Genomic DNA, 72,089 nt, shown 5'->3' on the forward strand with positions numbered 1-72,089 from the left:
ACCCTGAAATCCTGTCCATACAGTAAGGGAGAGTTTGTGAAAGTTAAAATAATTCATTGAGTATGATCATAAATCAAAAGATTCTATAAAAATAATAACACAAAATAATGGGAAGATAATATAGGGACATAGATATTAGTCATTTATTGCTGCCTATGAAATTACACCAACAGGTAAGCACCTAAAACAAGAGTCATCATTAATTATCTCACAGAGTTTCTGGGTACCAAGATTTTGGGTAGTTCTGGTTCAGGTCAGTCAAGATGTTGGGCAGGGCTCCAGTCACCTGAAGACTTGATGGGGCTATGGAGTCCCATCCAGCATGGCTCCCCACACAGCTGACAGACTGCTACTGGCTATGAGCAGGAGTCCTTACATCCTCTCCACACAGACCTCGTGCGTGTCCTCATGACATGGCAGCTGGCTTCTCCCAAAGTAACTGAGTCAAGAGAAAGCAAGGCCAAAGCTACCATGTCTTATATGACCTATCCTCAGAAGCGACATTCTGTTGTATCTTTAATTTACCACTGAATACAGAGGTCATTCTGATTCATTGTGGATAACTACAATGAGCTAGAAACACTAAGAGGTAAGAATTATTGGGGTCATCTTGTAAGTTGGCTACCACACTGGATGAAATTCCTCCAAAGACATGCACTAAAAGTGACCCACTGTGACCCTAGAATCTTGACACAAAAGACCCCTATCCAGCAGTAGACATGTTAAAATATTCAATAGAACAGTCCAAACAGATGACTGAGAAATCCACTCTCACAGTAGTTACCATGCTCCTCATATTTCTTCTTAAGCCACTGAAGTCCAGTTTCTTCCACCACTATTTCTTTTTGGGGGGATACTATTCTCTGCAGGATTTTTGTGACTCTGATGCAGACACAGTCTCCTGACTTTTAACATCTGTCCAACTGCTGAATCCAAAGACTCCTGTCCTGGCTTTTCTTCTCCCCACATTACCTACATGGGCTGAGCATTCTTTCTCTCCAGAATGTCCTCCTGTCTCTTTCTCAGGATATTTTAGGGTTTCTATTACTCTGACTTTCCTTGAGATGACCTTACAATTTCCTTCAAATGCCATTAATCCCACATCCATCTTCAATGATTTTCCCTGGCAATAACTCTGTTTGAGTGATTGCATCTATTCTTGTGGAGACACCACTGACTTCTACCCAAAAGAAATCAGTGTCTTTACCTCTAGGGAACACAGAGCTCCAGGTACATGCACCTTACTGTCTATTGCACACCCACAGTTAATGTTTCCTGGACACCTCAAAATCCCAACGTCCTCCACTGACCTCAGCTTCTACCACCTCTCCTACCTCATAAATGTCTTCTCCTACTCTGCCCAAACCTGGCATCCACTCATCTGTGACTTCTAGATGGCTTCCCTTCTGGTACTCCCCACAGAAATCAGGTTTGTACTTTGCTTTATTCAAAACCTACTTGAAGTCTGTCTCCTTTTCAGTTTCATGGGTCAAATGTATTACCAAGATGCTTCCAATGCTCCTGTACTGATAACCTACCTAGAAATTAACCACACTTTAATTCATCTTCCAAAATGCCACCAGAAGTGTTTTTCTAAAAAACCATGTACATTATCCTCAAGAAATTTGTCAATAGTTATCATTGCAATGAGGATAACACTCAAATCTATATTAGAGACACTTTTCCCCATAGTCAGGGTCCCAGTTACCAAAATACCTTTCCAAAGTTATAACCTGATATCCTTGCCTGACTTTATAGTCATTCACAGCTCTAGAACTTCAAACATACACACACATGCGCGCACGGTGCGTGCAACTGACATATGCACTGATAGCCCAGCTCAAGCCTCTGGAGCCCAGGAAAGTCCTGCCTCTGCCATGGATGCCTAGAAAGCCCAGTTCAGCTTCTGAGTCACAGAAACAAGAGTCAAGACAGAAATAGATTCCCATCTCTGATAAAGGGCTGATGGCATGTCTTTCATTTCTGATTCCAAAGCAGCTCCAGTGAACTTGGGGCCTTGCTCCACTTGGTCATGACTGAAAATGTTTGACCATTACGTCTTCAAATATATTTTCTGCTACAACCCCTCACTTTCTCCCAGATTCCTATCACATGTGTGTTAGCTCTTTTGACATTGCCCCAAAGAGCACTGAGGCTTAATTGATTTTTTTTTTCAATTTGCTTATTCTATGCTCTTTGGGTTGAATAATTTCTATTTATTTAACCAGTTTTACTATTTTCTTATAGTATCTTTATTCTGCTATAAGACTCATCGAGTGATTTTTTTTTTTTAACAAAATCATAGAGGGCTCACTTTGAGACTAAGTAGGACTCCTAGTATACGTCTTCAACCATTTGTGCCCGGGAGTGGAGAGCTGTTGTTTTCATTGATTCTGCTTCCTCTGGGTTTCCTATCATGTCAAAGTCTGAAGAAAATCAGACTGTAAGAGTAACTTCCTTCTAGGACACAGAGAAAGAGACCAGAGCTCTTTACTTCCTCATGTTACATAGAGAGAGAGACATTTAAGATTATTTAGTGTGAGTTATGTTAACCGGTACAAAAGTATTTCTATTCATAGTATATTTTTGTAATAATAAAAATACATACACTCTCCTCTAGACAACATCACCTGGTGGCCTTGTTTCTACTTTTGCTCTAAGACTTAAATCATCAACAGAGGGAATTTCTACCCACTGGTGGAAATCTGCTTCATCATGTTCATATCACATCCTCTCTGTGTCAATCATTACCCTTGGTTAAAGCCAAGTCTCTCTGAGCTCCTCCATTGCCAAGAATCTTGCAAATTTCATTGAAGTTTGCCCCCGTAGGGGAAAGCATTAAATTCACTCACTCAGTTTATTTCCTTTTTCTTTTGGCACATGAAGAGTTAAGCATCAAATAACTTCAGAAAGTCAATTAAAAAGGGATAGTGTAGCTTAATCACAGGACTTTTCCTATCTATTTTTTCCAGTAGTTACTTTAAAACTGCTAACTTGAAATCACAGTCCTGTGCTGTCTTCAGAAGTTCACTCAATCAAAAGCCAAGTGCTGAGTAATCAAAGATCTTAATAACTGGAAGTTCTAACCCTAACCGCAAGCGGATTAAAAATCCAGTAGCCAGAGCGCAGTCCTTCGATCCAGCAAGCTCCTGTGCATAATGAGAAACCCTTAAAGCCCCAGATCACAGCCATGGCCTTGCCCACTGTAGAACTAAGTGGAAAACCTCTTTAATTCCTTAAGAGATCCTATCTGCCTGATGAAAATAGATACTGGCTTCTGTGTAGCATGATTAGAAGAATGGGAGGGGATTAGCAAGGATGCTGGGGAGAGGCTCAGCCTTGCTCATTTACATGGTATTACCGCTGACAGGTGATGTTAACAGAAAGCAGGGACCTAAAGGCAAAGGGTCTCTGAATTAAAGCAGCATTTATTACTCAAGTTAGAGAGGGATTAAGGTCCATTTATTTTGCCATATCCAATTTTATAAGCCTACTAAGCACTTTGATGCTTCCTTTTATATTTTTCTGTGGAAAACAGCCAAGCTGTTTGGAGAGATATTTATTTTCATTCAGAACAACCTATCAACAGATTGTAACTGAGATGTAAGTGGTTGTAGCAATATTCTTTTCCTTCATGTTGGGATGAATGAAAATCATCCCTGTTTTCTTAGAGTATAAATATTTAAAAGCCACATTCTTTAGCACTATGTTATTGCTTACTTATTTCTACATAACGTGTATATATGGTATACCATAGTATATACACAACGTACTACATTATGCTAAAATATATATATATATACTATATATAGTATAGCATAGCAATATTTCATATTAGGTAATTTATTGAAATGATTCCTTATTTTGGAATACCATGTCTTTGATAAGTCTATAAATTTTCTCTCATATGAGTATAAAATTTATTTATTTATACATTTAGCATTGAAATCTGAAGTTAATATACACTAGAGATAATAAATCTTCAGAAACTTCTTAGATTCTCTTAGAATCTCTTCCATAGAACTTAGAATTTTGTAGTGTATTTTGCTAGTTCCAGTGCTCCCGTAATATGCTCCTTTTGAAAAAATTTTTTTAAAAAGTCAATTATATGAATAATTGTAAAATGACTTTAAACTAATAATATCTCCTAGCTAAACTATTACTTAATTGCTTGACATTAATATACAAGCAAAATGCTTATACATTTGGAATTTTTTTCAACTCATAATTTTTAAAACACAGTTGATTTTCTACCCAGACTGTTACCTCTAAATTCATTGTTTCAAGGCAGTATAAGACTGTCATCCTATATGAAAGTTTTGAGAGTCACTTCTTAAAAATAAACTTTGTTATACCAAGATAACACAATTTTTCTACTGTGTTGTTTGATGTATGTTTTATAGTTTTACATTTTACATTTAAATAATTTTGTGTGTAGTATGTGGTATGAATTGAAAGATTTTTGTTTGGTTTTATTTTGATTTTTGCCTATTAATATCTATATTATTCTGCTAATGCTGCCATAGCAAAATACCACAGACTGGGTGACTTAAACAACAGAAATGTATTTTCTCACAGTTCTGGAGTCTGGAAAGCCCATGATTAAGGTGTTGGAAGGTTTGCTTTCTCCTGAGGCTTCTCTCCTTGGCTTTCAGATGGTGTTTCTTGCTATGTGCTCACACAGACGCCTTTGGTGTGTGTTGTCTGTGCCTTAATCTCCTCTTCTTATAATGACACTTGTCATAAGATCAGGACCACCCAAATGACCTCATCTTACCTTAATTACCTATTTAAAGGGCCTATCTCCAAATGCAGTCACATTCTGAGGTACTGGGAGTTAGGACTTTAATGTATGAATGAGGAGATAGACAAATACCTAATGATATTCAGAGACTTCAATACCCTTCTTCAACAATTGATGAAACTAATGGACAGAAACCGTATATCATCTCAATAGAAATAGAAAAATTATTTGACAATATTTAATATTCATTACTGATAAAGAATCCTAGCAAACTAGAAAGAGAGGGTGACATCCTGAACTTGAAATGACATCTACAGAAAACTTACAGCTAACAGCATAGTTAACACTGAAAAAACTTATGCTTTCTTTCTAAGATCAGAAACAAGAAAATGTTGTCTGCTCTCATCACTTCTATACAAACTAGTACTAAAAGTCTTAGCTAGTGCAATAAGAAAGAAAATTTAAAAAATATATACAAATAAAAGACATCCAGATCGGAAAGGAAAAAGTAAATCATCTTTATTCTCAGATGCCATGATTGTCAACATAAAAATCTGATGGAATCTACAAAAAAATAAGAGAACTAATAACTGAGCTTATCAAGGTAATTGTATATAAGAACAATACACAAGAAGACATGGTATTTCTATATTCTAGCCAAAAACCGTTGGAAATTAAAAATTTTTAATATTATTTATGACATTATACAAATATGAAAAACTTAGTGATAAAATTACAGAAGATTTGCAAGTCTTATATAATAAACTCTATAAAACTGGTGAGAAAAATTAAAGGAGACCTAACTAGATGCAAGATATGCTTTTCTCATGGATTTGAAATACCTATGATATTTCACTGCATGCTGTGCTGCATACAGAATAGACTATAATGTGAGTGTGGGCAAGGTCGAAAGGCAGAGAAGTACCACCCAGAGAAGGGACTATAATTCAAGGGCACTGAGAATCAAATGTTCCAATGTTTACTCACAGCTAGAGGGGAGAGAAAGTACTCAGGATCCAGCCCCTGGCAATGTGTCTGCCCCCATGGCAATTGGATCCATTCTGTAGCTGATGTTGGCAGTATGTCTTAACAGCATTTGGTCCTTCAGTAGAAGGCCCCCCAACCCCTGCCTAGAGGGCTCCAAGGCACAAAAAGCTGGGGGGCATGCCTGAGGGTCATTGATATGTACATAGCTAAGCAGTTTCTGAAACATTTACATGCTCCCAATGCAGAGGAAACAGGGATACACTGGCTGAGCTCTGAGCTCTTTGCATGCAATGCAATTTGTGAGCTTACCAGCACATCCTGTACCCAGCACAATGTTTTCCTTGGGAATGCAGGTGAGGCATCATGTTGTTCTAGGACCCTACCTTTGCACTTCATATTTTAGGATGCTCTGTTATTAGGTGAATAAACATTTATACTTTGTAATGTCTTCTTGATGAATTTACCCCTTTGCCATTATGAAATGTTCTTATTTTTCCCTGGTTATATATATTTGCTCTGAAACCTACATTGTTTCAGGTTAATATAGTCAAGTCAGCTTTTTAAAATTAATGTTAACATGTAATATATTTTTCATCTTACTTTTAGTTTATGTGTGACTTTATATTTAAAGTACTTTTCTTGCAGGCTGAAAATATGTGTGTGTTGCTTTTTGATCAAATATGACAATCTGGGCCTTTTTTTTTTTTAGTTATTTTATTTTTTATTATTTATTTATTTATTCATTTGGCTGCATTGGGTCTTCATTGCTGCATGCAGGCTTTCTCTAGTTGGGGTGAGCAGGGTCTACTCTTTATTGCAGTGTGTGGGCTTCTCATTGCAGTGGTTTCTCTTGTTGTGGAGCATGGGCTCTAGGTGCATGGGCTTCAGTTGTTGCAGCATGCAGGCTCAGTAGTTGCAGTGCACAGGGTCTAGAGTGCAGGCTCAGTATTTATGGCACACAGGCTTAGTTGCTCCACAGCATGTGGAATCTTCCCAGAGCAGGGATGGAGCCCGTGTTCCCTGCATTGGCAGGCAGATTCTTAACCACTGTGCCACCAGGAAAGTCCCAATCTGTGCCTTTTAATAGGAGGTTTAGACCATTTATAGTTAATGTGATTACTGACATGTTTAAGTTTTAGTCAACTCTCTACTGTTTATATTTCCTCCCACATTTTCTTTTTCTTCCATTTTTTTTGCCATTTTTTTGATTATTGAGCATGTTTTGTGATTTAATTTATCTTAATGCACTCTTAACAGCAATGACTTTTTTTTTTATTTTAGTGGTTACCATAGGGTTCATAATGTACATCTTAAATTTATCACAATCCATTTTCAAGTAATAATATATGACTCCATGTAGAATATAAAAATGTTACAGTAGTATGCTTCCATTTTCCCCCTACTGACTTTTATGTTAATATTGTCACACATTTAATTTTACATGTGCTATAAGACCTACCCAACATTTTTATTATTTTAATTTAAACAATTAAGTTGAATGAAGAGAAAAAATATCATGTATTTATTGATGTAGTTATGATTTCCAGTGCTCTTCATTCCTTTGCATGAATTTGTGTTTCATCAGATATCACTTGTCTTTTGCCTGAAGGATTTCTTCTAATGTGTCTTGTAGTGCACATTTACAAGTGATAAATTCTTTCAGCGTTTGCATGTCTGGTAATGTCTTTGTTTCCTCTTTTTACACAATTTGTCTGTAACTTTTTTTTTTTCAGTACTTTAAAGGCATTGAACCAGTCTTCTTACTGGCATTTATTTTGAAGAGAAATCTGCTCTCCTGCTTCTTTTTGTGTCCCTGTGTAACATTTTGTTTTTCTCCTCTCACTGCTTCTAAGGTTTCCCCTTTATCACTGGTTTGGAAAAAAAAAAAAGATTATTATGTGCCTTGATGTAATTTTCTTCATGTTTCTTACACTTGATTTTAACTGAGTTTCTTGTACCTGGTGTTTTATAGTTTGCATCAAATTTGAAAAAAATAAAAATCAGCTGATATTGTTTCAGTGTCTTCCATTTCTCTCCTCCCTTTTGAGTATGTGAACTATACTTCTATCCAGCTACCTGGTGTCATCCCACACACCACTGGTTCTCCTCTCATTTCTCATGATTCTCTTTTTTCTCTGTGCTTAAAGTTTGATAGTTTCAATTGCTGTCATTTCAAGTTTACTTATCTTTTATCCTGCAATTTTTAATCTGCTTTTCACTCTACTCAGGGTATTTTTGTCTCATACAATGTAGTTTAGATCTTCAGAAGCTTAATTTAGCTCCTTTTTATATCTTCCATTGAATAGGATTATAAAAACTTTTTTTTAAAATAACATTGTGAAGATAGTACAGTGAATTCCCATATACCCCCACAAGTTTCCTCTTTTATTATATTAGTATAGTGTAATTTTTTCAACTAATGAATAAATATTGATGTTTTATAATTAACTAGATTCTATATTTTATTCAGATTTCCTTTGTTTTACCTAAAGTCTTTTTTCTATTCCAGGATCCCAATCAGGATCCTACATTACATTTAGTCATCATGCCATCATGTCTGCATAGGTTCCTCTTGACAGTGACAGTTCGTCAGACTTTCCTTGTTTTTTATGTTCTTGACAGTTTTGAGGAGTACAGGTCAAGTATTTTGCATAATGTCCCCAAATATAATCTACCTGATGTTTCTCTCATGTTTAGAGTAGGGTTATGTGTTTTGTGGAAGATAAAGTGTGATTTTCATAACATCATTCTAAGGGTATGCACTAGTAATATGACTTGTAACTGTTGACATTAATAATGATTATTTAGTGGAGTCAGTGCTTGTCAGGTTTCTCTACTGTAAAGTTACTATAACATCCCACACTTGAGAGTAGGGAGAGAGTAAATGCATAAATTATTTGGAACTCTCTCCCATTTGCTTATTTATTTAATTATTTATCAGTATGGACTCATGGATATTTATTTTATACTTTGGATTATAATCCAAAGCTTTATTTTCTTAATTGTTCTAGATTTGGTCATTAGGAGCTCTGCCAGCTAGCTCCTTGCTCTGTGTCCCTACAACATACCTTCATCATTCTTTTCATTTTTTTTTTTTTTTTTTTTTTGCAGTATGCAGCCCTCTCACTGTTGTGATCTCTCCCGTTGCAGAGCACAGGCTCCGGATATGCAGGCTCAGCGGCCATGGCTCACGGGCCCAGCCACTCCACGGCATGTGGGATCCTCCCGGACCGGGGCACGAACACATGTCCCCCGCATCAGCAAGCGGACTCTCAACCACTGTGTCATCAGGGAAACCCCATCATTCTTTCTTGAGTATTTCTTTACTTTCACTACAAGATGTTCCAAGGTCATTGTTGGAGAATAAATCATGGGCCACCCCCTAAAGATATCTACATCCTAATCCCTGGAACTTGTGAAAGTTACCTTTTAGAGCAAAATAAACTTTGTAGATGTGATTAAGTAAATAATTACATGATGGGGAGAATTTCTTGATTATTTGGATAGTCCCTGAATGTAATTACTAGTGTCCTTACAAGAGGACACACTGTTTCTATATCCCTCAACCAACAGAGCAAGGAGATGTATGTTTTATATGTATATAATAACTTGTGCATTTACAAATATCTACAAAATTTATATGTGTAACCAGTTGTATATTTTTCAGCTGTATATGAGTTCACTTTGATGTCTGCAGCTCTAATTCGTTCTAGTCAACTCCCTTGCTCACCTGTAACCTTCACCTCCAACAGTGAAAATCTAGGCCCTCATCATCCATCATCCATTTACCTAATTGTTCAATTATAGCATGTATAGAGCAGTATCAAAATTGCTAACCCACACCCGTGGAAAACAACCAGACTGCAGTGCCTATGTACAGTTTATTTTGTTTTTAGTCTTATAGACTCCACTCACTTCCAAATTACCTAAGTTAGCATCATTTTCCCTGACCTCATTCAGCAAAACTCTTTCATATATTTGTGACTTAGTCAGACTATTTTGTCAGATTCTATATTCTATTCTGGGATCCTTTAACCTCCTAAAGGATTTTTTTAAGTAAATTTGCACAGATTAAGGTTTATTCTTGTGCTATAAAGACCTGTGTGTTTTAACATATACACAGTATCATGTATGCACTATTACAATATTAAACAAAATAGTTTCAGTGCTCTAAAATATGCCCTGTAATTCATCTATTCAACCTTCCCTCCATCCTTCTCTCCATGAAAACAATAGATCTTTTTCCCTCCCTAAATGTTGCTCTTTCCCAGAACATCATATAACTGGAATTGCAGTATATAATCTTTTCAGACTTGTTTCTTTCATTTAGCTCACATAGTTAAGAGGCCTCCACGTATTATCATGGTTTGATATCTCATATTTTTTTAGCATCTTTATTGGAGTGTAATTAAAAATGTTGTGTTACTTTCTGCTGTATAACAAAGTAAACCAGCTATATGCATACATATATCCCCATATCCCCTCCCTTTTGCATCTCCCACCCTATCCCACCCCTCTATGTGGTCACAAAGCACCAAGCTGATCTCCCTATGCTATGCAGCTCCTTCCCACTAGCTATTTTACATTTGGTAGTGTATATATGTCAATGCTACTCTCTCACTTCATCCCAGCTTACCCTTCCCCCTGCCCATGTCCTCAAGGTACCACATCTTCTTTATCCATTCATCTGTTGGTGGACATTTAGGTTGTTTCCATGTATTGGCTATTGTGAATAGTGCTGTTATGAATATAGGGGTGCATGTATCCATTTGAATTATAGTTTTTTCAGAATATATGCCCAGGAGTGTGATTGCTGGATCGTATGATAATTCTATTTTTAGTTTTCTAAGGAACCTCCATACACTGTTGGTGGGAGCCACTATCTCATTTCTTTTCATTGCTGAATAATATTTCCTTGGAGGGGTGTACCAAGTTTGTTTACCCATGCACACATGGAAAGTCATCTTGGTTGCTTCTAGTTTTAGGTGGTTATGAATAAAGATGTTATACATATTCACATGGAAGGTATTATGTTAATATAGATTCCAAATCAGTTGAATAAATACCTAGGAGTGTAATTACCAAATCATATGGGAAGACTATGTCTGTCTTTGTTAGAAACTGAGAAAGTATCGTCCAAAGCATCTACACCATTTTGTACTCTCACCAGCAATGAGTGAGAGTTCCTATTGTTCTGCAATTTTACCAACAATTGATATTTTCAGGTTTTAGGAGGGTTTTGGTTTGTTTTGGTTCAGTTTATTGCTTTTTTTTTAAAATTTTGAGCCATTTTTATAGAAATGTGGAGGTGCCTCTGCTATTTTGAATCACTGACCTTGTTATGACAAATGATGTTGAGCCTCTTTTCACATGTACACTTTCCACCTCTATGACTATTTGGTGAGTATCTCTTCAGATATTTTAACCATTTATTGATTTTTTGGTCTTTCTTTTGAGTTTTGAGAATTCTTTGAATATTTTGGATACAAATTATTTAACAGAAATTTGTCTTGCCAACAGTTTACTCATCTGTGGACTGTTGTTTCATTATTTTAACAGTGTATTTTGCATAAAGAACATAAAATTTTAATAAATTGCAATTTATTAACAGTTTCTTTCATGCATCATGATTTTTATGTTGTACCTGAAATCTTATTACCACACCAAGGTCATAAAGATTTTCTCCTAAGACTTTTTGTTCTGGAAATTTTATAGTTTTGCATTTTACGTGTAGGTCTATATTCCTTAATGAGTTATTTTTTCCTCAAGTGTAATGTCTTTGTCTGTGAACTCTATTTTTTTCTGCAATCAGACATCTAATTGTTCCAGGGCATTTGTCAAAAAGATTTTCCTTCCTCTATCACATTGCTTTTTCTCTTTTTACAAAGATCCATTGACTATGCGTGTGTGGGTCTATTTCTGGGCTTTGCCTTCTGTTCTATTGATCTACATGTCTTCTTTCACCAACACATTGCTGTCTTCTTACTGTAGTTTTTATTTTATCTTGAAATTGGATATTTAAAAAAATTCAAATATGTTCTTCTTCAGTATTGTTAGCTATTCTAGCTATTTTACCTTTCACTATAAATTTCAGAATAAGTTTGTCAATATCTACAAAATATATTGCTAGGATTTTGATTTTGATTCTATTCATTCTATAGTCAGTTTGGGAAGAATTGACACCCTAACAACACTGAGTTTTGAAATCCATGAATATGGACTACGCTCCATTTATTTAGATTTCCTTTATATTTTTCATGAGTATATTATAGTTTTCCACATATGGACTTTGTACATATTTTGTTGGATTTGAACCTGTTTCACTTTTCATTGATATTGTAAGTTGCATTGCTTTTCAAAGTTCAAATTCAAGTTGTTCATATCTGGTATATAGAAAAGCAATCACATTTTATACAATAATGTCATATTCTGTGGCCTTTCCTTACTTTCTTACTAGTAACAGGAGGGGATTTTGTTGTTGTTGTTGATTGTTTGGGTTTTCCTCCATAGACAATCATGTCATCTATAAATAGAGATTTGTTTCTCTGTATATATATACATATTTTTCTTTTTCTATCTTATTATAGTAGTTAAGACTTCCAGAAAAAAATTGCATAGAAGTGGTGGGAAAGAGCGTCCTTCCCTTGTTCTCTATCTGAAGAGTAATCTGTTGTCCTGTGCCTTGAAAACCAGTGTTTTATACATTTTGTCCATTTTTTATTGTTTTGGGAGAAGTAAAGTCCATTCCCTGCTACTCTATCTTGGGTGGCAGCTTAAGTCCCCATCTGTATGAATTTTGATCTAATTTTGGATGTTACATAGAAGTCCCCTTTACTTGTAATTTAAGAATAAATACTAAGGGAGAAGAATTTTTTGTCTGTTCTGTTCCTGAATCTTAGCATTGAAACAGTGGTGCTCAAGAAAGATTTGCTGAATAAATTCAGTGTTTGAAATTGGTGATGGCTTAGCAGCGTTCCAATACAACTGTTTAAGGCCATTATGCAAAATGTGATCAATTCTATACATCTTAACTTGATGGTGAGCAGATTACTTACACTAAATAAATAGCTAAAGGAAAGCTAAATAATTATATAGAAGCAATTTTACAGCCTAAATTCAGCACTTATGCTATGGTTGGCCTGAGAAAGAGAAAGACACACACACACACATACACAGAGTGAGAGAGGGGGAGTTGTCATCCCTCTAGACATGTCTCTCAGCCACATTTCTAAGGAAGGCAGATGCTCAGTGTTATTCTCCTTAACTTTTCCCTTCCACTATTATCTGATCCATAAAACTCTACGTAAGGAAATGTCCAAATATTTTATGTTTTTCTTCATGAATCTTACCCTTAAGTGTGATCAGCTGCCAGAGATGCCTGCCTGGTACCTGTTTATGTTGGACTCCATGTTAATTGTTTTTTGCAATGAATTGTATCCCCTCAAAAATAATACTTTGAAGCTCTAGCCCATTATGTGATAGTATTTGGATATGGGGCCTTTGGAAAGTAATTAAGTTTAGATGAGGTCGTTAGGATGGATCGCATGATGGGATTAGTGCCCTCATAAGACGAGACAGCAGAGACTTGGATGTTCCTCTTGACCACTTGAGGACACAGTGAGAAGGTGGCCATCTGCAAGCCAGGAAGAAAGCTATCACCAGAATCCAACTATGTTGGCATCCTGATCTCGGACTTCCAGCCTCTGAAACCAGGAGAAAGTAAATTTCTGTTGTGTAGGCTGCCCAGTCTGCAGCGTTTAGTTGTGGCAGCCCACACCAACCAATACTCTCACTTTCACAACCCTTGTACATTGTGCTTCTGCTGTAAAAAAGACCAGTTCCTCAATTAATTTGCATTCTGTTGGGGGATGCAGTCCTCTGCCTGATTACTCAAAGGAGCACCAGAAATGGTGAATTTCCACACTCTTGGGAGTGGCCCCTGTGTGGCGTCCTCCTGATTCAGCAGGAAACAGGCTAAAGGGAGGCACTGTCTTTAGGCTTGTCTCCAGAAGGATACTTGTCAGTACCATACACAGTGTGGTCTTGGAACCTGAGGAGCGGCAGGCTTGATAAAGCAGCTGTCTTTCAATTTGATCTCCAGTAGCACAGATAGTTTTAAAGCATGAAGTGTGGTGCATGGCTAGGAACAGCTGGATGCTTTGCTCTGTAGTGAACCTCCTCACTGTGGACAGTGGTGGCCCTGAAACAACCAAATCATGACTGCCCCATCATTCCTTCCTGTTCCACTTCTTATCCCTGGGAACATGGATTTGCCTTCAACAGGTCCTGATATATGCATCTCTTCTTTTCCTGCTGGCACTCTGTTTTCTAAAAATATCTATAGTTCCTTGACTTCATCTTCCTCTACCCAAGATCCATCTCACATGTAAGGTTAAATGCTCTTCAAAAACTCACAGCCGTGGTGTTTTAATTTCCAAGTTACAAACCTTTCAACATTATCATAGACAAATACTGCTTCTAAAAATGCCATTAAATATTGATTCATTTACTTGACTGAGAAAACTTCCCTTCCCACATGTTAATTCTAAAGGTGTTTTTCCTACAAAGCCTAATGCTAACAAGCAAACAAATTAACAAAGAAACATCTCAGTTTCTGTGGAAGAGAACACAGGAGTAAACAGTGTCCCTCCCCCATCTGAAACTGGTCACTGGCCCAAGACTTGGGCTTCCTTTTTGTGATGAAAGTGGAAAGAGAGAGCCAGGGCAGTGCCATCCCTGTGTGTGTGGATTGAGGTGGGAAGGGTTTTAGAGAAAACTCCACTGCAAACAAAGCACATATTAAGGTCTAAATAAATCATTCCACTGAGGGAGTTTTAGGACATCTGGTAATAACATAGCATTGGAAGTGGTTTAATAAACTTGGTGGCCGAGAAACTACCCTCTTTGAATTTCTGTGTCTCTGTTTATATCATTATTTTCCTTACAGTTAACAATATGATAATGTTTCCATTTTATTCCTACTGAGATGCAGACATGACTGTAACATGCCCCTTACCTTGATGCCATTAATTTTTGTGTGCAGGGAGAGATGGACAAAAATCACACTAAACTGGCAGTATGAACTAACTGTTGGTCTAATCACTATGTAGCAGACAGGAAGGCAGGGTCAGGAAAAGCTTCACAAAGAAGAGATTGAGCAGGGTCTCAAAAGGTGCTCCATTTGGAGAAGAGAGTGAGGGTCTTCCACGCAGAGGAAGCAGCAGGTGCAGCACCACGAGATATGAAAGAGAACTCCTGGAAAGGCATGTGATCACACCCTAGATTCTGCCTGAAACAGTGATGGAAGAGAGTCTGGAGAGAACACTCAAAGATCCAGTGAATGTTAAGTTGGATTTTATGTAGTAGTTCATTGGGTTTGCAAACAATCTTTTTTTTTTCTTCTTTTTTGTTAAACTATGAGTCCTTATTTTGACTTGGTTTTTATTTTTAGAGCGGTTTTAGGTGCACAGCCAAATCAAGAGGAACGTACATATTCTGCATGTACCTCCTGTCCCAGTACATGTACCGTGTCCCCCATTATCAACATCCTACACTAGACAGTACATTTGTTACAATCAATGATCCTACATGGACACTTGATTGCCACCCAAAGTCCACTGTTTACAATACTGTTCTCTCTTGGCTTTGTACATTATTTGAGTTTGGACAAATGTGTTATATCTATCATTGTAGTATCACATAGGGTATTTTCACTGCCTAAAAATCCTCTGCTCTGCCCATAGATTTCTCCCACACTGCTCTACCCCTGGCAATCCCTGATCTTTTTACTATCTCCATAGTTTTGCCTTTTTAAGAATGTCATACAGTTGAAATTATCTAGGATGCATGCTTTTCATATTGGCTTCTTTCCCTTAGTAATACACATTTAAGTTTCCTCCATGGCTTTTCATGGCTTGATAACTCGTTTATTTTTAGCACTGAATAGTATTCCATTGTTCGAATGTACCATAGTTTATGCATTCACCTACTGAAGGGCATCATGGTTGCTTCCAAGTTTTGGCAGTTATGAATAAAGTTATAAATAGAGTAACATCTCTGTGAAGGTTTTTGTGTGGACATAAGTTTTCAACTCCTTTGCGTAAATACCAAAGAGCATGATTGATGGAATGTATGGTAAGAATAAGTTTAGTTTTATAAGAAACTGCTAGACTGTCATCCAAAGTGTCTGTACCATTTTGCAGCCCCTCCAGCAATAAATGAGAGTTCCTGTTGCTTCAGATCCCTGCCAGAATTTGGTGTTGTCAGTGTTCTGGAATTTGGCCATTCTAATAGGTATACAGTGCTATCTCACTGTTTAATTTGTAATGTTTGTATTTCCAAGATGACATACAATATGGAGAATAATTTTGTCTGCTTATTTCCATCTGTGTATCTTATTTGACAAGATGTCTGTTCAGGTCTTTGGCCCATTTTTAAATCAGGTTGTTTGTATTCTTATTGTTGAGTTTTCAGTTTTCTTTGTATATTTTACATAATAGTCCTTTATCAGAAGTGTCCTTGTAAATATTTTCTCCCAGTCTGTGGCATATCTTTTCATTCTCTTGACATTGTCTTTCCCAGAGCAGAAGTTTGTAATTTTAATATAATTTAATAAAGTCCAGGTTATCAAATATTTCCTTCATGGATCATGACTGAGTTGTATCTAGAAAGCCATGACCATATCCAAGGTCATCTAAGTGTCACCTATGTTAACTTTTAGGAGTGCTATAGTTTTGCATTTTACATCTAAGTCTATGATTTATTTTGTGTTTATTTTTGTGAAGGGTGTAAGGTCTGTGTCTCTAGATTCATTTTTTTTTTCAAGTGGATGTACAGTTGTTCCAGCATCACTTGTTGAAAGACTATCTTTGATCCATCAGTGGGGCCTTCGTTCAAGTAAACACTACAAGATTCCACGAGAAACAATGTAGCAGATTTGAGGTTAGGACACTTTCCATGTGGCTCTAGATGCTCCCTGAATATTCTCTCTTCAAAGAAGGTCCGGGCTTCCCTGGTGGCGCAGTGGTTGGGAGTCTGCCTCCCAATGCAGGGGATGCGGGTTTGTGCCCCGGTCCGGGAGGATCCCACATGCCGTGGAGCGGCTGGGCCCGTGAGCCGTGGCCGCTGAGCCTGCGCGTTGGGAGCCTGTGCTCCACAACGGGAGAGGCCGCAGCAGTGAGAGGCCCGCGTACCCACAAAAAAAAAAAAAAAAAAGAAGGTCCAAGGCCATGCCTGAAAGACATAACTTACAGACCCCTTTGGAATGTTACTGCTGTAGGTAACACAGAGCCCATCAGGGATTTTAAACAAGATATTGACAAGATGATCATGTTTTCCAGGTTAAAAAATGAGGGTCCGGGTGAGACTGGTAAGTAAACCAGGAAAAAATGGTGATAAAGGGAAAAGAAAGGAGAGGGGCTGGGAGACAGTTCTGAGGTCACATTGACTCAAACAATTGAAACCTGCAGTTTTTTGCTTGAAATGGAAATACCATTAATTAATAAGGACTCATGTGGAGGAGCAGGCTGGGTTTAGAAAGGTGGGTGATGAGATGCTGATGGATGATCAAGGCAGGGATGCCCAGTGGGAAATCCAGCTCTGCACACCAGCCAAGGGAGGACGTGCTGGTGGGGGATGCTCAGCCTGTGCGTCCGAATGGTACTCAGGGAAGAGCAAGAAGAGGTCTGGGGTGAAGCCTGGAGTTGGGACGTTAGAAAGTCAGGAAGGACGCCCCCTTACTCCAGTGAACGGCTCATTTATTTCATGCCTCCTCTGCAAAATGGTGCTTGCATGGGAGCTGGACGGCATACTTGAACTAGTTGAAAATCGATGACCAGCACACTGTCTCCTTCGTCTCCAAACCACACAGATGGGCTTGAGAAACAAGTCAAAAAGGAAATACTGAACTCCCTGACCCTAATGAGAAGACTGGGTTCCACAGCCCCACTTGATGTACTCAGTAGGTACTGTGTATTGTCGCCTTGGCTTCTCCCCTTTGGGGTTTGAATTTTAGGTGCAATAGAAAGCAGTGTTTGTTACACTTTCAAAACTAAAGTATTAGTTTTCTCCTGGTTTTCAACGACCAGATCTTGGGTCATCAGTTTACACCGTCTGCTTCGAGGTACTGCTGTCCTTCTGGATTTCCATTCCACACGTGGCGTTCATGACCCATGGACTCCCAGTGTCACAGGTTTCCACTGGGCACCTTGACAAATAAATCTCTTTGTTAAGCACAGTTCTGTGCTTAATGATATTTCCATTTCAGGAAAGGAAACCACAGTGTTTTTCTTGTTGTTGTTGTTATTGTTGTTGTTTTATTCTGCAACGGAGCTGTTGAGCATATGCACAGTGCAACAAAGAAGGAATAATTGTTTTATATCTGACATAGGTGTCTAAGCTCACCTGAAATACCTAGCTGCTAATTGCACCAGTGAATGTGCAAATTAAGGCTAAACACAAACTCATAGTTGTCTGAACTCCTGAGAAGTTTAATTTTAAAAAACAGGTGTAGGAAAGAAATGAACTTTTTATAAAGGAAAAGTTAATTTTATTTGATTCTTTAAATGAAAGGCATCAAAACAAATAATCAGATTCCTCCCAGGGAAAACTAGGAAAGATGTTGTGATCTACAATGGTTCTGAATGGATTTTACCTTAAAATTGCTGAGAAAAAAATAGAAAAAATAAGTCTACTATAGGAAATGTAAATACGATGAATTAGCAATGTTGTTTCTTTACATTTCCCATATCCCGGAATCTGTGGCATCCCACACTTTGACTGCCACAGTTGATGCCCATAGTGCAAAACAAAGGCTTTACTCTATTAACTGAAGAAATTGCTATACTGGAAAATCAATGGTCACAAAGCAACTGAAGTTCACAAATAGCTTTCACTGGAGACTCAAACAGAGGTATGTTCTGTGAGTTTTGTCATTCATAAAATAAAGCCCATTTTGTTTATAGTGTTGTTTTTCTTCTCTTTCCTTTGTTAAGTATTGTAAAAATTGTGTATAAAATAGACCTGGATTCCACAGCTGAAGACCCACCGTTTTCCAAGAGCCAAACCCAATGTGTAGACAGCACCCAAAACCCCAAGCTTTGGAAAACATTTTCCTTTGCTTTGCTTGTCAAAGCAGAATGGTTACAACCTGACCTTCCAGCCACTTCCTCCTTCTGGTTCCTTTCACCTTCCTGCCAAACAACCTGGCTTTTAGCACAGACCCTGTCTCCCCAATGTCTCCCCCATGTGTGAACACTCTTCACCAACTACTTCAAAAAGTATGTTTTAGGCGATGCCATATGACTTAGCCCACATTTTAGTGTATTATAGGTAACTAGGGTAATCATATAATTTACCATCAAAACAGGACACGTTTGAGAGTGAATGGTGCTGATATTAATGTTTTTCCAGGACAACATACACATTCTAAATGTTGATAACAAAATCTATGACCAGACTGAAAGTTCTTTACCTTTAAGGACTTTGAATAGCAAGTCTCTTAGCTTCTACACATTCATGCTGCATTGTCTACTTGTATGAAATGTAGCACAGAGTAAATGCTTAATTTGATTCATTATTGCAATGTCCTGCACACTAGGAACCACAAACACATGCCAGATGATGTCAAAGCATCCTGTTCAGCTGACAGGATTAGCAAACAGGGCTAGCAGGAATGGGTTAGTAGCAAATAGCAAGTGGATCATACAAATTTAATTCTTTACTTGATTCCAGGGTAATTTCCCCATCAGCAGCAGAGGGTGTAGAAGAAAAACCTCTCACTCAACAGTTCATGCTCCTCTTGTCTTAGTATTGATATTAATGCCAACAAAATTAGTAATTTGACAATTAGTTCCCCACTTACCTGAGAAGACATGAAAGGGAAAAAGAAAGTGTTTTAACTGGATTATAATGTGGCTCTGACAAGTCAGGATCCTGTCATGTTATAGCCTTCCAACTTTAACATTTTCATGTCTGCTTGGCAGGCTATTAAAATAAATGAGGGTGCATTGGACTGCTGTTCTTCTTTCCTCTAATGGGAGTTGAGGAATTTGCAAGCCACCAGTGTAAATTGACCGATCTCAGAGACTGAAAGGATTTAGCTAAAGTGGACAATTAGGATCATTTCTGCACAGCTGAGTGAAACATTCCTTGTTATTTTAATAATTCAGGCTCAGGGTAATTTTCGGAGGCTGAGTTTGTCAAGATAATGTGCCTGTGCTTGTCTGCTTGTCATTTTTAACTCAATCCCACATGTTACAGGTGCAGTCTAGCTTACAAAACAGGAAAATCATTCACTGGAGAATTTGCATATGGAATACAGATACACCGAATTGAGGGAAAGCCGACCAGGAGATTGACAGGGAGCTGCAGTGTGAATGCCTCATGATGGTTTAAAGTCTGGCTGATAGATGCTGTGTTGTTTTGTTGATACAGTTAGGAGTGTTATTGGACAATATGCATATTGCAAGTGTGGACCACGTACAGCGCCATTTAGCTGGTGTAGCCTACACTGTTTTGGTTAAGAAATGTGTGAAGGCTGGGTATTCCCTCATAGACGCAAATGTTCGTTTTCAGCTCAGCTTTATCTCAAAGACTGATAAAATAATATCTTTAACTTTTGGTAGCAAGACACATTTAGAGAATTATACATGAGTTGAAGATAGAGAAATTCTGATACTAGAGAGATCATCATCGCATTTCTGCAAGTAGAAGCTTGTTTGGCCAGGTGATGTGGTGCCAACAGATTAGAACATCACTCGTGATTACAATGATTGGTATAAAACCCAAAGTGACCGATTCTGGGTGTGGATCTAGCAGTAGATAGAAACAGTCGCATTAATTTGAAATCAAGAAGTATTAAAATAAAATTCTGATTGAAGGTCCACACCTGCCAGTCCTGCACTCAGGACCCCTTGAACTGTTTATTGGGTGATGGGTGACCTTAGTTAAGGAGTGTTCACCCTGAAGTCTCCACAGGCCCTCTACACAGCTTCATTGCAGCAGCTCAGTTTCTATCTGGTTCATTTTTCCATGCAATAAGTTATTAGATAGAATTTACCCTCAAATTGATATTTACTAAAAATATCAACAACAAAAGTATTAAAATCACTGCTTTGTAAGAAGAGATTTTTCAATGCCACTTAACCTAAGAATGAAAACACAGCCAGTATTATTGACCAAATATTCCTTAGCATGAAATATTTTATCATAGTAATGTGTCTCTATATCTACCTAAGGAGGTTTTCCAATACAATTTTTAAAAGATGTGGGAATACAACCTAATACAGTGTAATATAAGGTGGGGAGGTTTAAAAAAAGTGAGTCATGCCAAACAATTGTGTTGCACAAAACAATCCCAACAATTCCATCTATTTCAATGTCGTTTTAACGTCAGTGGTCTTTGCCCATGAACTCTGATGGAGGATGGCCTAGTGCATCAGAGAGCACGTAGATTACTTTTCCCCTAAATCAAATCTCCTTTTTACTTTGGCAAATTTTAAACCCTCAAGTTGTATTTTTACTGTGTCATCCAGTATGAACCGTACGGCCCAACAGGGCAGAGGAAACTTCCACTTGGGTCTCACCACACATTACAGGTCAGCTGAGGAGCCGAAGCTGGAAGAGAAACCATCTTTCCAGTGGTGGTTTTTAATCATCTCCATTGTAGATTTTCTAACCAAGTGAGTGAAATATGGGAAAGCCCATTCTAATGAGCAGAATGATGGAAGAGTTACACATACAGAACAATGAACAAACAAGCAAGTGGACAAAGGCTACCCAGTGCACACCTGACTGTGCTCCACGTTTCACGCCATCCCTGGAACTGCCCTATCTCCCAGACCCCAGCGGCTGCCTCACAGCCCACAGCCCAGGGCCACGTTGTTTACTGCTTTGTCATAAGACTTGCTGATTTCTGTGTGAGTCAGGTAGAAGCAAAAACTTAGTGAGCAAACTTAACAGGCTTGCTTTTCATTCAGAACCTGGGCAGACTGAATGGATACCCTGGGTAATCTCTTCCAAGCAGTGGCTCCACATGTGCGAATCCTCCCATGGCGCAGCTGTGTCCTCTCAGGCTGTATCTCTTCTAATCTGTGAACAGGGGGCAGAGAGTGAGCTGAAGCCACCCACAGCCCCAAACTGACTGAAAGGATGTCTGGGAAACAAAGCATCCCTGTGGGGCCAGGAGGTTCGTGAACATCTGACTAGTATCTGTCATATGGTCAGCAAGGTGAAAAACAGTGACATTTCAGAACTGAACACAAACCATGGTGGTAAAGATGGAAATCAACAAGAACACAGAGCTATGTATTAAAGGGTACACAATGCATACAGACAACACATGTGGCGACTCCTGCCATCTCACCCATGTGAACCTTCAACCAGTTGTCCAGTAGGTATCCTTACAGACAGTCTGAAAGCGGCATCATTTTAAAAATAGATTTACTTCAGCCATTCTTTTCAGCTGTTTCCTCACTAGCCAAACTACTACAGTTGACTTTATTGTTATATATTTTTTCCACTTCATTGTTTTCTATTGGAGCAGGGCTTGGCATGTCAGCCACCTAATATATATCATGTCTTTGGGTTTCCACAGCTCCTAGCATCTGGGTAAGACCATTAGTGTAATAGATGCTCACGATTAGAGAGTATTAGTTTAGAGAATTAGACTGTAGTCAGTGATCAATAAATGAGTAAAAGTGAATTACAATTGATTAGCAAGAGTTTTGCACAAGCACCTCCACAAGCTTAATAATTGAAACTTGCAACTCAACTTTACACTTGGCCAAATATGACACAGGTGACAGACCCTGTGGAACTAAGTATGTTTTGCAGATGTTCCCAGATTGAATAAAATTACTACAATTATAATTAATCAATGTTGTGATTATTTATGTTATGACTCTCTCTTCAATTAAACAAATCCCCACAGGGAGAGTCTTCTCTTTTTAATCTGATGGAGAGAACCAAATATCCCTCCTGATTTGAAAATCCGTAGTAAATTGGATCCAACACTGTCTATGCTCACCTGTCCAGGAAGGTGGGTTGGCATTTCGGGAGAAGAAGGAAATTAAAGAACCAGTCCATGGTCACCAATCATTTTAGAACCTAACCTAATTGTCTCACATTGGTCTCTTTTTGTCCCTGGTGTCACCAAAATGACACTGGTTTATGACTGAGAAATGCAGTGTCTTACACAATATAATCTCTCTCTTTTAAAAATTTATTTTATTGAAGTATAGTTGATTTACAATGTTGTGTTAATTTCTGCTGTACAGCAATGTGATTCAGTTATACGTCTATATACAGTCTTTTTCGTATTATTTTCCATTGTGGTTTATCACAGGATATTGAACATAGTTCCCTGTGCTATGCAGTAGGACTTTGTCTTTTATCCATCCTGTATATAATAGTTTGTATCTGCTAATCCCAAACTCCCCATCCATCCTTACCCAAAGAAAAAGTATTTTTAACTTTGTTCCAAATGACACTTCATATTAAGATCTTCGAAGGAACTTTAATAGTTTACCATCTACTGGTGTTTAAATAATCTCTTTGTATGTGCAAATATACTTAAGTCAAGGCATTGTTGGCTTTCTCCTGGGCACCACTGACTTCCACTGGCCCTCATGGAGAAGGGACTGGTAACTAGCACATGAGATAAAAAATCATGATGATACATTTCCTTGTCTTACCACATATTCTGAAATATATTTTATATTGACAAGTAAAAGTCTTGTAGTCATACAGAAACTGCAACACTCACTCTGAAATATGTTTTAAATTTCCTTAGATTAAAATCTTAATGTAGTCTATAATAGCACCTTTGTTTATATTAGACCACCCAATCTCTGAGTATTTTACAAGCTGAATTTGACATTTTTTTTTCTTTTTACAGAGCCCCCATTAAGTTAGGCAGGCTTTTCCTCTTCACACTCCACTGACACAAAGCTAGAAAAAAATATCATAAACAACAAGATGGCTTAGGGATTGAGGTCCATGTTAATCAGTTTTCTCCTCTTCTTTGAGTTTGAAGTCTTCACCTTGTGTCGATTTAAGGGAAGAAACTTGATACTCAAGGCAAATAATTATCAGAACACAATTTATTCAGAATGACTTTCAAAGCAGATTCAGAATATTTGCCTGAATGATCACTCAAGCTAAAATACAGAGGAGCTTAAATTGTTTCTCTACTGATTCCTAACTTAATTCTAGTATTTTCATATAAATTTTAATTAACATTTATCTGGTATGACTTAGTTGTGTATCTAGATTTTCATGCATTGCATATCTTATTTAAAACCTAAACTTTTACTTTGTAAAACAAAATTCTCACCCCTCTGGCATGCACAACCTTGCTGCCTCAACCAGCAGCCTTTCAGTCACTGTCCATATTGGAGCTGTTCAAATGCACACGTTATAAGTACTCATGTTCACTTAACCCTCGAAGCCAAAACAGAAATCCATGAACATAATGGTGCCCTCTGATCCTCAAGTAAATTAGTTTAGATGTGATAAAAGTAAAGCCTTTGGGCAGGCAGTGGAGGTATTTTCCTCTCTTACCCTTCAATCCCTTAAAAATACCAATTGTTCTCATTGACTCTTTCTTCTGGGCACAAAGTGCTATGTGGTGAGTCATAGGCATGCAGAGACAAAGAAAAGCATCATCTCTATGCTCAGTTTATGAGTAAATTATAACATTTATGAAGAAGGGAATGTCTCCTTTCCGACAAGAGCAGAAGTGCTTCAAGAAGATGATGTTTTATCTGGGTTCTGCAGCATGTGTAGGATTTAGCCAGAAAGAATTAGAGGTGGGATGGAGATGGGAAGGAAACCTGGGGCCATGTTTGGGGACACACATACCATATGACTTTAACTGAATGAATACAGAGGAGAACTGGGTGTCAATTATGAAAACTTAGTGGAGGAATAACCATGGAGAGCATTGATTACAAGGATAAGAGCTTTAGAATTATCTGGTAGGCAGTAAGCTGCTGTTAATGTTTCTGAGCAAGAAAAATATAGCCATTTTTTAGAAATTTTATTGCTCAAAATTCCCCTGGGTTATAAGTGAAGGGAAGGGGGAATTTGGGCAACTTGGGAAGCAGTCCTATTATCAATGTTACCATTATTATTATTGCTAGAACTCAGGGAATGAGTGTTTCCAGTGGTTTGGGGAAAGTAACAACACGTGAAAATGACTCAACCAAGGGCACATATCCATCAGGACTTGGCGAAGAGGAGCAGGGTCTGGGTATGGGCAGGAGTTGACTGTGCCCCACTGACCTGAGCTCTGACTATTCCTGTAAGTACAAGGAATCATGGTATAATTTCACTCACTTTAGCAGACACTTTATGTCTAAAACATAGGGTAAAGAAAAGGAAGAACAAAGATATAAGGAGACTAATAGAGAGGGACTGCTCCTAGCGCCCAGCGAGTGAGTCATAGTGATGGACTATGAAATCTCTGCCTGCAATGCCTGGAGCGTCCTTTGTATGCACTGCAGGAGTACTGTGCACCGGGTGCATCACCTCTGTGGGTGTACTGTGCACCGGGTGCATCACCTCTGTGGGTGTACTGTGCACCGGGTGCATCACCTCTGTGGGTGTACTGTGCACCGGGTGCATCACCTCTGCGGGTGTACTGTGCTCTGGGTGCAGCACCTCTGCGGGTGTACTGTGCTCTGGGTGCAGCACCCCTGCAGGTGTACAGTCGCGTTCCTAGCGGGCAAGTAGTGACACTGCAGACAGGAGCCTGGTTTGGCTCCAAGGATGTTCTGGCTGCACAGACATCTTCACATGCACAGCCCCTGCTCTGCCGCCGGCACATTGTCACAGTGGCTTCTGCTTCCCTTAGCCCAAACCTTTAGTGCTAATACTGAATAGGTAATTTAGTAGCAGAATAATTTTGAAATGAAAAGTATAGAGCAAGAAAAAATGTGCCTTTTATTATTTTTAAAATACTGACAAGAGTGTCTGTATCACGAGCCATCAGGAAATCTCACCTAATACATCAAAACCTTGGAGGTACGGACGCCTCAGAAATGTCACCTTCTTCATGGGAATCCTGTCTTGTCAACTGGTCAGAAGGTTTCAGTGTTTAAACAACCTCACAGTTAATCTGACATTGATATAAAACTTGCCATTTACATGAAAATGCCAACCCTCACCCAGGACCTGTTGTGGCTTCTCCGTGAGGGTAGCAGCCTGTTCGTGACTTGAAAATACGGAAAGAGTAGGATGTGTGTGCTTTATGTAAAGTAGCTATAAAATAGAGGGGGAGTTGATGGAGGGGTTAAACTGATAATATGTAACTAAATAGCCAAGGTTGTATTAAAAAGTCAATCTTTAGGTGACCAGTAAGTGTCCTTGAACAAAGAAAAAGTAACCCTCCAATGACTGATAACGACTATAATATACAGCTCTCCTGGCCCCTTTTATTTTATTTTTTTTTTTGGCCGTGCAGTGCAGCATGTGGGATCTTAGTTCCCCAACCAGGGATTGAACCCATGTGCCCTGCACTGGGAATGCAGTCTTAACCACTGGACTGCCAGGGAAGTTCCTTTCTTAGCCCCTTCAAGTCTATTAGCAGTGAAGGGATCTATGCAGAGGTGGGGAAGCTGAAGGAACTAAAGCTAGATGCCTCTCCCATCTTTACTCTCTCATAAAGGCATTTGCTCATAAAACCCATGGGCTCCTAGGCTGCGGTCTTCATTAAGGTGGAAAATAAGATAAAAAGGGGGAATGACAATAAAAATTGGGAAATAGAAACCCCCTGAGTAGCTTATCATGGATCACAATGTATGTGTTGGATGTCAGAGTCAGGGACAGAATGCTGGCTCTGAGAGCACACCTTAGCAAACAAGGGCCAGGGCTGAATCACCCAGGATAAGCTCGATTTTGGTACACAGTTTATTCTCACAGCCATCATCTTCATGTGTGCATTTTGTGAAATCTTAAGCTTTTATAATAGTAATCTTCCAGCTTTCTTTTCCATAATTCCTGATCCTTCTTCAATTCATTCAGGCCTGGAGAAGAATTAGACTGTTAGGGCAGAAATGTGAAGAGGCTTTACCACGTAAAAATGCTTTATTTTTGTTTTCTTTCAAACTGGCTCTTGAGAATCAGAAGAGATGAGCTTCAGGAGAGCAGGATAAAGTGAACAGAGGGCACGGCCAGAGCCAGAGCAGGGTGGGAAAGGGTCAGTGTGGGTGAGACTCAGGAAGGATGGAGGGCAGAGGGGCTGTGGAGAGGCACAGAAGGGGGTTCTGACCCTGCTTCTGAGAGTGAAGGGGGTGGCCGACGCTGAGTGATGTCCACACCCAGGTGCTTTGACAGGTGGTCTAGAGTCAGAGATCACGCCCGCTGTCCAGGTGCCTGGGCTCAGCTCCTCAACACCGTCATGATGGGCAGCCATCATCCACCAGGTGCCTACATGCCTGGGGACTTTACAAACTGCCCCATGTAGACTCTTCTTCATGAACAGACCCAGGTATTTGTAGGGTCCCCCGTTCCCTCTCATATACATTACAAAACTGGAATAATAAAAGGATGATAAACAGGCTAGTTTGCAGTGTTCATAGTGCTTCATAATAAAAGTCTTTATTCTCTTCTGCTGATAATGATAATCCCCAGTTTAGAGTTTACAGATTATAACATGCATTCAAACTCATTTAAATGTTTTAACAATACAGTTATTACTCCTATTCCACAGTGGCAGAAACTGAGGTTCAGAGACTGAGGTTCAGAGACTGAGGGACACAGTCAGTTGTGAGCTTCTTTGATTTCTCTAAGTATAAGAAAATATTATTGAAAATAGGGAAATTGGTGGGGGTTAAAATACATACAGAGACTTCTAGGGAAGGAGTCAGGAGTGGTCATGGGGGTCAGAAAATTTGATTAGTTGAGTCAAGATGGAGCACAACCCTAAGAGACAGGTCGCTTACCTGAGACAGAAGCTCCTGGATTCCTGAGACTAGATGACAATAGGAACTTCATATCTCCAGCACAATTGGATAAGAATGACCAACAGGGCTCAGAGCAGGTGTAACTCCAAGCTCTCTCATTCTATTAAATGCCTCCAGAGTCAGCCTCTGAGCAGACAGCAGATGGAACAGAGGAAGGTCAGGAGGGGAAAGGGCCACCACTATAGACGTGGTGCTCAGTTTCACGGGCCTCGGAACAGTGGAATACCTGAAGGACCTTACATTGGTCCATTGCATGGATGACATAGTACAAAGGGCAGTGAACGAGAGATGCCTGTTATGCTGGAGACCTTGGTAATGCACATGCATTCCAGAGTGTGAGAAATAGACTCTGGAGATTTAGGGAGATGCCTAAATTTTGATAAAATTTGATAAAATTTGATAAAATTTAAGGGGTCCAATGTGCAGAGGTATGCCAGGATAGCCCCTCCAAAGTAACAGAAATTGACATTATCTTCCATGCCCTACTACAAAGAAGAACGATGAATGGCAAACCCTTATACTGGGTGACATAGAAGGTTGACAGCTTTGAGTGGTGCCCAGATCAGAAATGGCATCTTTAGAAGGTCAGGCTTCAGACCAAGCAGTCCTTCCCTTTGGACCCTATGATACAGCAGATACTATGAGTTAGAGGCATCAGCAGTGGGGAAAAATGAAGGTGAAGTTTATGGAAAGTCCCACTGGAAGAATCACAATAAATGGACATGAGGTTCCAGAGCAAAGCTGCAGCATCACAATGGAGAATGATATGCCTCTTGAGAAACAGTTCCTACTATGTTACTGGGCTCTGGTAGATAGAACAATTGAGTATGGGTCAGAAAGACCATAAATCCAGCCTGCACCTTATGAACAGCATTCTGTCACCCCCACCAAGCTACAAAACCATATAGATCTTGTAACAATCTGTTGTAAGATGGGAACTGAATATCCATGATCAAGCAAAGCAAGACCAGAAGGCACAAGGGAGCTGCATGACCAGGTAGCCCAGAACCAACTACCACCCACTATGATTGTAGCATCACCCATCTCCAACTCCTTCTTACAACCCTAGAGGTGGTCTCATATGATCAGCTGAAGGATAGGCTGGCTTGGGATATGGATGCAAGCTGAAAATGAATGGCATCTCCACTACTGATGTTCTAGGATGTCCATAACAGCCAGCAGAGAAAGAAAATCTTCCCAGTGGGCATAACTGGTCATGATGATGTACCTGGCCATCCACTTTGTGTAGAAAGAGAAGTGGACCAATGTGAGAATGTACACGTATTTCTAGACAATTGCCAATGGTCTGGCCAGTTGGATAGGGACCTAAAAAAAAGGACTGGAATATTACAGGCAAAGAACTCTGATTAAAGGAACTAGATGCATATATAGGAGTGAGTACAATGTGTGATGATACTTGTATTACATGCTAATGCCCACTGGAAGGGGACCATTAAGGAAGAAGCATTGAACAACCAAATAGACAAAATAGCCAGTCAACATTAAGTAGCCATCATCATTGGCCAACAGGGAATTTGCATAACAGGTACGTGTACAGAGTGAATGATTGTCGGCTTGAAGGTACACATGGACAGAGCATGGGGTAGCACTTACCAAAGATTCATATTCAAGGTAAAAAAGACCAATATTAAGCCTCCCCCATATGACACTATTCCTTGAGGAGACCAACCAGCCACTATGTGGTTTGGTAAAGAGACTCCACTGGACCATTCAGCAACAGCCAAGGGTTTGGCATCACAGAAATAACTATTATAGGAGTGAGTTTGTCTTTCCAGCCAGCAAAGCCTCAATCAGCCCCGCTCTGCAAGCATAGAATCCCACACAAGACAGAATCTGATCAGGGAACACACTTCACGACACGCAGGTGTAGAAGGGATCCCTGGACCGTGGAATCCAATTTAGTTTTTTGGTTTTGTTTTCATATACCAAACCTTCCAGGAGCAGCCAGCCTCATGGAATTCTGGAATGGTGCTGTTTGTCTGTCCTAGGCTCACGCTATTGTTGTGTACTACTCTCCAGGAAGACACTTGCTGCCTGAGGGGTGATCACTATCATCACAAGGAATGGGGTTATACTTCTTTATTCCTCATTATTGAGAAAAATTGTTCAATCATCTCTTCTTATTTTATGAAAAAATAAATTACAGTATGATAAAAGCAGGGTTACAAAGTCAAGGGTGTCCTCTGGAAGATGAGCTTTCAAATTTACCATGCATCAGATTTCCCTGGTGGTCCAGTGGTTAAGACTATGCACTTCCACTGCAGGTTCGATCCCTGGTCGGGGAGCTAAGATCCCACATGACACACAGAGTGGCCAAAAAAAAAGAAAATTAAAAAATCAAATTTACTGTGCAACAAGATCACCAGAAGGGCTTATTTGAACCCAGCTCTGAGTTTTTGATCTAGTAGTTCTAGGATAGGGCTCAATAATTTGCATTTGTTATACATTCCCAGGTGGTGCTGATGATACTGTGGTCTGGGGACCATGCTTTGAGGACCACTGACCTAACAGATGTTGTATGTATACTTCCTGACTCACAATGATCTCCTTCATCTAAGGATCACTCTTAGATAATTAAATTAAATACCCTCTGTCCACTCATGTCTGTGTCATATAGCTCCACTCCCTTGCCAGAGTACATCCATCTAGGATAAACAAGTAATACATGCTGACCAATCAGTTACTCTTTCCCAGGAACATAGAATTAAAAAGGGAGAGAGATAAGGCAACTTTGTTTAAAACAGAGCCACAATGATAACTAGTGCTCCAGTGACAGGGCACCAAACCAGCATCATAGATCTCCAGATCTGCCCTGTTTCCATTCCAAGTCTAGAAGATTTTGTTGAGTAGAGTGGGTAAGAAGTAAAATCCATTTTATTATAGGAGAGAGATGTTTCAGGTTTCACTGGTAGGAATGGCATTGAGATAACTTAGAGGAGACATTGGGAGAGACAGAAAGTAAAGAGGCAGTGGAGACATTCTTACCACAAAGACTGAGGCAAGATAAAGAACACAGTTGGAGTTAAAATATATAAAGGAAAGAAAAAGTCTGAGATGGCACAGAACAGGCACTGCTCCCAATTGCCCTACCAAGAGGAATTTTTTCAAGTTGGTTAAGATAGCCAACTGACCCTGTTTGCCCAGAACTGCGGGGTTTCTCTGGACACAGGACTTTCAGTAGTAAAACCAGGACAGAATGATCCTGAGCAAACGGAGAGCTGCTCACCACACTCAAGGCATTGATATTCAGATAGCGGCACCAAACTGAGAATGCAGACTTCTACTTTGCTCCGAGTGGACTAGGCAATTTGTCCCCAGCTTCCTGCTGAAGGTAAATCAGAAGCTAGACAACATAATAAAGAAAAATAACACTTCTTGAAAAGATCAAATCTTTAATGAAATAATAAGAGATTGCTGGACCAATGGCTTAAGTTGTACTCCCCAGAAGCAGACCCTGAAATCAGGATTCATGTGCAAGTGATTGATTAAGGAATTGCTCCATGAAAACACAGTGAGAAACTGTGGAAGTCAGAGAGGGAAGAGGAAGAAGTTAAACAGTAGTGTCCTTTCAATCTTAATTTCAATCTTCAGGGAGCTCTAAAGTGTAAATTGTGCCTCTGAGTTTGTCTGTTCTTGAGCCAAATCACCTGTGCTCTTATACTTCTACACCCGGGTCAAGTCCACATTAAATGACAGACATTTTGCCTCCTGAACCTGAAGGTAACTTTGCCCAGTAACCCAAGTTTTCTCCTCCCAAGAGAATCCCAAATACACATCCTTAGAAGTAAAGTACACAGAAGTCTCAGAATGGACACATAGAAGGAGCGATGTGTGACCCAGGAGAGACAGGAAGGACAATAAGGACCAATCAGTTTGAAAATAAGTCAACAAGGACTTCTGAAACTGAAATACAAAGAGAAAAGGGAATGAACAAGATGGAACATAATATTCAAGAAGTTTGGGGCAATTACAAAAAGTGTAACACATGCCAAATGGGAATAACAGACAAAGAAAAGAAACAAGGAACAGAAGTAATGTTTGAAGTAATAATGGCTGAAAGGTATCCGACATTAATGACAGACACAAAGTCACAGAGCTAGGAAGCTCAAAGAACACCAAGCAGGGTAAATACAAAAAAAAAAAAAATGTCTATCACTAGTCACAGTGCAGAAGAATAAAGTCAAAGAGAAAATCTTAGAATAAGCCAGAAGAAAGAAACACCTTACCTATAGTGGAATAAGGATAAGAATTACATGAGATATCTCATCAGAAATTATGCAAACAAGAAGCATAGAGTAAAATGTTTAAAGTGGTAAATGAAAAGATTCAACCAATGATAATTCTGCACACAGTAAAATTACTGTTCAAAGTGTGACTACCTAGAGGGGTGGGATAGGGAGGGTGGGAGGGAGACACAAGAGGGAGGAGATATGGGGATATATGTATGTATGTATATATATATATATATATATATATATATATCTGATTCACTTTGTTATAAAGCAGAAACTAACACACAATTGCAAAGCAATTATACTCCAATAAAGATGTTAAAAAAAGAAAAAAAAAAAGAAAAACAAAGCTGAAGCAGAAAGAAACACTTTCATAGGCAGGAACAAACCTAAGGGATTTGGGAGCTAACAGAGCTGCCTTACAAGAAATATTTAAAGAAGTTCTTCAGAGAGAAGGAAAATTATTTAGGCCAGTAAGTTAGATCTACATAAAGAAAGGAAGTGCATCAAAAAAGGAATAAATTTAGGCAAATTTTTTTTTCTTTTTTCTTATTCTTAATTGATCTAAATTGATCTGTTTAAAGTAATAATAGCAAAAATGTACTGGGTAATTATAGCATATGGATGAGTGTAATGGATGACAGAAATGTTATTTACTTATAACATTGGGAGGGAGGAATTTTGAATACTCACTTCTATGTTACCTATACTATCTGTGAAACAATAAAGTGTTACTTGAAAGTAGGTGTAGATTAGTGGTAAATGTGTATTGCAAATTCTAGGGCAACCACTAACAGTTTTGGAGATTAAATACAACATGTGTAAATAACACTCGAGACAAAGAAAAGTCTTGAGACTTTTAAAAATATTTCCAACCTTTGAAACATGTAACATGTTTGAATTAGATGAAAACAAGTAAGAAACTTACCAAAATTTTTGTGATGTGAAAACAGTGTTTAGAGAGAAATTTACAGCATTGCATGCATATATATGGGAAAATTTGTGGAATCGATAAGCTAAACTTCTACCTTACTAAACCAAAGAAAGAAAAGCAATTTAAACTTAAATTAAGAAAAAAAAGCAATAAAAATTAAAACAGAAATAAATTAAATTGTAAACAGGAAACCAATAGAACAAACCAAGAAAACCAAACTGATTCTTTGGAAAGATCAATAAAATTAATGAAACTGTATCCAGTCTAAGCACGAAAAAAGAGATGAAATGATTTATTAATATCAAAACTAAAGAGGGATCATCACTATTGATCTGATGGATAGTAAAATAATAAATGAAAATTAGGAAAAACTCTATGTCCACAAATTTGACATTTTATTTGGGCCAGTAACTTGAAAGATCATAAACCATCAAAATGTATACAGGATAAAAGGATAATATGAATAGAAATATATCTATAAAAGGAAGTGATCAATAGTTAATAATGTTCCAAAAAAAAGAAACCACCATGTCCTAAATGTTTCACTTGTGAATTCTGCTAAAATTTAATGTAGAAATCATACTAATTCTCTAAAACTCCTTCCAAAAATAGAAACAAAGGGGACACTTTATAGCTCCTTCCATCAGATCACCATTACCTTAATGTCAAAACCTTATAAAGAATTACAAAAAGGAAAACTACAGACTGATATCTCTAATGAACATAGGTATAAAAACTTCAACAAAATATTAGCAAATTAAATGCAATGATTTATAAAAATAAGTATATACCATGGAAAAGAGGGATTTATTCCAGGTATGCAAGGCTGGTTCAACATTTGAAAATCAATTAATGTAATCCATTAGTAGCCTAAGAAAGAAAAGTTATATGATTATATTAATAGGTGAGGGAAATGCACTTGACAAAATCCAAACTTATTTATTTATAACTCTCAGGAACTAGAAATAGAGGCAAATTTTCTCAACTTGATAATGAACATTCAAAAACAGACAAAAGTCCTAGAGTTAACATGATATTTAATGATGAAAAACAAGATGCTCTCGTCTTAAGATCAGGATCAAAGCAAGAATGCTTGCTCTCACTACCGCTACTCAACTTTACACCGGAGGCAGTATCTAATGCAATCAAAGGAAAGGACGTGAAAGGTTTACAGACTGGGAATAAAGGAATAAAGCTGTTTTTGTTCCATGTGAGTCTAGTTAAAAAATCCCCGAGAATTAACAACTGCAACAATGACAATAATAATAGCAAAACTCTTGAAACTAATTATCACAAGGATTATCAAAAGGACTACAGGGTACAGGTTTTCTACAATGTTAATAAACAAAACAATTGCTTTTCTACATATAAATTATACCAATTGGAGGTTGAAATCAAAATCATAATACCATCATCACAAAATATAATACATATAAATTTGATGAAATATGTACAGAGTCTATATCCACAAAACTATGAAGTTTGGATGGAAAAAATAAGAGAAAGTCAAAGATTTAAATAAGTGGAGAAATAATCCAGGTTCACAGATAGGAAGACTCAACATTTTTTGTAGTCAGTTCTTCTTAACTTGATATATATGTTCAACACAATCCCAAATAAAATCCTGGGAAGCTAGTTCACGGTATTTCATGCTAAGCTAATTCTAAAGTTTACATAGAAAGTCAAAAGACCCAGAATAGACAACAGAATAATTAAGAAAAAGAACGGTTAAGGGATTGACATTACCTAACTTCATGACTTACCAAAAATCTACAGTAATCACAGCAGCTTGGAATTGGTGAAAGCTGAGACATTATAGATACCAATGTCTACCTTTGGAAAGGAACAAAGTAATTCAATCAACAAAGATAATCTTTCCACAAATGGTTTTAGAAAAATTGGACAACCATTTCTGAAGAAAGAAAGAAAGAAAGAAAGAAAGAAAGAAAGAAAGAAAGAAAGAAAGAAAGAAAGAAAGAAAGAAAGAAAGAAAGAAAGAAAGAAAGAGAGAGAGAGAAGGAGGGAGGGAGGGAAGGAGGAAGGAATGAGTCCAGGCACAGAATTTACACCTTTCACCAAATCTAACTCAAAATGCATTATAGACCAAAATGTAAAATGAAAAACTGTAAAACTTCTGGAAGAAAACATAGGAAAAGATCTAAGTGGTCTGTGTTTGGTGAGGAGTATTTAGACACAACACCAAAAGCATGATCTATGAAAAGATAAATGAAAAAGTTGGACTTTATGAAAATAAAAATTATGCTCTGTGAAAGTTACTATTAAGAGACAAAAACCAAACAAACAAAAAAACAAGACACAGCCTGGCAGAAAATATTGCAAAATCCATATCTGTTAAATGATTTTATTCAAAATATACAAAGAAGTCTTAAACTCAACAATAAGAAGACAATCCAGTTAAAAATGTGTGAAAGGTCTGAGCAGACACCTTACCAAAGAAGATACACACATGGCAAATAAGTAGATGAAAAGACATTCAACATCATATGTTTTTAAAGAAGTGAAAATTAAAACAATGATGAGATGTCATTACATCTATTAAAATGGCTAAAATAAAACCAAAACAACAACTACAAAATAAACTCAAAATCTGTAATACCAACTGCTGGAAAGGATGCAGACTGATAGGAACTCACATTTACTGCCATAAGTATTACAAAATGGCATTGCCATCGTGGAAGATAGTTTCTCAGATTCTTACTAAGCTAAATGTTGTCTTACCATGTGATTCAGCAATTGTGCTCCTAGGTACTTATCCAATGGAGTTGAAAATTATTGTGTGTGTGTGTGTGTGTGTGTGTGTGTGTGTGTGTTTGTGTATCCAGCAAAAGAACTTTGGTAGCAAATTTATTCATAATCTTCAGAAACTGGAAGCAAACAATATAACCTTCAAACAAAGTGTGATACATCCATACCATGTAATATTACTCAGCAACAAGAAAAAGCAAAACTGTAGAGATAGTACAAAGATAAGCAGTTGCCACAGGTCTGGATTGTGGATAGGAATAAACAGGTGAAACATAGGATTTTTAGAGCTGTGAAACTCTTCTGTGTGACATTGTAATGGTGGAAAACCTTGGACCTTTCAGGTTTCCTTTCTTATAAATTTCCTATTCCCAGTCATTGCCCATTTATACATTGTATTATAGGAATACTGCATTCATTTTTGTTTGTTGTGGGCATTGAGATGTTCCTTTCCTAGGTATATTCTCCATAGTTCTTCATTACCTTTAAGAAAATTTATTATCCCATTTTCATGACATAAAAATCAGCCTCATTCATGACTTACCCTAATGAACTTTATCTTGTAACAATACTGCAGGGGAAGATACGTTCTCCTATGCCTTCTTGGTTTGCACAAGCTATCTATCTGCATGAAAAAATCTATCCCAGTTTACCTCTTTCTAAGTCTCAGGTCAGATGAAATTTCTTCAGCAAGGATCAAACCAAGATTGAGAGAGCTAAAATTCCTTTGCAGGATCAGCCAAAGCCTTCTCCCGCTTCCTGAAAGTCCCCACCATATGAGTCATCCTTTCTTTCCCAAGTTTCTGCATGTACACAATGCCATGGTCCTGTCTGTTTCAAGGAAAAAATATATATAATAACAGGACTCCTCCAGCATCCTCTTCTCCAGCCTGCAGTGAGTTTAACAGCTCTACAAAGATCTGGGGTCTGGAAGTTAAATGGGATGGTCATGGGGAAGGGTCACTTGGAGGGCACTTGACATTTTCCATCTCCCTAGCAGGGGTCACACTCGTGTCCTTTGTTTGCCACGCTTCCCACAGGACTTCACTGCCAAAAGCCATGTCTCTCTTGATTTCATCTTGACAAGAACGTTTCTTCCCAATAAATACCTTTGCAATAAAAAGTTACAGTGAGAACAACATTCTCCATCACATTGTGCATGCTTGTCTCCTCCAAGGAAATACAGTTCCTTGAGGAAACTGGGCACGTCTTCGTGTTTTAAACAACGTAGTGCCTGGCATACATCACATAATCAATCAATATTTATTGAATGACTACATAAATAGATCTCTTCTGTGAATTAATTTTGGATTATCCTGTTATACAATGTAACTCTTAATTTTGTTTGCATCCTTTCTTAATTGTCTCATACATGTTTTTGGACCCAATAGAAATGTACATACTTGAAGATATCCCCTACAGTGCCTAGCACATGATAAGATAGATAGAGAATCATCAGTATATACATTATTTTTTACCAAAGAGTAATTAAGATAGTTCTTTGTATAACTAGTACATACTTTATGAAAGCTAAGATCCAGTATAACTGCCTCTCATTATAAGTAGACTGAAACTAGAATCATTTTATTGATATAATGAGAGAGAGAAAGAGGGCATGAAAAAGAGGGAAAAGGATGGAGAGAGAAGAAAAACAAGGAAGGAGGAAGAGAGAGAGAGAGAGAGAGCATTCTGCTAATGCTCATTTTAATTCCAGATTTTTACTTGCAGTATGTCTTTTTCCTGTATTTTTTTAAGATGAATTGGGTACCTGCTACACAATGCAGTATGCTAGATGTTATTCCCTCAGAAAGATTGGGCTAGTGGATAATCTTTCTTCTAAGAGTTTCAATTTATTTTATAGGACAGACATGATAAATACTCAAATTTCTATTTTAGTTCTCAATCTTGAATTTATTGACACATTCTAAATTGTCCTAAAGTAGGACCTAGTTTCTTTTTCCCCCTTGCCTTTATTAAAGAATAACTTTCAAACACCCACATGAGTTATAGGCAAGTACTGAGGTGAAGGCTGTATGGTGGTCTACTTAGAAAAATAGATTCAAAATGGTTTTGTGTGTCCTGTGAGGCTGGGAATGATAAAGAAAATCCCTGATTGGAAGATTGTAGGACTAGAGAAAGAAAAGATATTTGCTCAAGAATATAGAGATTCCTTTATTTGTTTTCTCTTATTTTCAAACCCACTGTGTATATTAAGCTTTGCCTTAGAGACCCTTAACCTGTCAAGATTATAAATGATTATTGAGTTTGCCTATCAAATATCCGGTGCTGATTGGCTCGTCTGAATAACTACACAGATTTGGAATTGTGGTAGAATTGACTGTAAACTGATACTTCCCAAATTGCCATCCCCAGAGCATCCAGGCTCTCACGGCTCATCTCAATCTGCTCTGATCTGGGCAGCCACCCTGGGGGAAGGCACCTTCCTCTGTGTGGAGCCAGAAGAAGCAGCATCATTCTGGGTTCTCCTTGGCATTCTCTAACAGCTTGTGTAATTTGATGCATCACATTAGGTTAACTCATGCTTATGGATACAGCACACTAAATGACACTCCTGTGGCACTGGGATGGGATGTCAAAAAGGCAGCTTTCTCTTCTCTCAGGGTCCTAGCTTGCTAATACGTCAAACCAGTTAGGAAAGTGTCTCACGTGGTTTACCTGCTTTTGACCACCTTTTCTTGTTTGTCACAACACAAAATCATCCTGTGCTGTTTGAAAGCTTTACATACCTTTAACATTCTCCACGATTAATGATGCACCAACATTAATCATGTCTGTATCTCTGTTTATCTCTGTTTCTATAGCGATATCTGTATCTATATCATCATCAATGCCTATCTACCCAGCTGTGCTGATTGTACTGAACTGTATGAATCCCATCTCAGCGCACATATTCAGGAGATTGTAAAATAATGTTGAAAGGAAATCGCCGGCTAGAAATATTGAGAAAAAAATATCTAGGACACCTGTCAAATTATTATGGTAACTGTACATTTTAAAATGTAGCCAAATTTTCATCCACCTCCCATTCAAAGAGGAACCCTTCCCCACTGAACATGGTTTGTAATCAGCATCTGTTTTCACTTTTCATTATCTCAGATTCTCTTTATATTCCATTTTTATTGGTTTGTTTAAATCCTTTGTATAAGTCCATTTAAATCAAAATAGGGCAGACTTGCTGGTATTTGCATTGCATGAAATTACAAGCAGGTGAGAGTTGAACAATTAATACTTCTTTTTTCTCAGTGGTGGTATGAGCAGTGCCAATTTAATGCTGTTTAAGCTTATTATCTAATTGCATGCTGTGCTAGCTTCAGAGATGGCATGACATGAAGGCCGACTTGTGCTGTGTTCCCTCCACAGTAGAATATTCAATTATTTGTTCTGACTCATGTAATTCCCTGTATTCCAAGCTTGTTAATGTCATTACAGAGCTGAAATAAAGTGATTACTCTTAATGAGTATTTATCCAATAGGTAATGCAATTCCTGCACCCTCCAGCTGACAGTGGACGATTATGGATTTTTCTCCTTAGCCCTCCACTCCCCCGACTCCAAAGGAGCCCTCCCCCACCTCTTGACTTTCCTGTCAGGGAGGCAACATCGCACTGTGGCGTTCTGTGAAATACTGTCAGATGATGGGGAAAAAATATAGATCTTTAAAAAAAAAAAAAGGAAAAGGAAGAATTGCAACGTCCCCCGGCAGAGCTCCAGCTAATGACCACTGCTTCCACTTGCTGGCAGTGATGACAGCTTTCGCTAAATGATAATGGCATGCCTGCTGTTGAGTTTGCCCACTTATGTTATTCCTCTTGACATGGTTCTGGGGAAGGTCTAATTTTTTTGACATTTGACCATGCAAATTTGAGTCCTGATACATTATTCTGCATTTACATCCTCCCAGTGTTGCTGTTTAAAATGTGCTACAAGCTCCAGGAGCTCAGCTAATAAAGGCCACAGAATGAAAGAAAGTTAAATATGAATGCAAGAGGAGACCTAATGAAGGCCCGGCATGTACATCTCTGAGATGACCTTCTAGAGATGAGCAAGTGGAAAGTCCTTTTTTAAAGCACACAGTAAGGAATGTAACACCCACTTTTTCCCTAGAATATTTTTAAAGATTTTTAAATATATACCAATGGAGAGAAAAAAGACCCCATTATATTTTACATAGGCGTTTCTTACGCTCAGCTTATAAGTTAGTGTATTATTAACCACTTTAAAGGTGGCGTTCGCTTCTCAAACTCTGAAACTCATGCTTCTGCAGGAAGCTTCCTTGACTCCTGAACCCAGAGATGTGCAGTCCCCAAATTTACTAAGCACTTTCACGTCATCAAATGCCACGCCTGTTGGATCTAAGAAAACCCTTCTGTATCACGGATTTCTGTGCGTTTAGGAGCAAATCACACTTCAGACTATTTTTTTTTTGCTCCTAACCAATTTGGAACTGACAATAAAAATGAGGAAAAATTTTTAAATGGTCAATAATAGTAACTATACTACTAAGTTGACATAAGAACTACTAAAAATAAACTCCTAATCCTAGTAACAATAAAAGTACTCACAGATTGATATGCACATCAACATTAATATAGGTATTTCATAAAAATGCCCTTTTATTCTACCAAGTTAGCTAAAAGAAAAAATTCATTGCTTATGAATTGCCCATCTTTGTATTTTTATTTAGTAATAGTTCAGTTGGAATTTCTTCATACATTTTGAAGTACTTTATTATACATAAGCTCTCTAGTGTCTAAATGTGTTAAAATAAATTATTTAATAAAGAGCAGTAATTGAGCTTTAGGTTTGATAAGTATTAAGAATATTCCAGTGCTCGCTTCTGCAGCACATACACTAAAATTGGAAGATTAGCATGGCCCCCGTGCAAAGGGGACATGCAAATTTGTGATGTGTTCCATATTTTTATAACAAAAGAGAAGAAGACTCACAGATATAGAAACAAACTAGTGGTTACCAGTGTGGAGAGGGAAGGGGGGAGGGGCAAGGAAGGGTAGGGGATTAAGAGGTACAAGCTACTCTGTATAAAATAATATTGTACACTGATGACTTATATAATATTGTACAGCAATTATACTTAAATAAAAGAAGAAAAGCAAGTAAAAAAAAGGATATTCCAGAAAACCCTCTTTGTAATTACTGGATAGCCATTATTTTTATCTTTTTCTCCCTTCTTCTCTCCCTCCCTTTCACCCTCCTATCTGTTCCCCCTTTCTTTCTTCCTTCCTTTCTCTTGTCTTTTATTTCTGAGCACCTACTCTCTCTCTCTCTATACACACACACACACACACACACACACACACACACACACACACACACACATATTTTTTTTGCGGTACGCGGGCCTCTCACTGCTGTGGCCCCTCCCACTGTGGAGCACACGCTCCGGACGCGCAGGCTCAGCGGCCATGGCTCACAGGCCCAGCCGCTCCACGGCATGTGGGATACCCCCAGACCGGGGCACGAACCCGCGTCGCCTGCATCGGCAGGAGGACTCCCAACCACTACGCCACCAGGGAAGCCCACACCTACTATATTTTTAAGCATCTATGTATCTATCTGTCTATCTATCTATCTATCTATGTCACAAGTTGAATGCCGAGGAGTTTACAAAAATAAATAAGACAATAAAATGGACTCTCTGATAATAAGAATCTTGCAATAGGAAGGAGTGATTAGGCAAATAAAGCAAGGTACTGAAAATACTTTGCCTCTATAGAAACATTCCTATTACCAAGAGGTTAAGTAACCTACTTGAGATCAAAGTCAGAAAATGTAACTATCAACTTGATTTCTAGGAAAGAGCTATTTTCCTCTGAGGCTTCAGAAGTGTGTATGCTCTCATCTCTAGTGCTGTACCTAAACTGTTAGTGTTGCCATTTTTCTCCTTGCTTTAGTGTCCTGGAAAGCACCAGAACAAGACTAGATCTGAACTCACTGCAGCAGCCTTGTGTTCCATTTTCTCCTGTTCCTGGGAGACAAGCTCTCCCAGGTTATTCCCACACACCATATTAACAACATTCACTGGTTCAAAAACTCCATGCAGGATCTGAGATATGGAATTAGGTGTATACCTAATGTAGAATCCTGATTCAAAGGAGAAAGTGGATAAAAGTACTTCTAAGAAGTCTTCCTATTACTTTTGGAGTTATGGACACACAGCAGAGTGCATGAATGTGATCAGCATACATTTTATTTACTCACAAAAATATGAGACAGAACTTAGAATTTAGTTTTAAAGTTGCATGTCATATTTAATGTTTTTTTAAAATTAATAGTAAATAAATAAAAGGCAATTTAATAACAAGACATTTTCCCAACAAAATGAATAAAAAGAGGTTAAAAGCTGATTTTCCATTCTGGTGAAGGTGCATGAGATGATGATGCTCACACAGCACTTAGTATGTTGTCTTCTGGGAGATCAATTATGCAGACATATATCAAAATCTCCCTTTCTCCTCTCATCCCCCTCACTCTTAGTTCTGTTAAAGCTAAATGGACTATGCTTGTACTCCATAAGGAAAGAGGGAAGGAAGGAGGAAGGAAGGAAGGAAAAAAGGAAGGAAGGAAAGAGAACATAGGCAGAGAAAAAAATATATGAGAGAATGTCCCAGGGGCAGCTAATCATGTTTGAACTGTTTGGGAAGGTCTTTCTGAGATGGTGACACTTGAGCTATGTCTTGCCTGGTCTGAAAAGGAAACAACCTTGCGAGGACCTGTAGTAGAGCCTTCCAGTTGGAGAAGCAGCAAACACAAAGGTCCCATGACAAGAACAAAAAAGATGCTGATGCTGATGGTGATGTGAGTGGAGCCTGTTGAACAAGTTATACAACAGGACAAGAAAGAGCCAGACAGGAGCCATGCTGAGGAGTTTGGATTTCACTCTAAGGGCAAAAATGAGCCACTGGAGGGATTTACCACTGATGGGCCCAGAGACACTTCATCCATCCTTGAAAGTTGGAGGGTGGAGTGGCAGCACAATGTGGGTCGGCTGGTGTATTTAATGGTGAAAGTCAGTCTGGGTGCACCTACATTCCCAAGTACAAGTGAGGAAAGGTCATCAGCTGAGAGTGAGATATTTTATTAAAATGTTGAGAAGGAGGAAATTGTTGTTTAGGAAAGCAGGAAGCAAACATACTAAAGTGTAATCAAAATTGGAAGAGATCTAAGAGCCAGTTTGAGAACTGTGGTCATGAATTTAAGGTGATACCAGTAAGTGTGGTTAAGTTTTTTTCTCTAGACATGTATCGCTGCTTTTGAACATGGAGAATAGTTGGGTTTTTGGGGTTTCGGCTTTCTACAGATGAGTGTGACCAAAAAAAGAAAGCGTCAAGGAAAATAAAGGTCTTTTTAAGAGGATATGATAATGATATATCCCCGAGAATAGGGTTGAGAATATGATGGGGGGTGAAAATAAGAAAAACAGGTTGGGTCAATGAAAGGAGATCTCATTCATGGGGAAACTTCCTCAGTGTGATGATTTGCATAGGAAGATGCTTAAATCAGAATGGGATATTTGAATCAAAATTTCAGAGGTGGTGCATTAGTGGAATTGACAAAGTCACAAATACTGCTCTTAGAGGGAGTGGCTAAAGTGAGATGGATGAAAAGAGAAGATCACAAAATTCAGAGGCCCCGTGTATATGGGCCATTATTACAAATGTTGAATTCATCAAGAAATATGCTAGAAGTCAGGGTCAAGAGAAACACAGCAATTTAGGGATTTCATGTTTTAGTAAAATAAAGGGAGGTCACTGATTGGTAGCTAGTGACAGAATATGCTCCTCAAGGAGCTGATTTCTAACAGCATTTACCTTTATACGTGTTGTACATGTATATTGTAGAAAACTAGAAAATACAGACAAGCAAAATTAAACACATTGAAAAGCCATTCCTTCATCATCCAGAGATCATCACTAACCTTTTAAATCTTCTTGTAACTAACCATCTAGGACTTTTCCTATGTACACACACACACATACACACACACACACACACACACGCACACGCACGTATTTTAATCAAAACAAGACCTTATAGTGCATGCTCTCGTTAAAGTTCTTGTTTTCTTTTCTCAGGGTTAATCTTTTACTTTCAAAACCCAGATTCTGTTTATATTTTCCTAATTGAACTTAAAAGTGCTCTTTCAATCTAAATTGTCAGAATCTAGGACGAGCTTTACATTTGTTATTTCCTATTAGTCATTTCTTTAAAAAATATAGCAGAGCCCTTAAAAAAATAATAAAAAACACTGATTATTAAAGAGGCTTAGCTTGGTGCCTACAGAAAGAGCCACACTTTTGTTTCTGCTTCCTCTTGGGGTCCAGTAATTTGATCTTCATTCCCTGTATTTCCATGAACTGGAAATTATATCTAAATGCTTAAAGTTGTGTTGTTTTTATAGGACAAAACATAGGTGATGTTGAATTATTGATGTTGAATCACATCAAGAGACATGTAATATTAATGTTAACCACCAAGTTAGGATGATGATAGCTCAGTCCCTTCATTGTATAGTCTTCATTTGAGGGAGGGGACATTACACAAATGCCCAGTGTAGTAGTCTGTTCAAGCTAGCACAACAAAATGCCATATACTGAGTGACCTAAACAATAGAAATTTGTTTTTGGGGGTTTTTTTCCACTTATTTTTTATTTATTTATTTTTTTAACATCTTTATTGGGGTATAATTGCTTTACAATGGTGTGTTAGAAATGTGTTTTTTCTCACAGTTCTGAGGCTAGAAGTCCAATATCAAGGCTCTGGATGATTTGGTTTCTGGTGAGAACTCTCTTCCTGGCTTGCAGATGTCACCCTTCTCACTGTGTCCTCACATGGTCTTTCCTTGGTGTGCAGAGAAAGCCAGAAAGAGAGACAGACAGCTTCTGGTGTTTCTTCTTATAAGGACAGTAACCCTATCAGATCAGGGTCCCATCCGTACACCCTCACTTAATCTTAATTACTTCCTTAGAGGGCCTATCTCCAAATACAAACATGCTAGAGGTTAGGGTTTCAGCATATGTGTTTGCAGGGAGGGTAGGGGTTGGCACAGTTCTGTCCATAGCAGAAAGTTACCCCTTATTCATTCACCCAAAGATTTTATCAACAATCCATAATCACTGTCTCCAATCAATACTTTAAACAGCACTTATGAAATAATTTTTTACTTCTGTCATTCTTTTCATATTTATTAGCTGGAACTTTTTTTTTTTTTTTTTTTTTTTTTTTTTTGCGGTACGCGGGCCTCTCACTGTTGTGGCCTCTCCCGTTGCAGAACAACAGGCTCCGGACGCGCAGGCTCAGCGGCCATGGCTCGCGGGCCCAGCCGCTCTGTGGCATGTGGGATCTTCCCGGACCGGGGCACGAACCCGTGTGCCCTGCATCGGCAGGCGGACTCTCAACCACTGCACCACCAGGGAAACCCTTAGCTGGAACTTTTTAAAGGATACTTCATGTCAAAAATATCACTGGTTTTCTAGGAGCAAGACAGGAATAAAGATGCAGACCTACTAGAGAATGGACTTGAGGACACGGGGCGGGGGAAGGGTAAGCTGGGACAAAGTGAGAGAGTGGTATGGACATACATACAGTACCAAATGTAAAACTGATAGCTAGTGGGAAGCAGCCGCATAGCACAGGGAGATCAGCTCAGTGCTTTGTGACCACCTAGGGGGTGGGATAGGGAGGGTGGGAGGGAGGGAGATGCAAGAGGGAAGAGATATGGGGATATTTGTGTTTGTATAACTGACACTTTGTTATAAAGCAGAAACTAACACACCATTGTAAAACAATTATACTCCAATAAAGATGTTAAAAAAATAATAATAAAATAAAATGCAAGTGGCACATAAAAAAGAAAAAAAATCACTGGTTTTAACAAGAGATAAAGTTGCTCTGCCAGTAGAAGCAGCATGTAAACCAAAGGAAGCAATGCCATAATTTTCCACCCCTGCCACGCCATCCCTGTCATGAGTGTTCTGGTGTCACAACCAAGTCAAGGAGCCAATGATCGCATTCTTTCTGGTGATACTCATGCCACCTCTGTGCTTCAATCTGGATCATTTGTATTTAGGCTGAGGAACTTCCTTTAGAGCTTCTAATAGTGCAGGTATGCTGGCAGAGCTGTTTGCCTGAGACATTTACATTGCTCTTTTAGTTTTGAAGGAAATCTGCTGGATGTAGAATAATAGTCTGGTAATTTTCCATTTCTTTTCCTTCACTACTTCAGAATCTTTTTCACTTGTCTTCTGGATTCCATTGCTTCTGTTCAGAAGTCAGCTGTCATTTTTATTATTATTTACTTGAAGGATATATATCATATATTTGTTTTGCTTGCTTTCAAGTTATCTCTTTATTTATGAGTTTTATGTTTAATTTTCATATCCCTAGATGAGGTTAACTTTCTTGTCATTCAACTTGGGTTCACTGAATTTCTTGACTCTGTGGGTTGATAGCTTTCATATAACTTAGAAATTTTTAAGTATTTTAGGTTTCTTTGTTTTTAAATGTTGCTTGTTTTCCATTCTCTTTCTTCTCTCTGAGAACCTAAATACACATTTCCTATGTTTGTTGTTGGTCACCCACATTTCTTTTATGTTCCTTAATTTTTAGTTAAATTTTAATCTCTACAATTTAATTTTAATATTCTCTACTGAAGAATCTCCAAGCACACTAAGCTCTCTTTTACTGAATGTGGTGTACTCTCTATCCATCAATGAGTTATTTAGTTATGCATTTTGAACTAAAAAGTGTTTGCTAATTTTTTATACAGTCTTATTATTATTAAATTATCTGTATATAAGGTTTTGTTTTATTACTGGATATACTATCTTTATTATTATATATTTATTTTTATATAACCATTATTTTTCTCATTTGAGGATTTGCACCTGTAAATAATTTGATTTAAAGTGATTTGATAGTTATTAATACTGACACAATACTTTCTTCTGTTTGACATTTTCTTTGTCAACTTGTTCCAAGTCTTCTTTTCTTTTTCTTCCTCCTCCTCCTTTTCCTCCTTCTACCTTTCTTTGGGAGTATGATATGTTTATTTCTGCTAATTTACCTGGATTTTTAAGATCAAAAATGACTATATAGTTTTATATGGATGTAATATTTGCATTTTATATGTTTATTTAGTTTAATTTCTAACGTCTATTTTATATGTATTAATTCTTTCAGTTTTAATCTTTTCCTATTTTTTTCTTTCCCATTTTTCTGGCTGGTTTTGGGTTCTCATCCATCCTTTATTTCCCTCCCCCACAAACCCACACATTAATTGGGAAATATAATTACGATTTGCTCCTAATGATAATGGATAATCACTGATAATGATAATCCACTCCTCTAAGGGTAACCATTCAACTGATATTTCTTTCATAAGGTATAAAAACTAATAACCATATTCTCACACTGAGGTATTTTTCTTGTCTGTTTACTCTTTATTCTTAGATGAAACCTTTGGAGTGGTTGTACTTTACTCTTCTTCTAATGTCACAGATAGACCAACCTTGGTTTTCTGATAGTTTGGAATTTAGAATTCTGGGAATGTATCCTTATTTTTAAGAATATTATTACTGGAATTACAATCCCAAGTTTCATTCTTATTAATTGAGTTATATTAATATTTTACACAGTCTGTTTTCTCATTACTATTTCTTTCACATTCAGTCTTGCTCTATCTTAACCTTTCCCCTGATTCAATATTTCTGGTTAAATTACTTCCTAAAAAGAATTTATTTAGAGAGAGAACATGAACATACTATTTTCTGAATCTTTTCATATCTTAAATATCAAAAATTCTCTTAGTTCTCAATAGAAGACTGAATGATGGCATCACTTGATGGAGTACTGCTGAAAAACATTTATTTTCTAACAAAAACTACATACAATTTAAACTTTTCTAACTTCCACTATAACAAACGACATGTCTGATAATATTTAAATCCTCTTTATTGTGAAAATGAATTATTTATTTAAAAAGTAACAATGAGAAAAGCTTTGAGGTTTTATCTTTTTCATTGGTGTGTAGGGATCTCTTTAGAATATGCATGTGTATTTCTTCACTAATATATCATTGTAATCAGAATGACTTCTTAATCAGAGAATAAAAGTTTATTTTTTTCAACTCAGGCACTTTATATTATTATTATTTTCTTTCTATTTGTTATTTTTTTCTCTTTCTCTCTCTGGAAATCCTAGTATATTTTAAATTTTCATCACTTGCGCTGCCAGTACTTCAACTTTATACTAGTGACTTCAATTATTTTTAACTTTTGCTTCATTTCATTCATAAATAGTTTCCACTTACTATTACAAAAATTTTAGTTATTTCTAGAAAATCGTGTGGCTGTCTCACAGATTTCAGAGAAGTCTTGGCTGATGTCAGGACAGGGATAGTACCCACGTATGGCATGTCAGCCATAAACAGCATGTAAACAGCAGGTGAAAACGATGAACAAATAGTAAAGTACAAAGCCAAGACTTAGTTATAATCAAAAAGAAAAGCAGACTTACCCCAGCTCTCAAATCTCCTTGTAAGTGACATTTCCTCAGACAGGTTATCCTGAGCCTCCAGTCCTCCTTAGGGACCTTGTTAACAATTTCACAACACAGTGTACATTCTTCCGTAGCACTTACTGTAACAGTTGTTCAAAAATTATTTGTGTGATGGTGGAATCTCTCCCCAGTGGACTGCAGCCTTCTTGAAATCAGAGCTAGTGTGCTGTCCAGCATTAAGTCCCCTGCCCCAAGCATAACAGACTCAAGATAAATATTTATTAAACAAATGAATTAGTGAGTACATGGATCCATGATATCATGTGATATTTGTCTTTCTCTGTCTGACGTAGTTCACTTAGTATGATAATCTCTAGGGCCATCCATGTTGCTGCAAATGGCATTATTTCATTCTTTTTTAGGGCTGAGTAGTATCCTATTGTACATATGTACCACATCTTCTTTATCCATTCCTCTGTCGATGGACATTTATGTTGCTTCCATGTCATAACTATAGTAAATAGTGCTACTATGAATATTAGGGTGCATTTATTTTTTTGAATTACAGTTTTCTCCAGATATATGTCCAGGAGTGGGATTGCTGGATCATATGGCAATTCTAATTTAGCATTTTATACAAAGGAACTTATTTACAAAACAGAAATAAACTCACAGACATAGAAAACAAACTTATGGGTACCAAAGGGGAAAGGGAGGAGAGATAAATGAGGAGCCTGTGATTAAAATATATTCACTACCATATATAAAATAGATAAACAACAAGAACCTACTGTATAGAAAAGGGACCTATACTCAATATCTTGTAATAACCTCTAATGGAAAAGAATCATATATATATATATATATATATATATATATATATATATATTCACTTTGCTGTACATATGAAGCTAACACAACATTGTAAGTCAATTATATTTCAAAAAAAGTTTTTAAATAAATGAATGGCTGATGACTATATCCAATATAAGCAATCTGCTTGCCTCTATGGGAAGTTTTGTGTTTGGCTAGCAATTGAATTCCTTCTCCCCAGATACAGACCTTCCTTTGCTCTTGACCAGGACCCTGATAGAAACCTCCGATGTCGGAGGCATCTAATGCCAATACCTTGGCCTGGGGACACTTCATCAAATGTAGGTCTGAACTTTCATAATTCTTCATTCAAGGAAAATCCCAGGTGTGTTTGGTGGTCGGGGAGATGTGTCACTAGACGGCTAACCTGCTATTCTGAAGCACAATATGAAAACTGTTTGGATATTACATTCTGTCTGATGAGCAGACAGACACATTCTGTAAGTGTTTTCAAAAGGGATTGGATGCAGCATACCCCAGCTGGTAGGGGGCTCCTCGGGAAAAGGCCCGCACATCCTTGCTGGAGAAAGACCAGATCAATCAGTCATTCTGCAGTGTACATAACTACAGCTCAGATGGTGAGTTTTTCTCTGTGCAATACAGCCATCAGATAGTAGGTTTTAACAAGACAGTTTAAGTCAATAAGTTTTTACATTAATTTGCTCAAGAATGGAGGTGGAGACTCTAAAAATGTGGTATTCAGCAGAAATGTACATGAAAATTTAAGTGAGAAAGAATACTCTGTGTACAAATAAGCTTCCCTAAATACAAGGGTAGCAAGATAGGACCCTGGTGGGCATGTTTGAGGAACAACAGGAAGGCCCGGGTGGTGGAAGATGTGTAACTTATAACACACCTCTTTACTGTTTTTGGTTTTTGGTTTTTTTTCCTATACATCTTTCCTAAGCTCCTAGACTTAGGAGATATACAGAGCTCCCCAGACGATATTTCTAATCCCAGGGGGATTTTTGGCAGTTGTGATAGTGCTTCAGTCCTCTATTGAAGCTTGAAGCTGAAAAGGTGAACAGAAACTAGTTATTCAACATGGAAGATGTTTATGGTCCTCCCCCAAAGTATCTCCAGTGCCCGTAAAACCTACCAGATGTAAATGCATAGTGGCAGGAGGTCTAGACTACCTGAGCTCCTTCTAATTGTAACAGGAGTAAATTTCATTTTAATGGCTATTGATTCATATTCAATCTTTGCTGAGTCCAGGAATGATCATGAAGTTGCCTGCACCCCCAGATCACTCTTTGCATGAGACTGAGAACCACAAAAGCTCAAGACATACCGAGAGTAGGGATTTCTAATAACTCCATAAAGAAACTTTTATAATGGCACAACATCCATCAAGTTGTCACCAATTTTATAGTTAACACAGAGTTTGAAAAGCTCTTCAATAAAATTTGAAACAAAAAATGTGGTTCTCAAAACATATTTCAATACATCAACATTCTTCAGGATTTCATCAGTGGTTATTACAACTCTGTCTGCAACAGGGAAATCTGTTTAAGAATATGTCAGTGCAGTGAATTCCTAGAAGTCCTGAAGACTGTGTGTGGCAGAAACTGGTTTGATGAAAGATTTTAGGAATGTATTAAGGTTAAATGAGTTATTTGTAAAATAAAATAAATAATGAATTATATAATTATATAAATTACTTGTATAATAATAGTGATTTTTATTATACAAATTATGTTAAACAATAATATTGAGAGAAATGAAGTCCCGGTGGTCAGCAGCCATTGCAAATGGAATCATTTTAATGAGAAAATGAACAGTAGAATTTCTGAGAAAATCAGAAAATATATGTCTAAGTCAGTTCAGGATTTAAATTAAAAAGTAGAAAAATAACTCCTTACAATAACATAACTCCAGAAAAAGTATTAGACTGATCTCAAAAATTTAACAATTTAAGTCTCTACTATTCAATATTTCCAAGCTGATCAAGAATAATGGATACAATGACTCTTACTTACATCACAATGCTCAGCAAGGACTCAGCACACATTTTATCTCTAACAATGTGCCTGTACATACAATGATATTTGTTCTGGAGTTCTTGGAATGTGGGGTGTTGGAGATCCAGTACCTCGTGCCCCACATCACTTTCCCTGAAAGGTATCTTTGAATCAGGATACACACACTGATTCACAGATTGTATAGTCAAGGGGTTTAACCAGAAACTACCAGAGATGAGATGTGAAAGTGATTTGGAGCACCACTTCTGGTGAATTCAAAGAACAAAGCTCTGCTGTGGCCTGTGGAAGAGGTGGGAATAGAACAAACTGTTGACGAAGCACTATTATAAAACCACAGAGCCAGGGACTAGAATCTCCAGGTGGGGAAAAACTTCTCTTTGGACAGCAGAGCATATTGGTTTCACTGAATTCATCCACAAACTGGATAGAGCACCAAGTGGTCAAGAACACTATATTCATGCTGAGATGATTTACAGGCCAAAGGAGCTGTCAAGAGCTGGTAAATCCCACTTTTGGAAAGTTTGTTTACAGACCAAGCTTGAGCACCATGAGTAAACAAATGTAAGTGAACCAGAACAATTCTGACACATTTCATGTCAGGAAGGTTCCAGTGAGATAGACTTCAGAACAACTGGAATATATAAGAGGAACAAATTTCCTAGAAAAGGTAGAGAAGACTGAAATCATGCAGCATAAATATGGATCCACATCTGTAAAGTGCTCAATTCCAGGTCACAGCCTGGGTTTCTGGCACTGCAGCTGTACACTGGCCTGATTCATAAAGCACATCTCTCAACATCTTACAAAATCCCAGGTATTTTTCAAATAAGTATATTGAGATGTAATTCACATACTATACAAGTTACTCCTTTAAAGTGTAAAATTCAATGTTTTTTAGTATATTCACAAAATTGGTAACCATCACCAGAATATGACTTCTTTCACTTAACATTATATTGTTAAGTATCATTCATAATGTATCAGGACTTCATTCTTTTCACTCTCTAATGAAATTCCATTGTATGCGTGTGCCATTTCTGTTTATCCACTCACCAGTTGATAGACACTTGGATTATTTCCACTTTTTGGATACTTCAACTGTACTGCTATGTACATGTAAGTACAAGTTTCTTGTGTCCGTATGTTGTCATCGCTCTTGGATAAATACCTAGAAGTAGAATTCCTGGGTATGATTAAGATTTTGAGGACCTGCCAAACTGTTCTGCTAAGTGACATCACTATTTTGTATTCCCACAATCAAATTGCGAGTGTTAATATTTCTCTGTAGCCTCACCAACATATGTTATCATCTGTCTTTTTCATCATATCCATCAGAGTGAGTATGAAGTGGTATTTCATGGTGATTTTATTTTGTACCACTCTATTTAATGAGACATATCAACATAACATTCTTAAATTATTTAAAAATTGTTTTTCCTTTAGTTCTTTGAACATATTTATGATAGCTTCATTGAAGTATTTGCCTCCTAAGTCCAACATCTGGGCCCTCTCAAAGTCAGTATCTGCTGTAGACTTTTTTTTTTCCTGTATGTGTAGATTACATTTTACTGTTTCTTTGCATGGCTTGTGATGATTTTTTTTTTTGTTACTGAAAACTAGATATATTATATAAACTATTGTAGCAACTGGGCACAGGTTCTTCCCTGGAGCTTGCTGTTGTTGCTGTGGTTTGTTTTCTTCCTGTTTATTTGTGTGGAGGCTGGCTGGACTGATTCAGTAATATCTTCCTCCCACAGACTTTATCTTCTGATGCTGCTCCTCAGAGTATGCATCTTTGGAAATATGTGAGTCTTTCCTAAAACCAAGGATAACTATGGTTTTAGCTGAGCTCTCTTGAGTGGCTCTTTCCTTGATCTCCTAATTAAGCTTCTGGCTCATCTGCCTCTATTGGTATCACACTAAGCTCTTAGCCTCCATTAATTGCCAACAGTTTTCTAGCTGTTTCAACAATGCTCTGTAACATAAATTGTTCCACAACCCAAAGCACTTAAATCTGAAGCACACTGAAAGGCAGGGTGCTTGATGCTTTCTCAGATCCTCAGAGGGTTTTTCTTGGTTACTTCTTCCTTTGTTCCCTCTGTTAAATTTCCAGCTGGTTTACTCTTTTTCCTGTTGCTACTGATGTCTTACTAGTTCACCACCAAGATCACCATCATTTTCAATAAAACCTTAAGCATGAACTTCTGCACAGTCTGTTCCAAATGAAAATGAAGTCATTCCACTTGAGGAGCACTTATAAATCTCTCTTATTTTCTTGTGGCCTTCTCACCCCCTCCACAGAATCATTGCATCACTGCAGTGGGGCTGAGGACAGAGAAAATTGTCCACATCTTCTGGAGTGAACTCCCCACTATACAAGTTGAGGACTGGGCATGAATGGTAGCCCCAGTATCTTAGTTTTCCTATTCTAGCACTGAACCTTGGGTAAGGGGTTACAGCCCAGCATTCTTGACATTCTACATCTAAGTTGGAGTTTCTGTCCTACAGGTTGAGTCTGGTTAGAGGAAAGACTCTCCAGTACAACTGGCTGTACCTTCCTGAAATACAGCTTCTATGTCATGAAGCTGCACAAAATGAGATATGAGAGTGGTTCCCCCCTTTCAGAAAGAAACTGTAGCTCTAGACTGGGGTTCCAGTGGGGAAAGTTAGCCTGGTTTTCTTAGTCATAAACACCTGGAGAGTAGCTTCCACTACAACAAGCTGGAAAGGAAGATGGGAGAGAGTCACGGCTCAAATGCCACAGACTCTCACTGTTACTATTGAGATGCAGATATTCTTAAGTGTTTCTCCATTTTGCTGTATGCCCTAAAAACAATTTCCAGATACTTTAATTTTTTTTTTCATAATTATCAGCAGTTAAATGGATGTTTTGCTGGTGACAGGGTCCATCAGCTTTCTCTCACTGCCATTTCAGAATGTCAATTTCAGGCCTTTTTTGAAAAGAGAAATTTAATTTGAAAGACTTACATGAGAACAGCTTTGTGTGATTCCAGCACTGGTGTGATAAAACTATTATGAAAACCCCAATTGTTCACTTTGTGAAAGAGAGCTACAGCAAAATATACTTAGGAATTTCTCTTCAAACCCAAAAGCAGTAGAGTCACATATGGTGTCAACCCCTAGAAGTGCCATAATGTTTTTATACCATGATAATATCAATTATATCATAGTATTAATATGGAGCATTATCACCTGAAGAAATAAAACATTCCTCATTTTCTCTCGCCATTTAACGACTGGACATTCTCTTCTAAGTCAAACTCCAAAACCATGACATTATTTTTAAAAAATTGTTTCTTCCATGAAGAAAATTCCTGGGTCCGATGACTGGCTGGACATTTTGCCCTAGTCCAGAACTGTCCATGTGCTCTTGGAAACATCTAACAGATGTTAGAAAGTCTCACTGGAAAGGAGCAGAAAGGCTCACTGAAAAGGAATAAGAGTCCACCAAATATCTACACAGCATTTCATGAAAGTTTATTTCTGTTAGATTGAGCCTGTCTTCACCAATGAGTAGTGCCACCTAAAACAGCCTTAAGTTGTCATCTTGGATTGTGCCCAGAGTGATGTAAAATCACAAGTCCCTAATTGCAGCTGGTTCTCTATTCTTATACCCAGATGAGTTCTCTTCTTCCACTTTTTCTTCTTTATATCACATTTGGTTTGCCAAATAGCTATGTACATCATGCAACACCATCAAAGCCTGTTGTTAGGGCCCTAGGGAGAGCTAAAGGATCTTATCCTTTGTAAATTGACTATCACATCCACTCTGTGTATCTCACAGCTCCTCATCTTCTGAAAGAGACAGACTTCCCAGGAGGCTGAGTGTGTCCAGGTCCCGTGGTTCTGACAGCAGCATCTGAGAACTGTGTTTCCTTGTCCTTAATGTCATCAAAGATCTAGTGAATCATGAGCTATGTTGTGTTTTCCAGAAACCCTGCTGTGGCTGGCAGTCTCCTGGAGATCTGATTTGTTGAACAAGGGGGCCTGACGTTAGACTGAGGGCATGGGAGAGAATGGATGCTAGAATTAGTGCTTCCGAGATGTCCTCAGCAAAAATTAAATTTCCATATGAAACCATTATTATACACATGGAATATACATCCCATGCATGACTTCCTAAAGCTTAAAACATTTGCCTCTTTTATGTACTTGACCTTTTGAAGGGAAGCAGGTCTGAATCTTGTCAAGGTTTTGGGAAGATGAATGTTCTCACTTCTATGAGTTCTGAAACAAGTCACAACATTTAAAAGTTACCATCTTCTACTGTGATTTATCTGAAAACCATTTTGTTAAAGAGTGTCAGCTAACCAGAGATAAGGGCATTGCTACTCCTAAAGATCCTTACATGTTTTCCATGACTTGGGTTAACAACAAACAGCCAGAGGCATCAGGTTTGCTGAGGGTGGCAGCAGTTCAGGTCCTGATTTAAAATCCATGAAAGAGGGGATGTGGTAGTATGTTTTGGGTGATAATGGAAATCTTGTCTTACAAACAATTGCTTAGAGATTTAGAATTAGGTGACCCACAGTTGTACACTTTCATACTGAACAATAAATGGGATGGAGGAACTTGGCATCATGTACTCTTTAGTCTCTATTTTCTTGTTTATTTGTTTTACAAGTTAACATCATTCTTATTTTACATTCAAGAAAACTATTGCAGAAACGTTGCTGTGCTTGTCCATATAAAATAAATAATATCAGTGCTGGAATTGTAGTCAATATTCTAATTTCCTGTCTCATGTTGGAACCCCCAAGCAGCACTACCTTCCTGCTGCTCTCTATTAACTACCTAGTTAGTTGATCCTAGGCGAGGTTTTCTGGGGACACTAGCTCACCATTGTAATAACAATAGCACTCAAACAAGTTGCATCTCAAACAAATCCTTATTTGTTTAAGTTCCCTGTGCACAGGCTGTCAATCTCTCCCTCCAGGAAAAAATATCCTTCCTCTCCCCCTCCTGCCTATTCTTTCTTCCTTTTCTCCTTGCCTCCTTCCTTCCTTGTTCTTCTCTTCTGTCTACAATAATCAATTTTCTCTGACAGGACCATAACAAGAGTAAAATAGAGCAAAAAATAGCTCAATAATTTTTTAAGTAATAAAAAAGAAACAAAAGCTTACTTCCAAAATGTTATCATAGTTAGAAGATAATATTGATCATACTTCCCTTATCACCTCAAATAAAATCATTTTATTCCCTTACTGGAACAGAAACTTCTCAAATACATTACCCAGAAGAAAAGGACTACAACTGGACTGGTGTGGATCTCTTTTTCATCCTTCTGAAACACGCCTTTACGACAGTGTTTGGGGGAAGAAATACACTAATGTGAAGCTTCAGGTACATGTGTGTGCATGTGTGCACATTAATGTGTGTCTGTGCGTGCGTGTATTTAGATCATGAGAAAATATTCTTGACATGATGTTTTGTAATTATAATTCCAAACATGAAAGAATATTGCTGGTATCTTGCTGGTCATTTTGGTCAGAGAGTTAAAGAAAGATGACCAGGAGGGAAAGCAGGATCTCCTATCCCTTGGAAGCACCAGATCCACCAGAAAAGTTCATTTGAAAGAAGTACAGTAGGAAACCTGATCAGGTTTCCTGATGATCAGGGCTCCATTTGGAAAATCTCCCCGTAGGTATAGTCCTGGCCCTCTGAAACCATTTATCTGGCCAGGAGAAGCTACCGCTCATCGTAAAGCCAGAGGTAGGAAGCGATGGAGGTTTATTAGACTAGGTAGTACCCTCCTTCTCTAAGGGAATTCTAGAAAAAGGATGTGAGTGTGGAATTTTCAACCTTTTCAAAACATTATTCTTTCATATTTTTCTTTAAAGCAAAAGTGTTTAGTTGTATTTTTTTATGTTTGCTTTACATTGGAAAATAGTTCAGAAACTTTAAAAAAACTTGGTTTTTAAAAACAGAAACCTTATGGCAAGCTACCTATCTTGAAACACTTAAGTTTTAGGACCATTTACACTAAAAAAAAGAGACCAGAGAGATGTAGGATTGTTGCTTATTTTTAAATCACTTTTTCCCACTCTTTTCCCCCATGGGTTTTCAGAAACATGTTAAGGAAGTCTTCTTTACAACAAAAATAAATAAATAAATAAAACATGCATATATATATACAGAGAGAGAAAGATTGATATCTATCTATATATAATAAAATAAATGTATTTAACAAAATAAATATATAGAGAGATAAATCTAAATATATTGCCATATAAAAATGCCATATATATATATATATATATATATATATAACACATAATATATATGAGAAATAAATGCCTAAATACACATATTTAGTTTGGATGTATTTCTTTTTTTTTTTTTTTTTTGTGGTATGCAGGCCTCTCACTGTTGTGGCCTCTCCCATTGCGGAGCACAGGCTCCGGTCGCGCAGGCTCAGCGGCCATGGCTCACGGGCCTAGCCGCTATGCGTCATGTGGGATCTTTCCGGACCGGGGCATGAACCTGTGTCCCCTGCATCGGCAGGCGGACTCTCAACCACTGTGCCACCAGGGAAGCCCTGGATGTATTTCTTAACCAAACCAAGACATACCTGTAGGTTTGGGATAATGAGGATGTTTGGTGCAGGTATCTTTGGGGGAAGACACAGGGTGCTCTTGGGATTAGAGTTTGTATCTAAAGTTTGTGCTAAGTTTTCCATCTACAATCAGGGTTGGAGGGTAGGTGTCAAGCCACAGAGGTGTGTGAGGATTGGGTTGGGTGGTATTAGATTTGACGTTGATTTGCAAAAGGAAGCCACATAGAAGTGAACTGAAGGGGTTGGAGGCCAGGCTTCCTTTAAAGCTGTGCTGTTTCCTGCCCACCTTCCTCCAAATGCTTCTCTCCTGGGAAGTCCCGGTCCAGTGCCAGGTCCTGTCCTTTGGCCAGACATTTGGTCTAGTTGGGTGGCTCATGTGTCTCTTCTGTCTGCTTTTCCCTTGGCTCTGGGTAACCTCCACCCCTAGTGTTCATGGAAGTAGCCCAACATGGTCCCTTTCTTTTTGTGTTTTCTACTTGACTTCTGATAGCAAGCACTTTTACTTCATGTTTTTGCCTATCATGTACCATGTGATTCTTGCTTAAACACTGTGAGTGAGATGGATTATTTTCCTCCTTTAACAGAGAAGAAATTAAGGTTTAGAAAATCTAGGGTATTAGAAAAGGTAGAAGGCACATACTTGGCATTTTATAAGTAAATATATATTTATACATATATATATTTTATAGTCAGAGGAAGGAAAGAAGAAAGGGAGGGAGGGAGCGAGGGAGGAAGGAAGGAATTATAAATGATACCAGGTATTTGAGACCAGTATCTATCATTGTTCAGTTGTACCCATAGCCCAGTGATTTCCTACATCACCTTGCTAGCTAGTGCTCAGGGAGAATTGAAGCAGATTGGTCCCCTATTCTCTAAAATATCACCATGTATAACACACACATGTGTAATGCATATAGGAAATGCAGAGAGTTAAATATAATATTTAGATACATTAAACTGATGTATGAATGGAGAGTGGAAAATTGAGATTAAACTATAAAAGGAAATTTTAAATATTGCTATATTATTATCTACTTTAGGAGTCTTTAAAAATACGTTGGAGGAGCCCTGAGAAGTCTATCCACATTACAGTAAATTCCACTTAGATTGTGATGGGGATTAGTGTGAATCAAAACCAAGCCGTCATCCCATGTGGAGTGGCAAACTCTCACTGCAGCCTCATTTCCACTAATCTGGGGCTGCTGAGTGATCTTTGATCACACCAAGTATTACAGATGGAAAAGTACTCTTTTCAAATCCCCAACGTGTTTCCAACTGTCAATAAAATCCTTTTTAAGTGTCAGAAGCAATTGCTCTGGTTTACACTTATACTGCTAACCATGGAAGCACATTTCAGTACTTGTAAAGCAAAACAACAACCAAGTGGCATAACTGCGGCCAGAATTCTGACAGACACCCTCACCCTCAGCTTTAAAGGCATGGGGAATTCATTTCTAAAAAATGCCATTTATGTTAACTGTACTTTAAAGATTAGATATTTCACTCAGAAATACCTTATCTGGGAGGCAAAACAATCCCCCACTCCAACCCTTGAATTAAACAAACAAATCACACAGGTGACATGTCTAGCCAGATGTTTAAATTCTCAAAGAAAAGGAACCATCCCTAGTTCCCGAGACCATGCGATATAAATTTTAATATTTGGAAACACATGAACAAAGGGTGTCTTCTTACATTTTAAAGATGATCTCAATGAAATTGTATTCTTCTCCATAAATTATACAAGAGGATGGTTTGCAGTAATTGATGTAATAAAGTAGCTGGTAGAAAGAAGCGCAATTCCCTTAACTGGATAAAATAAGCAATTACCCCAGCTATCAGAAACCCCGTCAATAGGAAAGTTGTCTGTGTCAGAACAGGGTCTGTAAACCCTGTTTCATTTAAGCATCAGAGGCCTTGGCCTTATTATCTTTCTAGGATGTGCCTGTTTAATAAGCTTCTCCAGCAAATGAAGGGGGAATGTTTCTGGCAAAAGGAAAAATGGTGATAAACTATGTCTGGATGATTAATTCAGGGAAACCCTCCATCACACAGCGAGGACATATGCCCATCTTCTCTGTTGTCTCTTTGGAGATTTTCCTACTAAACGTATGTGCATATTTTTCATGGCCACTGGTATTTGAATTGCAGCCTGCCACCATGCAGAACATGAAACACTTCAAACTGCATAATGCCGACTAAATTATCAGGTCTGCAGTGGCCGGAGGTAGCAACAGCCATAATAATGAGTGTGCTTAAGTGGTTTATGTGGGTCTCCCCAGCCCCGTAACTTTAATTCTCAGACTTATCAGGTTGGTTTTCTCCCCTCCTTTCCAGGCTAGAGATTGTCTCAACATCACTGGTCATTTTGTGTTGGGGAAATGCAATGGCCTGCCACTGTGGATGACCATGAAGGCCGGTTGCTAATCATGGTTTAATCACACAAAACAGTCATGTGGCACCTTTACATCTGCTGTTATTCCATCTTGTTTAAATAGAGATAATGATTGATGCACATTCATGGTTGGAGCTTAGGTGGCTTTAAATCATCCACCTGTATGTCTAAAACTGGTTCACCAACCTTCAATGATTTCTCACAATTTGAGATATTTTGCATGAATCACTCACTGAAAAAAAATGAAAAAACACAAGTGAACATACACATTTACTACTTTAACAATTAAAAGGGTCTTTTAAAAACCCGTGGTTCTTCTAGTCTTGCTTCATGGCTGTCCCAATTTACACACTTTTCAGGGTGAGATTGAGAAAAAGTAGCTCAACCTCATGAGGGTAACAGTGTTTGTTCTGTGTATCACAACTTTATGTGACCACCCTGCGCCCAGCCTGGATGAAATAACCAGTTTACAGTTATCATAATTCTCTCAAGCTAACAACCTCAAAAACACCACTGTGTGGCCAGTGTCTGAACAAAGAGCTTCCACCTGTAAGGAAAAGACCTGGACCTAAGGAAGGTCAGCTGCGGACTGAACAGGACAGGTGGGGTGTTAGCACCTCCCTGTAGGGGATTTGTGGAGTTTTGTTTTCTTTTATTTTTTCACCTATTGCTCTTTTGTGAATCACACTCTCTCGCATCTCAGTCTGTGGTTTGGAGAAGGTAAATCCAGCCAACACCTCGAGGGAGGAACAAGGCTGGGACTTAGCTAAGGACATTCCCCTCGTGTCCCGGTCACAGTGACTGGTCAGAGGGGCCATGTGACAACGCTGGGTCAATGGCTCTGAAACCCAGCAATTTTATTCGGGGAAGAGGTGCACCTTTCCATTGGGGCTGGCCAAGATGACAGAAGGTGAGCCTGGAGCAACGGGATCCTCCTTTGCCTCCAAGTGTGAAGATCACACTTGTGTGTAAGCCAACTGGAGGCAAACAGACCCAGGAGAAGAAGGGAGCAAGAACATTAGCAGATGACTCGTTTGTTTGTGCCTTTAGGTGTCTGCATCCCAGATCCTCTATCTGCATGATAAGTGCACTTGCTTCTTGCTTTAACAGGTTGGAGGTGATCTTCTGACTTGACCTAGGATCAACCTGACTACTGTAGTCCTTTCCCCTTTATCTGAATCCCCTGGGAACCAGTGCTTGCAGAGGGATCTCAGGCAAGAAGAAACTCCTCCCTGACCTATAAAGACCTTGAATGCCAAATGGAAGCCTTTGATAAGCTAGACAGATGTGAGAAATTTTTTCAATAATGGTATCAGATATTTACCAAACTTGTAGATTTTCCACCAAAAGATAAACTTTGCTGCCTTTCATCCTCTTCTCCTCACATGACCTGTTTAAGGATCCTAAAGCAGTGGTGTTTACGTTTATTCACGGGTTATCAAAATACCACAGCACATCCCTGTTGGGGAGGTGTGGTGGGGGCGTAGAACATTCCAGAGACTGTGCTACCGAAACACAAGAGGCTTCAGCTTTCTTGCTCTGCCCCATGCACCGAGGTCAACACAGTAGGGACACGTCAACAGGAAGCAGTCCCTTCACCCTGGTCGCTGCGGCTTGAGAGTTAATATAAGACTTTCCATCAGAGGAGCCCTGCCCTCAGGGTCTGGCCACAGCACAGCGCAGTCAAGGTGAGTGATGTGACCAGCAAAAAGAAGACTTCCCAACTTCACTTTACTAATGCTCATAATCAGGATTTGCCAAATGGAAGAGGCAGTGAGAGAGAACAGGCAGGCCGTGGGGACACTGAGGGCCTCCAACCACCCACCACGTCCCAGAAATCACTTTGCTCCTCTGCTATTTCTGCATCCCTTGGAAATGATGGCAGTGGTGCTTTTGTGGTTGTTAGTTTATTGAGAGAATTATGATAACTGTAAACTGGTTATTTCATCCAGGCTGGGCTCAGGGTGGTCACATAAAGTTGTGATACACAGAACAAACACTGTTACCCTCACGAGGTTGAGCTACTTTTTCTCAATCCCACACTGAAAAGTGTAAATTGTGACAGCCATGCAGCAAGACTAGAATAACACCAGGTTTTTAAAAGACCCTTTTAATTGCTAAAGTAGTAAATGTGTATGTTCACTTTTTTGGTAGTTTTTCATTTTCTTCAACAAATGATTCATGCAAAATATTTCAAATTGCAAGAAATCATTGAAGGTTGGTGCACCAATTTTAGACGCACAGGTGAATGATTTAAAGTCACCTAAGCTCCAACCATGAATGTGCATCAGTCATTATCTCTATTTTAACAAGATGAAATAACAGCAGATGAATAGGTGCCACACAACTGTTTTGAGTGATTAAACCGTGATTATCAACCGGTCTTCACGGTCACTCACAGTGACAGGCCATTGCATTTCCCTCATCATCTGGGTTTGCCTGGAAAAGTGAATAAGGGACATTCAGCCAACCGTTTAACTAATTAATTCCTCTGAGTTCTAACCCAAGGGCTCCACCCTTCCCTCTCACTCATGCTAGAATTCCCTAAGAGGTTTCTCCTTAGTGAACAACCACACAGGAAAGCATCTCTTATTCACTCACCCTAAGCCCCATTTGTGGTCCTGCCTCTTCCACAACCTCCAATCCCTAAATCTCTGGGTTTTTTTCTACCCATTCCTCTGCAAACTTCAAGTGGTTTCTATGTGGGAGTTCATAACCAGGTGTTGTTGGAAAAGCAGGGTGGAATATTTGCTTCTTGTCTTTTTCATGTTAGTGTTTTCTTTTGAATAGGTAATATATGAACATTTTTCAAAAAATCCAATGGCTCTGGAGAGTAGGCAGTTAAGATGCAATCTCCTGCCCACACATCATGGAACCGCCAAGCGCTTTCCTCTACAGATGTATATCTTCCATTGCTAGTCTTAAGTCTGAAAATATCTTTAAAGCAGACTCCTAGAAGTGGAACTGCTGGATAAAAGGGCCCGAGTGTTTAGATACATGCACCCCAATATTCACAGCAGCACTATTCACAACAGTCAAGACACGGAAACAACCTAAATGTCCATTGACCGATGAAAGGATAAAGAAGATGTGGTATATATCAATATATAAACAATGGAATATTACTCAGTCATAAAAACAATGAAATAATGTCATTTGCAGCAACATAGATGGACTTAGAGATTATCATACTAAGTGAAGTAAGTCAGACAGAGAAAGAAATACCATATTATATCACTTATACGTGAAATCTAAAAGAAGGATACAAATGACCTTATTTACAAAACAGAAATAGACTCACAGACACGGTAAACAAACTCATGGTTACCAAAGGGTGGGAGGGATAAATTAGGAGTTTGGGGTTAAAATATACACACTACTATATATAAAATAGATAACCTACAAGGACCTACTGTATAGCACAGGGAACTATATACAATATCTTGTAATAACTTATAATGGAAGAGAATGTTAAAAAATAATATATATATATACATATATGTAAAACTGAATCATTTTACTGTACAACTGAAACTAACACAACATTGTAAATCCACTATATTTCAATAAAACATTTTAAAATAAAGAAGTTAGGGTACATGTGGACAAATTACCTTCTACATATTATATTAACTGATACTTAAAATAAATGTGCAAGGGTGGATGTTTCTCCACATTCACCAAGAAAATGTTTTCAAACTTTTAAATCTTTGCTGATCTGATCATGTGAGAAGAGATATTTTAATTTCATTTTCCATTTATTTTTAATGAATAATTTGACTATGTTTCACATATTTTTAAATATTCATGTTTCTTTTTCTAAAACTCTTTACATTCTTTGATATGTTTTTCACTGTGTTAGTCTTTGTACTACTGATATATGGAATTTTCTTTTGTTTTATCCCTTTTGATATTAGTTATTAATATTTTCCCCCATTTGTTACTTGGCTTTTGACTTTGTTGATGGTATTTTTAAACTACTTATATTTGATTTAATATAGTAAAATTTATCACTTCTTATCTTTGATGGTTTCTGAGTTTTTTCTCACATTTAGAAAAGTTTTTCCTATTCTGAGACAATATTTTAAACATCTACTGTGTTCTAGTATTCCTATGGTTTCAGATTATTTTTAAAATATGTATGTTTTACATATTTGGATGTAATATTGGTGAAGGAGATAAGGTAGGAATCCCACTGTATTTTTTAGGTTTGTCTATTCAAACAACACAACATTTACTGAATAATTATATTTTCTCCCATTAACTTATATTTTTTTAACATCTTCACTGGAGTATAATTGCTTTACAAAGGTGTGTTAGTTTCTGCTGTATAACAAAGTGAATCAGCTATACATATACATATATCCCCATGTCTCCTCCCTCTTGCATCTCACTCCCACCCTCCGTATCCCACCCCTCTAGGTGGACACAAAGCACCGAGCTGATCTCCCTGTACTATATGGCCACTTCCCACTAGCTATCTATTTTACATTGGGTAGTATATATATATATGTCCATGCCACTCTCTCACTTCGTCCCAGCTTACCCTTCCCCTTCCTGGTGTCCTCAAGTCCATTCTCTACGTCTGCATCTTTATTCCTGTCCTGCCCCTAGGTTCTTCATAACCATTTTTTTTTTTTTTAGATTCCATATATATGTGTTAGCATACGGTATTTGTTTTTCTCGTTCTGAGTTACTTCACTCTGTGTGACAGACTCTAGGTCCATCCACCTCAATACAAATAACTCAATTTAATTTCTTTTTATGGCTGAGCAACATTCCATTGTATATATGTGCCACATCTTCTTTATCCATTCATCTGTCGATGGACACTTAGGTTGTTTCCATGTCCTGGCTATTGTAAATAGAGTTGCAATGAACATTGTGGTACATGACTCTTTTTGAATTATGGTTTTCTCAGGGTATATGCCCAGTAGTGGGATTGCTGGGTCATATGGTAGTTCTATTTTTAGTTTTTTAAGGAACCTTCATACTCTTCTCCATAGTGTTTGTATCAATTTACATTCCCACCAACAGTGCAAAAGGGTTCCCCTTTCTCCACACCCTCTCCAGCATTTATTGTTTGTAGATATTTTGATGATGGCCATTCTGAATTGTGTGAGGTGATACCTCATAGTAATTTTGATTTGGATTTCTCTAATGGTTAGTGATGTTGAGCATCCTTTCATGTGTTTGTTGGCAATCTGTATATTTTCTTTGGAGAAATGTCTATTTAGGTCTTCTGCCCATTTTTGGATTGGGTTGTTTGGTTTTTTTTTGATATTGAGCTGCATGAGCTGCTTGTATATTTTGGAGATTAATCCTTTGTCAGTTGCTTCATTTGCAAATATTTTCTCCCATTCTGAGGGTTTTCTTTTAGTCTTGTTTATGGTTTCCTTTGCTGTGCAAAAGCTTTTAAGTTTTATTAGGTCCCATTTATTTATTTTTGGTTTTATTTCCATTTCTCTAGGAGATGGGTCAAAAAAGGATTTTTGCTATGATTTATGTCATAGAGTGTTCTTCCTATGTTTTCCTCTAAGAGTTTTATAGTGTCTGGCCTTACATTTACATCTTTAATCTTTTTTGAGCTGATTTGTGTGTATGGTGTTAAGGAGTGTTCTAAATTCATTCTTTTACTTATAGCTGTCCAGTTTTCCTAGCCCCACTTATTGAAGAGGCTGTCTTTTCTCCACTGTATATTCTTGCCTCCTTTATCAAAGATAAGGTGACCATATGTGCGTGGGTTTATCTCTGGGCTTTTTATACTGTTCCATTGATCTATGTTTCTGTTTTTGTGCCAGTATCATAATGTCTTGATTACTGTAGCTTTGTAGTATAGTCTGAAGTCAGGGAGCCTGATTATTCCAGCTCTGTTTTTTCTTTCTCAAGACTGCTTTGGCTATTTGGGGTCTTTGTGTTTCCATACAAATTGTGAAGTTTTTTGTTCTAGTTCTGTGAAAAATGCCATTGGTAGTTTGAAAGGGATTGCATTGAATCTGTAGTTTGCTTTGTGTAGTATAGTCATTTTCACAATGTTGATTCTGCCAATCCAAGAACATGGTATATCTCTCCATCTGTTTGTATCATCTTTCATCAGTGTCTTATAGTTTTCTGCATACAGGTCTTTTGTCTCCTTAGGTAGGTTTACTCCTAGTTATTTTATTCTTTTTGTTGCAGTGGTATATATCTCCCATTAACTTATAATGTCACCTTTATCGATTTTCACTAAACCCATTTTATAGATGAGAAAACTGAAGCTTAGTATTTTGAAGCAACTTACTGAAAGTTTCATCAGAGTTAAATTTGAACTCACAGTCGGCCTCCAGAGTAGGTTTTTATTTTTATTTCCTCCCTTACACTGTTCTTAATTTTATTTTATTATTTTCTTCATCATTTATTACACAGCCTTTTAAACTTTTGTATATATTTTCTATCAAGAACTGATAGAACTGTTAAAATCTCTCATAATCACAGAATTTCTATCATCACCTTGATGCATACAAATTTTAATTTATGATTTCAAAAATCTATTTTGCATAGTATACAAAGATTTCCAATCCTCTAACTTTTTAATAGAATATATAATTAACTAAGAATGATCACTGTGTCACAGTGAATGCTGTTGCTTTAAATTTGACTTTAACATTAATAATGAAACCCTTTCTTTACTGTATTAGTAATATTTGTTAACTGCAACTTTTCTCTCACATAGTTTTAGTTGTACTTCTTGAAGATGTGTTTTTGCTTGATTTTGTTTGTATTCCCAGTTTTTATTGTTTTATGTTTATGAATCTATAACCTATAGATGCAACAGATACTAAGTCATTTTGCATAAGGAATAATTTTTTATATCTTATTTTATTTTGAAACCACCGTTGCAAGCTTCCAAGAATGAGAGGTACTTACATACTGTTGTGGACTGAATGTTTTTGTCCCCTCAAAATTTGTATGTTCTAACACTTACCCCACTGTGATGGTATTAGGAGGTGGGGCCATTGGGAGGTAATTAAGTTCAGATGAGGTCTTGAGGGTGGGGCATCCCATGATGGGGTTAGTGTCCCCATAAAGAGAAAGACAGAGCTCTCTCTCCCCAGGCAAGCTCAAGGTGAAATCATGTGAGGCATAGCAAGATAGTGGCCATCTGCAAGCCAGGAAGGGAACCCTTACCAAGCACCATGTCCATTAGCATCTTGATCTTGGACTTCTCAGCCTCCAGAACTGGGAGAATATAAATGTCTTGTTTAAGTCACCCAGTTTATGACATTTTGCTCTATCTGTGCAAGGTAAGACATACAATATTTATTGTTTTAAAAAAAAATGATGTAAATCACATTTTTGAGAATTCTGACATATCCACTGAGGCCATTAGAAACAATCAGTAGTTTGGGGTACAGTTATTATTACTATTATTTTTTTATTCTTTGAGGTTGGGAGAGTGAGAAAATTTTGCTTAAATATTTTGCTTTCATGTTTTTCTTTAAAGCCAAATTCTCTAAATATTGGTTGGTCCTAGCTGTGTTAGGTTCTGATCTCTAATAAAGTGAAACCAAACCAATGAAAAGTCTCTGAATTCCTATTAAAGTTAAGAAAGGTTTCAAACAACAGCATTACCTGGGGAAGATGACAGCATGCATGTAGAAAGCAATTAATTAATGTGTATCAAAAGCATTAAAAATTGTCCAGGTCTTTTGAAGCCATAATCTTAGTTTCATCTGTATTTTTTGCTCTCAGAAGAGCAACAGTTAAGCAGAATTTTAAGCACAATGATGTTTACAGAAGCATCAATTACAAGAGGTCAGAGTTTGTAGTCTTAGTTGACAATTAAAGTAGATGACAACTATTATGTTGGTCCCATACAATTAAAAGAATATAATTAAAATCATGATATTATAGTTTCAAGGGAAACATAATGAAAGAAAATTACATGTAATGTGATCTCAAGATATATTAAAAATTTGTATAGAAAAAAACATCTGGGAAATCATCTCACAAAGTGTTCAAATGATGAACTATGTAGTAAGTTTAAGGATGTTTTAACTTGTTTTCAACCTTCCTTTGTTTTAAATTGTCTCTATATTTATAGGATAACATTATTTTAAAATTCAATCCCACTAAAATAACACCAAAGTAAATTAGGAAACCCAGTGAAAAAAGGAATCTGTTCATCAACCATTTATTTATTATTTAGTGATTGTTGGCTGTTTGTTTGTAGATTTATTACCCAAAGAGTTCTTTTTCACCGTTGGAATCTACTTAAAATAAGTAAATTAAAATTGGAAGAGCTAAAGATCTGGACCCTGTGTCCCATCATCGTTCATGCACAATCTATTGTTTTCTGTTGCATAAGCAGTGTTTTAGGAAATGATGACTTATGCACATGGATACACACTATTCTGCATGCAGTTTATAAAGTATTTTCAGTAGTGTAAGAATAGGGATGCTATTTTCTACATCTGTAAAATGGAGATACTCTTTGAGCCACAGGTCTAAATCTTTCCATATAAAACCTACAGTCTTAGAGTTTTAAACCTTACAGTTAAAAGTCCTCACATCCATGAGCTCTGGCCTGAAAATTCTGGAATCAACAGGAATCCACAGTGAGGTCTTGGCTCACAGCTCAAGTGTTTCCTAAATTATAATGGTCCCATCAAATAGGTGGCCTTTTTAATTCTTGATCTGCCAACATCTCTTTCTTTATAAACTACTTTGTTCTCCAAACTACTTTGGAGAACAAGTTTTACTTACCCTCACATTTTCCCACTAAAACATCCGTGAATGTGAACTGCAAATTATTATTACCAAGTTTTGTATTGTTAAAAAAAAAAATGCTTCCCTGGTGGCGCAGTGGTTGAGGGTCCGCCTGCCGATGCAGGGGACACGGGTTCGTGCCCCTGTCCAGGAAGATCCCACATGCCGCGGAGCGGCTAGGCCCGTGAGCCATGGCCGCTGAGCCTGCGTGTCCGGAGCCTGTGCTCCGCAACGGGAGAGGCCACAACAGTGAGAGGCCCGCATACCACAAAAAAAAACAAACAAAAAAAAAAAAAAAAGAAGGATATTTCTAAATCTTTCTTAAAATAAAATTTTAATAGAAGATACAAGAACCAAGAGAAAAGCTAAGTGATGGAATTGTTGCTCAGCATGCAAATAAGAGAGAACATACCAGTGAAGAAAAATTCCTCAGCAGGGTCAAATCCATATGAGACTCTCATTACCACTAGATCAGTCTGTCCTCCAAAGAGAGCCAGCTTAGATCAGCTTACCAGAGTTTATGTACTTTATAAACTGAGCAAGACAAATAGTGTGTTAAGGCTTTATGGACTTGTTATGACAGCTAATTTTGTATCTCCTGACATAGTATCTGAGCAAATGTACAGATGTTCATTCATTTTCACTTCACTCTAGATACTGTAAATTGAGTGCCTCTGGAAGTCCAGTAATAATAGCTGACAAATACCCTAGCTACCCAGAAGAATGAACGTTGTAAGTCACTGGACTTTGACATGGAAAGTTAGCAGAGAACTCAGGGACCCATGAATCTTTTTAATGACTTTATGGCAGAAATCTTGTGTGGGTTTACTATGACATTCTACCAGGGGACTCAGAGGACATCTAATGAATTAGCCATAACTTTAATTTAAATGACATAATACCTGATAAATGAGGGGCTCTGACATGCCTTTGAGTTTATCACCCTCTCCATGAAGCCACCATTGTGACCCAAGCCTTGTCTTTGTTTCTTCCTTTATTCTGATTTGTTCCTAATTTTAAAGGATAAAAACCTGTTACTGAACACAGGAGCATGTAGTCTTTCTAAAGAGTGGCACACCGGCACATTCTTCTCTGCTGCAGAAGCCAGCTCCTCATTCCAAGCAGATCATGGGGAAAATGTGTCTCTCTGCAGAAGTTGTCAATATTTATTCCATTTTTATTCCCAGGATAATATTTATGAAACCTCATCTGTTGATTCAGACAGATTAAAACATAAAACCTCAAGATAAAATAAAAATTTTTAATCTTGGATTTTATTAAAGGGAATATGGAATTATCTCATAGCCTATACACTTAAAATTTCATGTTCTTATTTTAACTGCTTATAATTTCCCATCCATCATTATAGGTTTTTTGGTTTTCTTGAGGTCCAGTTTGAACAATCTTGAAAACAAAGGAGTTTAAGAAGTTTATTAAGAGAACTGATTTTTGTTTGCTGTGAATGTAAAAGTTTAAATATTTATATCACATTAAAGATTAAAATAACAGACCAATCTTCTAGCTGTTCTCCACCAGCTTTCATCAAGGTCTCTTGCAAAGTTTTTCATCTTATTGTCATAGTTGCTACCTCCAGAAAGATCCTTCAACAAAAGAGTATTTGAGCCAATTGTTGCTTGAGGTCAACTACAACTATAGCTTGTTCAGTTAATATTTAAATGTTCCTCTTTTGTTACAAAACACCTGTGGTGAAGATAACTACTCATACGAAGAGTAGTGTATTTGTTTGTTTTTCTCAAATAGTCTGTTCTGCCAGTTTGCATTTTCAACATTTCTGTGAAAATTATAACCTGAAAGCTGTCAATCTCTCTGGGTAATTTTCTCACTAACCAGGAAAGAACAGAGTGAAAGACAAAGGTCACATTAATGACAAAGAAACTCAAGTTTTATTTTCTACCAGCTGGGCTTGTGGAGCAATGGATTATGTGTCTGACTACTGAATAAAAGTATTTTCAGATGAACTCATTCAAATATAATTCCACATTAGCTATGTTGTTTTGTATCTGAAGCTGTTTCATTGTCATAAATACGTTAGCTAGAAATTATGTCAGGAAATGAACTTCAGGAATCATCGCTGGTTGACAAGCAGAGACTATCAGTTGTTCAACATTTGGTGTGTGTGTTGGGGTCTCTGTCTCTTTTTGCTTTGGTTTTACCCCAGAGGCAAACTTGAATGTAGAAAGCAGTTATTGAGGTAATAGTGTTTTGTTGTTGTTATTTTTTAAGAATGAATATTTAAATACAGAAACCAATACTCCCCAAAATGAGATTGTAAATGGTACCTAATATGTGCATTGTTGTAGGTATAATGTGAGTAAATTAGATTCCTTGTCATTATAGTGCTTCTCTTTACTGGAAATACAGGCAATGATAAACTACATGTATATGATAATGTCAGCTATGAAGACAAAGCAAAGTAAGATAATATAACCTGATGAAAGTTCACTTTTTTATAAGACAGTCAGTAGGACATAGACGTGCAAAAATGTAGAAAAAAGTAGAAAATGATTTCTAAATATAAGAAATCATGTGAACCACTAAGATTTAATAGATGATACTTAAATTTCAAGTATCATGGAATCTTTTCCCCCATAACTTTGTGTCAAAATAGCAAATAACTGAGTAGCATTTTACCTGTCTCAAAGTGCCTCCATTTCTAGGTTTGCCCAAATTTGCTGAAGCATCTTCCTTGTGGACATAACTATGAAAACAGGATATATGCACCATATGGAATTTCACACATCTCAGTTGATTAGAAAATTCCTTTCCATTCCTTTCTTATTTTCCTGAGTGAATATTTTTATAAGGAAATTTTGGGGGAAATAATACATTTATGGCAAGAGTCACTGAAGATATTGAAGTGGGATTTTTTAATGAAGAAAAGACATTGGAAGATATAATTCTGAGAAGGTTGACTGATGGTGATGATGATAATGGTGATGATGGTGATGACAATGATGATGGTGGTGATGATGTTGATAATGGTGATGGTGACAATGGTGGTGATGATGATGATAATGGTGATGGTGGTGATAGTGATGACAGAGATAATGATGATGGTGGTGGTGATGATAATGGTGATGGTGATGATGGTGGTGAGGATGGTGGTGATGATGATGATAATGGTGATGGTAATGATGGTGGTGATGACAGAGATGATGAGGATAATGGTGATGATGATGACGTCAGAGATGATGATGATGGGGATCATGGTGATGATGATGGTGATGATTACAAAGTCAACCATATGATTTTCAATGGCACTGAAGTAACTCAACAAAAATAGGATATTCTGCAACATCAAAACATTGGGG

General features: G+C 37.8%; 1 pseudogene; it reads left to right on the forward strand.

The window, feature by feature from the left end:
- Positions 1 to 40,493: 40,493 nt before the first annotated feature.
- On the forward strand, positions 40,494 to 40,588 carry LOC132518915 (U6 spliceosomal RNA; annotated as a pseudogene).
- Positions 40,589 to 72,089: the final 31,501 nt, after the last annotated feature.

This window comes from Lagenorhynchus albirostris, chromosome 3 (genome assembly GCF_949774975.1).
Source record: "Lagenorhynchus albirostris chromosome 3, mLagAlb1.1, whole genome shotgun sequence".
Lineage (NCBI taxonomy): Eukaryota > Metazoa > Chordata > Mammalia > Artiodactyla > Delphinidae > Lagenorhynchus > Lagenorhynchus albirostris.